General features: G+C 38.1%; 1 protein-coding gene across 4 annotated transcripts; it reads left to right on the top strand.

The window, feature by feature from the left end:
• Positions 1-6842: 6842 nt before the first annotated feature.
• On the top strand, positions 6843-50598 carry STIL (STIL centriolar assembly protein). Of its 4 annotated transcripts, none has more exons than XM_036446270.2 (17): positions 6844-7182; positions 9127-9213; positions 11873-11980; positions 14359-14471; positions 14777-14964; positions 15271-15518; positions 18772-18855; positions 21307-21393; positions 23545-23695; positions 26529-26638; positions 28042-28156; positions 29313-30278; positions 36612-36777; positions 39128-39359; positions 42691-42907; positions 46088-46338; positions 49566-50598. In XM_036446270.2, exons 2-17 carry the CDS (start codon positions 9203-9205, stop codon positions 50353-50355), a joined length of 3837 nt encoding a protein of 1278 aa, XP_036302163.1. In that variant the 5' UTR covers positions 6844-7182; positions 9127-9202; the 3' UTR covers positions 50356-50598. The 4 variants fall into 4 exon arrangements, with proteins under 4 accessions (XP_036302167.1, XP_036302163.1, XP_036302166.1 ...); XM_036446273.2 differs by having other exon boundaries at positions 6845-7182; positions 42694-42907; XM_036446274.2 differs by lacking the exon at positions 18772-18855 and having other exon boundaries at positions 6843-7182.
• The last annotated feature ends 7898 nt before the right edge of the window (positions 50599-58496 follow it).

The raw sequence follows: 58496 nt of genomic DNA, 5'->3' as shown, positions 1-58496 counted from the left end.
AAAAACAAAACAAACAAAACCTCCCAACAAACAAAAGTCCAGGACCTGACATCCTCACTGGTGAATTCTACCAAACATTAGTACTCCTAATCTTTCTCCAAAAAAAATAGAGAAGGGGAACTAATGTAACATATTTTATTAAGCTACCCTGTTTCCCCAAAAATAAGACAGTGTCTTATATTAACTTTTGCTCCCAAAGATGCGCTAGGTCTTATTTTCAGGGATGTCTTATTTTTCCATGAAAGAAGAATACAGTACACATTTATTGTTAAGTGAAAATAAAGGAAATTTATTACTTGTATACGGTACGGTAGTACAGTAGCTGTCAACACAAACCAGACAAACTGTGAATCCTACAGTATCAAGAATTTACTCATTTATTCAATGACAATCATGTCATCATCTTCTGGAACATCATCATAACAATCCAATTCCTGAATTTCCTGGTGAATTTCTTGTGACTCCATTTCTTTCAGAAACAGTGGACCAAATCTCTCATGTTTAGCCTAGGGCCAGGGGTGGGGGGCGCCTAATTTTTGGGAGATGCCTTATATTTCACTCAGAAGGAAACCTGTAAGTAGATCTTATTTTCGGAGGATCTCTTATTTTCGGGGAAACATGGTAGCATTATACCAAAACCAGACAAAGATGACACACAGACACACACACACACACACACACACACACACACACACACGAAATTTACAGGCCAATATTCCTGATGAATAAAATATGAGCAAACAGAATTCAACAATACCTTAAAAGCATCTTAATACCATGACCTACTTTTTATTCAATATAGTATTGGAAGTCCTAGCTTGAGCAATTAGACAAGAAAAATAAATATGCATCCAAATTGGAACAGAGCCCAGCCAGCTTGGCTCAGTGGTTGAGCCTATGAACCAGGAGGTCATAGTTCCATTCCTACTCAGGGCACATGCCCGGGTTGCAGGCTCCATCCCCAGTGTGAGGTGTGCAGGAGGCAGCTAATGAATGATTCTCATTATTGATGTTTCTCTCTCTCCTTCTCCCTTCCATTCTGAAATCAATAAAAAAAAAATTTAAAAATTATTTTTTAAAAATTGGAAAGGAAAAAATAAAACTGTCACTATTTGCAGATAACATACTATTATATATTTTAAAAAAAAACCTTAAAGACGCCATTTAAAAAAAAGAATAGGTAAATTCAGTAAGTAAAGTTGCAGGATACAAAATCAATACATAACATTCTGAAAGAGAACAATACCATCCCATTTACAGTTATATCCAAAAGAATAAAATAAAATTTCACCATAGATTTGAAAGACCCAAATACGGAAAACTATAAGACATTAATTAAAGAAGACAGAAATAAATGTAAAGATAGTAGATTGGAAGAATTAATATTGTTCAAATGTCCATACTACTCAAGGCAATATACAGATTCAATGCAAATCCCTATTAAAATCCCAATGGTATTTTTCACAGTTCTAGAACAAACAACCGAAAAATTTGTTTTGAACCATGAAAGACCTCAAACAGCCAAAGCAATATTGAGAAAAGAACAAAGCTGGAGGCAGCACACGCCTTGGTTTTATTTATTTATTTATTTATTTATTCATTTATTTATTTTTAAATAAATTTTTTATTGGTCGAGTTATTACAAATGTTTCTCTCCCCCCCCCCATTGCTCTCCTCCACCAGGTTCCCACCTCACCCTCTGCCCTTTCCCCACTCCCCATTGTCCTCATCCATAGGTGCACAGTTTATGCTCAGTGTCTTCCCACATCCCCCTCTCCCCTTTTCCCCAAGAATCATCAGTTCACTCCCCTTCCATACCTCTGATTCTATTATATTCAAAAGTTAATATTGTTCATCAGTTTTTTTTTTAATTCCTTGGTTTTTAGATTCACTTGTTGATAGTTACATATTTGTTGTTCATAATTTTTTATCTTTATTTACTTTTTCTTTCAAAAGAACCCCCTTCAGCAATTCATATAATTCTGGTTTGGTGGTGATGAACTCCTTTAGCTTTTTTTTTTTTTTTTTTTTTTTTATTAGTGAAGCTCTTTATCTGGCCTTCGATTGTGAGTGATAGCTTTGCTGGGTAGATTATCTTTGGCTGTAGGTTCTTACTATTCATCACCTTGAATATTTCTTGCCATTCCCGTCAGGCCTGCATGGTTTCTGTTGAGAAATCAGCTGACAATCGTATAGGTGCTCCTTTATAGGTAACTACCTGCTTTGCTTTTGCTGCTTTTAATATTCTCTCTTTGCCTTTTGCTCTTGGAATTTTAATTATGATTTGTCTTGGTGTGGTCTTCTTTGGATTCCTTTTGTTTGGAGTTCTGTGCGCTTCCTGGACTTGTAAGTCTAATTCTTTCACCAGGTGGGGAAGTTTTATGTCACTATTTCTTTCAGTATGTTTTTGATATCTTGCTCTCTCTCATCTTCTGGGACCCCCATAATTCTGATGTTGGTTCACTTGAAGTTGTCCCAGAAGTTTCTTACATTATCTTCAATTTTCTGGATTCTCTTGCCTTCTTGCTTCTGCAGAGGAGTGTCTTCTGGCTCTTTATGTTCCAAATCTTTGACTTTATTCTTGCAATTTTCCATTCTGTTTTTAGGACTCTGTATAATATTTTTTATTTCAGACAATGTATTCTTCGTTTCTTGTTGATCCCTTATTATTTCTTGTTGATTCCTTATTAATTCTAGTTGATCCCTTTTCATATCCTCATAGGACTTATCAATCTTTTCTAGGAAATTCTTGAAAAACCTTATAAGCGTAGATTTGAACTCTATATCCAGTCGCTTTTTGTCCTCCATTTCTTTCTTTTGCGATCTATTTCGTTGTCTCGGCATTTTCACAACTTCCATGATGGGGCGGGGTTTCAGGGTGGAGCCTGCAGCCTTGGCTTCCGTCAGCCCCGCCCTATGCGGTTCCTGAGTCTCAGTAATCCCCAGGGTCCTTCAGTACTCGCTGGAAGCACCTCTGAGAGAAAGGTGCCCTCGATTTTCGCCTGCTACCAAACAGTCTAGGCTCTCCCCCAATGAGCCCGGAACTGGGGTTCAGTTCAGTTAGAAGTGGAGTTGGAGGTGGCGTTCAGAGCAGTCTGGAGCTTTTGTCTCCTTCCCACCAGGGCAATCCCGCGGCACAGCCAACCGTCCCTTCTCTGCTCGCAATGTGCGCGCCTCCAGGACCTCCTTTCGCTCCTCCCCCGGGGTTCTGCCTTACAGCCCAGCTCCCTATGGATGAGCCTGGGTCTCGGGGTCTGGCCTGGAACTGGGGTTCAGAGCAGTCGGAACTGGGGCCCAGCACAGTCGGAGCTTTTATCTCCTTCCCGCTAGGGAATGCCAGCCAGGCACTCAGCTTCCCTCCTCTCCGGCTCCGTCCTCTCTGCGCTCCGCGTGTCTCTGTACCTTTGGCTTTTACAGCTCTTCCACGCTTCTTTCTGGTTTTCTCCTTGCTTCTCGTTGTAGAATTTCTAGTCATTCGACTTTCCTGTAGTTCTAGGTAATGTCCATTTTATATTTTAGTTGTATATTATTGAAATTGTTGTGTGCGGCTGTGGCTAGGTGTTTACCTGTGCAGCCATCTTGGATTCTCCCACACCTTGATTTTAAACTATTTTACAAAACTATGGTAATTAAAACAGGACAGTATTGTCATAAACACACACACACACATAAATCAATGAGACAGAGTAGAGAACCTAGAAGTAAACCCATTTTATTATTGTTTGTGCAACAAATTTGAACAAATTCACCTATGGTCATTTAATTTACAACAAAGGAGCTAGTTTTCTTTCTTTTTTTTTTTTTAAATGTATTTTATTGATTTTTTACAGAGAGGAAGGGAGAGATATAGAGAGCTAGAAACATCAATGAGAAAGAAACATCAACCAGCTGCCTCTTGCACACCCCCTACTGGGGATGTGCCCACAACTCAGGTACATGCCCTTGACCAGAATCGAACCTGGGACTTTTCAGTCTACAGACCAATGCTCTACCACTGAGCTAAACTGGTTTCGGCAGGAGCTAGTTTTCTTGAATACAAAATCAGGATGATGGTACATTAACTCAGATTAGCAAAAACTTTCAGAGAATTTACTGGTGTGTATTATCTACTTATTCTAGTTTTATTCCAAACAATCCAAGCTTTAAAAAATAAGTAAAATAAGTCAAGATGAGTTAACACATAATTGTTGTTGTCACCTCTAATAAGAGTCTTAAGAATCTTAAAGAAAGTTTGCATAAATTGACAGATTAGCAATTCCCCCTAAAATATGATGTTCCTTAAAAGTGTAACTGTAGTTGTTTTTAAAAAGCAATCAGCTTAGTTCAGAAGTGTAAATAGAGGAAGGGAAAGTTGGGTGTTGGAGAAATTTAGTAAATGAGTAGCAGAATTGATAACTGAGTCCAACTTCCCTGTTCCTGCTAATAACAATAGCTCTTTAATTCCCAGAGTCAGCCTATTAGCAGGAACATCAGCCTTTATAACACTGAACATTTACCTGGTCTAATTATAAAGGACATGTCACATAGATAATGACTAAAAAGGAGAAGACAGTTGATAGTTTAGGATATAGAATTTTGGATGATTCTTTTTTTTGCAATATTTTTCTTATAACACTGTGCAACGAATTCATACAAATTCATATGTTAAAAAGTGTAACATAGTTCACTGTGAAGAAAATTAAAGAACCTGCAAATTTGAAATATAAAACTGGTAGCTTTTCTCTGTTAAGACCAATAGTCATCACAAGTCCATAGTGTACTGAAATGACATAAATATATATATAAATAAGGATTAAAGAATAGCACAGCATATATTCAGTCTGTTTAAACTGGCTTGCAATCTAACAATAATTCATATGTGCTTTGGATTATTATCTCTTATTACCCTGTCTATAAAATTGTACCTTTGTTCTATGTGAGTCATATCCTTCCAGTTCTCCATTTGTTCCACATTTCAGGAAGCTTAGTGTGTAGTAAGTCCTTGTTATAGCATTTGTAGATTTTATTTCAATAAATAAAGTTCCAAAATGAAGCTTACTTCTCTCTTTATTCAGTTGAAATAGCATCTACACTATGTAAATGTATGTCCTGCTTAGAAGTCCAATAGTAATACAATGTTTAATTGAAGTTCTTTTTAGTATTTGAGTTATTATTAAGCTACAATAATATATTTTATTTTGTTGTTCAAAAAATAGCATATGCTTCAGTTCTCCTCTTGCCTTCCCTTTTTCTTTATAACCAGACATTATATTTCAGAACAGTTTTAGATTCACAGAAAAAAATGAGAATGTAGTAAAGTTTCCATGTACCCCATATACACACTGCTTCTCCTATTATTAATATATTTAGTATGGTGCACTTATTACAATTAACAAACCAATATTAGTACAATATTATTAAAGTCTTTCATTTATTTAGATTTTCTTAGTTTTTAAAATAGCGTCATTTTTCTGTTCCATTATCCTATTCACCATACCACATTAAATTTAGTTGTCATATCACTTTAGGCGCCTTGACTAGTTTCTGACTTCCCTTGCTTTTGATAACTTTGACAGTTTTGAGTACAGGTCAGGGATTTTATAGGATTCCCCATGATTGGAATTGATCTGATGTTTTTCCCAGGACTGAGATAAAGGTTATTGGAAGACACTAAAGTTCCATTTTCATCACAGCATAAATGTACATACTATCAACATGACTCATCACTAATGTTAGTCTTGATTATGTGGCTGAAATATGTTGGTCAGATTTCTCCCCTGTAAATTTACTGCTCTCTCCCCGTTCCATACTGTACTTGTTGGAAGGATGTCACTATGTCCTGGGTAGTGAATTGTGTTACTCTTAACCCTTCTTTTTTGTCTAATACATATAATCTTACACTTCTCTTTCTGATATCTTAGAGTAGTTCTAAAGAAAATTAAAGGAAAGTAAGTGGTATTTCAAATTCTGACTCACTAGTTTGTGCCATCTTTAACCCTACTTTGATGGTTAGGACAATTATATAAGAAAATGGCCTAGAAGGCCTAATTAACCAATATTAATTGTGGAGATACTTATACAAGTCACACCAATATTAATACCATATGCCTCATAATATACATATGCTATATATATTATACCATATGCCATTAATACGGTATATGAATAAATTTATATATATACATATACATATATATACATAGACATATATATATGTATATGTGCTGCTGAAGCGAGCACAAATTTTTATATTTTATTCATTTTTTATAGAGAGGAAGAGAGGGATAGAGAGTTAGAAACATCCATGAGAGAGAATCATGGATCAGCTGCCTCTTGCACACCCCCTACTGGGGATGTGCCCGGAACCAAGGTACATGCCCTTGAGCAGAATCGAACTCGGGACCCTTGAGTCCGCAGGCAGACGCTCTATCCACTGAGCCAAACCGGTTTCGGCATATGAAGAAATTTTTTTAAAAGATGTTTGTTATGGAAAAGTGGGCGCTTCTTATGAAAATACTGGGAGAAAACTCTTGCCAATTCACATAAAGGGTTCCTCCCGAGTCTAGTCGGGGAAAGACAACAAAGGAAGCGAGCACTTCCTCCACCTGGCTCATTTCGGCCAGGCTGGGCTTCTCACTGCGCGTGTGCAAGGCCCGCCCCACCCCGGAACTTAACCGTTTAAGAACATCAAGTGTTTAAATCCTCCGGAACCTGATCCTGGAACCCCGGTGTCGACCTCATCTCTAAGGCGGCTTGGGATTGGTCGGACGCTAGCCTGTTCGGGGCGCTGATTGGCGGTCCCCAAGTCCGTCGCGGAGGACGTGCGTAACGCTTCCAGCACCGCCCCTGCGCCCTGACGGGTCGGGTTTCTGACCAGTCAGTGGGCGCGGCGCGGGTTTCGGTTCGAGGAGCTAGTGTTTGCCGCCTCGGTTCCCGCGACCCCAACGTCTCAGGGCGGAGTCGGTGGAGGCGTTTCCTGGAGCCCACCTCTGTTTCGGTTCAACAAACAGATCCGGCCTGAACGGGAGGTTGTAGTGATTCGGGCTTCATGCTTCGATTTTCACGGAGAGGCCGGAGCGGGGACCGGAGGAGGACCGTGGGCGGCGTTCAGGACCCCGCGTTGGGATCAGCCCTCCAGGAACCAGTGGAACCAGTGTGAGGAATTAGCGGATCACGGATTCCTGTAGAATCGTTTTTGCTTAGGTATGTGAAAAGGTTTCCAGTCAATAATGTACTGTTTATAGTAAGGAGACCAGACGTCCTGACAGTCCCGACTTTTAACAATTTGTCCCGCGGCGTTAAAAACAAACAAACAAAAAAAAGGCCCGATTTTTGGAAAGATTTCAACAAATTGTTAAAAATCGGGACTGGCGGGATGTCTTCTCACCTTAGTTTATAGTTGTTTCCACTGAGAAATTTTCTCGAGGACTGAAACCCCTGATGCTCGCTAATTCCTTGTCCTCTAGTAAGGGATCGATTAACGTTTGAAATTCGTGGTCCGCTGAAAATAACGTGTAAACAAGCAAGTGTGAAAATGCTATCATGTGTATGAACATAGGCGAAAATAAAACCAAAGTGATGTCTAGGTAGGAGATGGTTTCACAGAGGAAGGAGTGTTAGAGCTGGATTGTGGAGGATGTTGGGGGGTTTACCAGGGCATTCCAAGTAAAGGGGGCAGACAGTCTGTGCAGGTATCAAACTCGGGGAACTGCAAGTGTTCAGTTTGAGTGGGATGTAGTATGAGTGGATAAGGGACACAGTTGGAATAATAGAGTGGACCAGATTGTGATGTTTTTTTTTTTATTATTATTATTCTGTATATAAAGAAGAGCCATCAACTTTTAAAGAAGGAAAATATTTAGATCAGATTTATATATGATAGAAATAACCTTCTAGCAGCACTGTGGGGAGTTTACAGTAAATATGGTGAGGAACTAGGTGGAGAAAGACAGAAATTTTATGGGGAAGATGAAGGGGAGGTAGGGATGACTTGATGATTTCTATTTGACATAGGATGCCATTGTCCAAGGAGAATATATTTTGCTAGGTATAGGTGTTATGTGGTTTTAGTTTCTCTAGCTTTAATTGCTTGGGTGGTACTGTGAGAATAAACGGTATCATGTGTATTGTTTTATATACCAACCTGATGCACGAAATTCGTGTTAGAGGCTTGGCCTTCATATCCCCAGCTTCGCACGGAAGGTCATCTGGCTGTCCGGTCTAATGAACAGATTATGCTTTTATTATTATAGATTGATTTCAGGGAGGAAGGGAGAGGAAGAGAGAGCGATAGAAACATCAATAATGAGAGAGAATCATTGATCGGCTGCCTCCTGCAGGTCCACCACTGGGAATAGAGCCTTAAACGTGGGTATGTGCCCTGACCAGGAATGGAACCCTGACCTCCTGGGTCAGAGGTAAACATTCAAACACTAAGCCATGCTGGCTGGGCTGTGTTGTTTTAAAATGAGAAATGGATCAACATTATCTTTTTACCCTAAGTCATAAAGAAAGAAGAGACACATATGGAGTTTTAAACCTCTTCTGCTTAATGGCATTTTATGGTGTTACAGTGAGTTACAATGATCAAGAAGCTAAATACTGTTATCTGTGACAACCAAGCATCATAGAAGGGCTTTAAAGTTTAAAACTTGCATCCACAGAAGCTCTTCATGAACTCCAGATATCTCCAAGAGGATCTTAGTCAACCTTACAAGGGCACTTTCAATAGAATTTTGTTCTTGTAAATATTTTCAGCCTCTTGAGTTTATCCAAAAAAATATCTTCTAGCCCTAGCCGGTTTTGCTAAGTGATTAGAGCATCGATCTCGGGTTTAATTCCGATTTAGGGCACATACCTTGGTTGTAGGCTCAATCTCCACCACAGGTCAGGGTGTGTGGGAGAGGCAACCAATCAATGTGACTCTCTCACATCAATAGTTCTCTCGGTCTCTACCCCTCCCTTCCATTCTCTCGAAAAACCAATGACAAAAATAGCCTCAGATGAGAATTTACCAAAAAATAATAATAATAAAAGTATCTTCTAAATAATGGAATAATAAGTAACCTAAGTTTGTCTAATTTGTTAATAAGTGGTTAAATCATGTATTTTTATTTTGTCACTAATTAGTAATACTCTCTTCTTTAGGATACCGAGCATTTGAAATTTAATAAATCATTCGCCAACTATTGTGGAGCCTCTATATCCTCGTGCAGGGTCCCAGATGAACACCAGGTATAGAAATATTTTTATACAACTTTTTTTTTTTTTACAGCTGCTCACATAACTTGGAAAGATAGGGTGAAATAGAAGAAAATAAATTTTTAGGATCAGGAAGATCTGGGTCTGTATCTCAGCCCTGCCACTTATTAGGTGGGTGACCTTGATCAAATTCATTCCCTTCACTAAGCCAGAGTTTCCTCATCTGTAAATTGGGGATAGTAATTTCTCTGTAACAAGGGTTTTTGTGAATGGTTAAATAAGATTACTAAAGGGTCTGGCACATAGTAGGCACTTGGTAAATTTTAGTCTCATTCCCTCCTTTCCTTATTTTAGTTTCACAGAGGTTGTTTTTACTGATAGAAAATAGTACCTAAACTCTTAAGGCTAAAATTCTATTTATATCCTAGACAAGTGGGAAAGTGCTTCTAAACCCTAATTCGTTGGTGGGAAAAAATTTCACGTTGGAGATACCTAGTTTCCTTAAATGTCCCTAAGCCTTTTTCTAGGATACTGTGGAGTAGGAAGGAGGAGCTTGCCACCTGTCTTCAGTTTTCTCTGTCTGTACTAGAGGGACCATGCAAATTGACTGTGTTATTTGCTTCTTTGGATCGTTTATTGTTCTTTTTTTCCCTCAGGGAACACCAATTAGTGCTGACAAGTGAATTATTTTCTTCTAAACTAGAATTGCCATCCATGTGTGACCTTTTTTCTCTGTATTGCCTTTCTTTGTGCCAGATGTTCTTGATGAAGACAATGGAAACGTGACCCAAAGAGGCTATCATGTCTTTCACTTAATATTGGCCCTTCTGTTCTACTGCCATCTCTTATTTGAAATTTTGTCAACAGTTCTTCTCTTTGCTGACTTATTTTTGGGTCAAAATTATTCCTTATATTCTTGGTAAAAAAAAAAAAAAAAAAAAAAGTATATATATATATATATATATATATATATATATACACACACACACACACACACACACACACACATATATATATATGTATATGTATATATATATATCTTTTAAACTGGTTATTCCTGGCATATTCAATTCTAGTATTTTTGTGTGTTTTTTAAAAATAATCTTCAACTCTAGTTTTCTGTTGATTGGTTTTGTTTGTTTAGTAAAGCCTCTGGTTTTCAATAATCTATGGATTTTAGGATAGCAATTTTGAATTATTTTGAAGTTACAAACTGCTTTAAATAGCTGGTAGCCATGCATTTCATTTCCTGAGAAAAAGTTCTTATGTGCATACATGCAAAATTTTGCATCCAATTTAAGGATGTTTTGTCTCCCCTCCTCCAAAGTCTAAGTATATACCTTAACAACATTTATTGAAATCCAGGTGCTTAGCGTGCATTATTCTTAATTACTTTTCACAAGAAACCTTTGAATTGTAAATACTAATATTACCTTCCTCTTTTTTTTCTTCTTTTCTCTTAAATGAGGAAACTGTAGCCTAGAGAGGTTAACCAAGCTAAAGTTATACAATTGGTAAGTGGTATAGCCAGGATTTAAACCTCATGTGACTTCTGCTCTATACTACAATGAAGTAAACCTGAAGTAGTGTAGATTGGGCTTTAAAGGTGCTATGAAATACTGAGGCAAAAATAAATATCTAATATTTCTAATAAGCCAGGAATTTTTCAAGAATACTGGTATTATCCTGTTTAATGGGTGAGGAAGCTGAGGCACAGAGACATTAAATAACTTGATGAAGTTCACACAGCTAGCAAATTTTGAAGCTATGTTTTTTTTGTTGTTGTTTTTTTTTTTTGTTTTTTTTATATTTTATTGATTTTACACAGAGAGGAATTGAGAGGGACAGAGAGTTAGAAACATCGATGAGAGAGAATCATCTATCAGCTGCCTCTTGCACACCCCCTACTGGGGATGTGCCCGCAACCAAGGTACATGCCCTTGAGAATCGAACCCGGGACCTTTCAGTCCGCAGGCCGACTCTCTATCCACTGAGCCAAACCGGTCCCGGCTTGAAGCTATGTTTTAGACCTAATCAGTTGATCTCCAGACTTGTAAAAAAATCCTCATTGGAGGATATATTGATTTTAGAGGAAGTGGGAAACATGATGTGCCCTGACAGGGAATCAAACCCACAACCTTTTGGCATACAGGATGATGCTTCAACCAATGGAATCAACCAACCAGGGCATTCTTCAGACTTTTTTCTTTAATTTTTAATGTATTTTTATTGATTTCAGAGAGGAAGGGAGAGAGAGAAACATCAGTGATGAGAGAGAATCATTGATTGGCTGCCTCCTGCACACCCGTTACTGGTGATGGAGCCTGCAATCCCAGGTATATGCCCTGACCAGCATTTAAACTGTGACCTCCTAGTCATGGCTTATACTCTTTTTTCTGTTATTAAAAGGGAATTTTATAAGATTAGTACTCCTGGTTCTTTTTTTAAAACTTCTATATATGTAAATTTATGTATGCATAAGGAAAAAAGCTATACCTAAATTTATAGTGCTTTTTCTCTTGATAGTAGCTACAAGTGATTTTTTTCTTTTACTTTTTAAAAATATTTTCAACTCTTCTAAAATAACAAAACTAGTCTGCAAAACTTCATCATATAAAGTTAAACTGTTTCTTATAAAATTTCTACTAAGTTTCCTTTTCATTGTTCTTTGATTTGAAAATTTTCTTTTAAGGTTTTCTTCAAGCAAGATGGTACCATTTTATTTTCCTCCATCAAAATGTGCACTTTGGAACCCAATGCCAATTGGAGATTTCATCAATTTACATCTTAATTACTACAGGTATAAGATGTTTCTCTTTTCAACTCAAAACAGTGTTTAAGGCAAAATGGATAACTCTGACTAATTTTTTATTTTATTTTCCATTTCAGAATTTCTTCCCTTTTGCTGCTTCTTAATTATATTCTTCATGCCTTTGAGAAATAATTTCAGTTAAATAGTCTGCAAACCTTTTGAATTCTAAGTATTATAAGAATTCAAAAGAGGCTAAATAAAAACTGAAAGGATTTTTATAATGCTTCAATTTAGCATGATGTCTTTGTATAGCATTAAAAAGATTGAATTGATTTTGAGTAATTAAACCATATTAGAAGGAATATATAGTTCCATAAATATGGCCAGGATCTTGAAAGAAAGACATAGAAACGTAGGTTTAAAGTGTTAGAAAAAGTTATTTTTATTGATTTTAGAGAGGAAGGGAGAGGGAGAGAGAGAGAAACATCAATGATGAGAGAGAATCACTGATCAGCTGCCTCCTGCATGCCCTCCACTGGGGATCGATCCCACAATCCCAGGCATGTGCCCTTGGCAGGAATCTGGGACCCTTCAGTCCACAGGCCGACGCTCTATCCACTGAGCCAAACCAGCCAGGGCCTAACTTTATTTCTTATTTATGTGATCTCAGTAAAGTAGCTAGGAAATCAATTTCCTTATTTATAAGATGGGGGTAATGATACTTGTTTCATAGTACTCTAATAAGGCTAACATGAGTTACTCTATAAAGAATCAGTCGACACAGTGCCTGGACATCGGAAGTTTTCAATAAATAATAGCTATTATAAGGGTTTAGAACAGTATTGAGATCAAGAGGAAAGAATGAAACAGGATGGTTTTGAAGAAATTTTATAGCATTTGATGATCTTCTGAATAGAGGAACTAAAGGGAAGATACAAGTCAGAGGGTATTTGAGAGAAAGGTGGTATCTGACAGAAACAGTCTTTGAGAAGTTCAATTAAATATTTGTTAGACTCGTTCATTCCTTTCTCCTTGTCTCTCTATATTTCCTATTATCTTTCTGTGCTACGTTTTGAGTGATTCCTTTTGTTCTTCAATTCTATTAATTTTTTTTGTAGCTGTGCTTAATTGCCATCTAACCTGTTTATTTAGGTTTTTTAAACATGGAAGTATAGTATACCAGTATGTGAAAGACTCTTTTTAATATACCAGAGGCCCTGTGTGCAAATTCCTGCACAGATGGGGTCTGGCCAACCTGTCCCAACCAACCTCAATTAGTCCTGCAAGGGGGTGGGGCCATGGGCAGTTGGCCGGCCCCTCACCTGGTTAATCTCAGCCCCTCACCCTGGGTAATCTCCCGTTTGAACTCTTGGTCGAGGGGACAATTTGCTTATTAGCCTTTTATTATGTAGGATATGTATAGTTTATAGAATAATGAACACTTGTGTACTATCCCCAGTTGATTATATAATCCTCTGGGTTTTTAATTCTATTTTTAAGTCTGCAAGTCTTTTGTGTGTGTGTTTTTTTTCAAATTAGCTAGTATTTTTTTAATATATATATATAAAATATATTTTTATTGACTTTTTTTTTTTAAATAGAGAGGAAGGGAGAGAGAAGCATTGGTGAGAAACATTGATCAGCTGCCTCCTGCATGCCCCCTATTGGGGATGGAGCCAGATGTCCTTGACTGGAATTGAACCCAGGACCTTTCAATCCATGGCCTTATGGTTTAACCACGGAGCCAAACCAGTCAGGGCTAGTATTTCTATTTTTACTCCTTTAAATATATATTTTATTGATTTTTTTACAGAGAGGAAGGGAGGGGGATAGAAAGCCAGAAACATCGATTAGAGAGAAACGTCGATCAGCTGCCTCCTGCACACCCCCCACTGGGGATGTGCCCACAACCAAGGTACATGCCCTTGACTGGAATCCAAACCGGGACCCTTCAGTCCACAGGCCGACGCTCTATTCATTGAGCCAAACTGGTTTCGGCAGGGTTAGTATTTTTAATAGAATCTTGTTCCTTGCTCATATTTTAGTCTTTTATATTTTTTTAAACACTTGGATAATTATTTTTGTTTTATATTCATTAATACTAGATGATAAGAAAACAATGGATATGACTATTTCATTCAAATTTTACAAAAATAGGAGGCTAGCCTCATAGTTTCTCATTCTCTGTATGATTCATAAAAATAAGCAAGTGCCTGGAGAACAGATATAGCCTCAGTGTCTGCTTATTGTAGTTCTGATTTCCAGGCAGCCCTCCCTATGCCCTGCCTTTGACCCTGGGATTTCCTGACAATGATTTTTCTGTACATATTTAAAGATGTGTTATATTTCAGACAGCATTTCATGGCAGGAGGGTTTTTTTAGGATATCAGATCCACTACCTTTATAAAAGACTTGTTGTTTTTCAGAAATCCAAAGCTTGTGATAACTGAAAAGACAATCCGACTTGCTTGTCGACATGCTAAGCAGAATAAAAAGAACTTGCCATGCTTTTTACTTGGTTCTCTCACAGTAGATGAAGGTAATATTCTTTAAAAAAATTATTTTTATTACTATAGTAGAGTTTATGTTTACTGATCTAGCCAATTATTGTAATATATTTAGTGCTAATGTTCTTTGCTGTATGCCAGTTATGAAAAAGAGTAAAACTTGACACTATTCATCACAATTTTCACAGTCTAGTCAGGTGGAAAAATATATGCATATGCTAAGAGTTTGTATTACCATTAGTATGAATACAATGGTCTGCTATAACATATACTTGCTTGATTGCTTTTAAATTTTTAGTTGGTATGCTATGTAATAATTGCTATTTTTGTACTTTAGATGAAGAAAGTGTAATATTGACAATAGATCGCTTTGATCCTGGTCGAGAAGTACCTGGATGCTCTGAAAGAACCCCTACTGCTTCTCTTCCTGGGGACTTTGTGATTCCATGCAAAGTCCAAACTAATGGACTTTGTTCAAAAGAAATAATAGTACACAGTGCAGATGACTTCAATTCAGCTTTTAAGGTGAGATTTGATGACAACTTGATAATTCATAATTCAACATGGGTAGCATTCCAGAAGAGGAAGCAGTGTGACCAGGATAGCTAAGTGTAGTATGTGCTCAGGTTGACAATACTAGTATAGATTTTGGCTGGATTTGTGTGTAGTCAGTCTGGAATATTAGTTTGGCCAGATTATAGAGAGACTTGTCTGCCAGGTTAATGAATTTGAACTTTGTCATATGGGTTATGTAGAGTCATTGAAAGTTTCTGAAAAGAGGAAATAATAATTGTATAATTCTAAAATAATTGTATAATGTTGACTTTTCAGGCTCTGCAGCACCATATACGTAGCAAAGAGTCCTTGGATTGTGGTAAACTGCTTTCCCTAAGAGCTCATATCACTTCCAGAGAGAGTTTGGACAATGTGGATTTTGACTTACATTGGGCAGCAGTAACTCTAGCAAATACCTTTAAATGTATACCGGTGAAGCCCATCTCCATTATTCCTACAGCTCTGGCAAGAAACTTGAGCAGTAATCTTAACATTTCTCAAGTTCAAGGTATCTATAAATATGGGTAAGTAAACCATCTATTAATCTAAAATTTTTATTTGTTGGTCACATTAGTATATTTTCACAATATGCAAATAATCTTATATAATAAAAGGATAATACACAAATTAACCCTAATGGCGGAACGACTGATCACTATGACACACACTGACCACCAGGGGGCAGATGCTCAACACAGGAGCTGTCCTCTGGTGGTCAGTGTGCTTCAATATGGGGAGCGCATCTCAGCTAGAAGCCGGCTCATGGCTGGCTGGTGCAGTGATGGTGGTGGGAGCCTCTCCCACCTCCACTTCCAAGGCAGCGCTAAACCATTAGTTGGACATCCCCTGTGCTCCTGGGCTGCCAGAGAGATGTCTGACTTACAGCTTAGGCTCGATTCCCTGGAGAGCGGGCCTAAGCCATCAGTCCGACATCCTCCAAGAGGTCCCGGACTGTGAGTGTGCACAGGCCAGGCTAAGGGACCCTCTCCAAGTGTATGAATTTTTTAAAAATATATATTTTATTGATTTTTTACAGAGGAGGAGAGAAGGAGAGAGTGTTAGAAACATAGATGAGAGAGAATCATCGATCAGCTGCCTCTTGCACACCCCTTGCTGGGGATGTGCCTGCAACCAAGGTACTTGCCCTTGACCAGAATCGAACCTGGGACCCTTCAGTTTGTAGGCTGACTCTCTATCCACTGAGCCAAACTGGTTTTAGCCAAGTGTATGAATTTTTATGCACCAGGCCTCTAGTATGAAATAATTGTGTAGTCAGTTTACATTTTACATGCCAGAGGTCTGCAATGCTAAATAAATAACCAAGGAAGATGAAAATGTAGTTATTAATTTTTTGCTGAATATAGATTTTTCTTAAAGAGTTGTGCCTACCCTACCCCAAAAAATTGTGGTAAAAATTATATTAAAATTGGTAGTATTCTGTGATTTGAAAATACAAGGAAAAATTATTCTCTGTAATACCATTTTATTCCTTGTATTTTGCCTACATTTTAGGTCATCTTTTTTTTTTACTTTGTCTTTTTTTTCCCCTTGACAACAGCTTGATTATGAGCCTAAAAGAGGCTTTAGAATTCCTTCATTGTTAAATCATTTCATTATTAATAATGAGCATTGCAGATAGAGAAAGGAGATAAATAATAATTTGTAGTACTTTTGCTTACCAAATTGTCAACCACTTGAGGGTGGAGTTTCCTCATGTAGCTGGAGCAGTATCCTCTCCAGCTTCCTAGCAGCACTCTTAGTTTCTTAGGAAATGTTAGCTAAATTGCATGCTTTCTGCTCCTCAGCAGGACTGCTTCCCTGAATCCTCATCTACTTTCTTTACCCATTGTCTACTGAGCTAGATTAGACAATGTAAGCACCCTCTGCTTTAAAGTCTAAGCAGTTCACTCTGGCTTCCTTTCCCACTAGACTCCACCCTAGTTCCTGTTAGGTCTCTAGAGCCAGAATTGTTTGCCAAGGTACACTCAACTCCAAGTCTTATTCTCTAAAAAAAAATACCTCTTCAAAAGAGGTTAAGGAGAAGGGAGGATTTTCTTTTCAGAGGGTTCCTGGAACAGCAAGAAAGATCCCACATGCTGACCTTTCTGGTTGGAATGGCATTAAAAAAATGTTGGTAGATTCCATAATCATGGAATGGTTAAATGTGATGGTGATAAAAATGTCTGAATTAAATGTAACATTTAATTTACATGGAGAGTCCTGGCCAGTGTGAGCAACTGAGCAACGGTTAGAATGTTGGCCCAGGTAAGTTTAGGGCACTTACCTGGATTGCAGGTTTCATCCCCAATCCCACTTGGGGTAAATGTGGGAGGCAACCACTGCATGCATCTCATTCATGTTGATGTTTCTCTCCCTCCCTCCTTTCCACTCTTCCACTCTTTCTGAAAAGCAATGGAAAAATATCCTTGGGTGAGGATTAATAAAAAACAACAGAAAAGTAATTTCCTTGAAATAGGAAAGTGATTCTCAGTTGGGACATGGGAATTTGTGTTAATTAACAAAAATATTAATTTGTTATTCTTAGTACCCATGCCCATCTACTAGTGAATTATTTTCTCTAAATTATCCTTCTGTGACCTCTTGGCATACTACCAGTAACCCATGATGTTCAATATCCTAATTTTCCATTCTCCTTGCCCCTATTGTCTGTAATTATGTATTAAATTTGTGACATTTCTCCTTTTTCTTGACCACATTCATTTGTTTACCCTAATTTATTAGGATCCATTATGGAATAGGTATTATGTTAGACAATGGAATTAAATGGACTTTTAAAAGGCATACTTATTGTCCATTAAGTATATTAATGTGTAAACATGATGTGGGTAAAGATAATATGTACAGACTAGGGGAAGCAGGAAGGTATGTGTGAATTGCCTGAGAAAATCATGGAAAACCTTAGCTGGTTCTATTAGAGAGTAGGAATTTATCAGGTAGGCAATACAGAAGAGATTACAAAATATGTATGAGTGTCATCAGTAAATCCTGACAACTCAGGCTTAGTCATCTTGTCACATGGCCTGATAAAATCATTATCTTTGTGTTTTAAGGTTATTATAGCAATTGAATATATCCTCCGTAGACTATTGAGACTTAATATCACAAATAGCATTGTTTTAGTTTTTGTATTTTAATGCCATATCAATAAAATTTACTCTCCACAATTCATCTGTAGTTACTCATATCCTTAAAACTTACTGTAAGTAATAAGCATAATAACAAAGTATAAACATAATATCCTTTTAGAGTTTAGTGAACTTTTGAGTTCTGTCATGATAGTTCCAAAGCTCTGTGATAGTGGTTGGAGGACTCTCACCTAATTCAACTTCCTTCAGTGAGAAGTCACATCTGTTGCAGTCTTGTCAACAGATGTGGATGTTTGAACACTTACAGTAAAAGGAAATTCACTTCTCCCTGGGGAGCCTGTATGGTTCTGAAATTGTTAGCCTTGATTTTATTACTTTTGATTAAAATTAGTTGACACTTTTGGAGCAAAAACTTTTTAAAGGGTATGTAATTTTCAATGACCACTTTAATAGATAGTTTGAATTTTAAGATATTGAATATCTTTAATCTCCTCTTACTGGAGTACTGTTTTATATTTTGAACTGTTTTCTTTGTGTACATGTGTGTGAAAGAAATTATTCATTTGAATTATCTCTCTTGCTTAAAATGTGCTTCAGCACTCAGATGATCTCTTTTAAAGGTAAAAAGTAAATACTTACAGATGTTTTTACATGAATGTTTTCTGTTTAGATATCTTACCATGGATGAAACACGCAAATTGTTACTTTTGCTGGAATCTGATCCCAAGGTTTATTCTCTTCCATTAGTGGGAATGTAAGTGTTGCATTATTTATGAAAACATTTTCAGCCACATAATGTGTTTAAATGTATATGATAAACATACTATGAATATCTAATTAAGAGTTAGATTACCTTATAAACCACAACAGCCAATGATTCTTAAGTTTTCTTATTTTAATAGCAGAATCTGATTTTTGTCCAATCTTAGGAAGAACTTTAGTTTATAAAACATAAAGTTGGGCTCTTTTGGTTGAAGTCAAAGCATTGGAGCCTGATTTCTTTAACTTTCTTCACTACCCACTGTCCTGAAGGCACCTTGAAGAACACAGGGCTAGAATAACACTTTAAATTCACTGTCGGGCAATTTTGTAGGACTTCCATAAATGTTAATGGTTTTCTCTTTTGAGTTAGTGTTTAATGACATTTAAACAAATTAGTCAAAAATATATATTCATTCCGTATTTATTGGGTGCTTATCATATGTATAGTATTATGTTTGGTGTTGTGTTAAGATTTAAAACTCCTCAAGAGATTTATAATCAAGGTGAGATGATGAAATATTCAAATATTCATGCATTGAGAAATAATAAGGAAGTATATGATTTGCTATGAAATGAGCAACCTAACAGAGCGCTATTAGTACTTGTAAGAGAAATGATGTGGACATTTTCTCTCTTGAGCTGGACTTTTAAGTGTTTGGATCATAGAAGCGAAGCTTGGTGGAGAGGGAGCCCATATGAAGAAATATTATAGTATGTGCAAAGTTTAAAAATGAGAATACACAAATGTTCTGTGGGTTATGAAATCTACTTAATTTTGTTTGCTTTGCTTTTGGTATTGGCTATGGGCTTTTGATGCTAAGTGAATATTTTTTAATTGAATTTATTGGGGTGACATCTATACTAATAAAAGGGTAATGTGCAAATTGGTCAGGACACCCTCATAGTAATGACCGAACAGCAGGCTGCTTGGGGCAACCATGCCGGCAGCGGGGTTAGTGAGGGACAACCAAACAACTAAACAGCAGGCTGTGTGGAGTGACCAGGTCAGCAGAGCTGGGCAGTTAGGTGCGACCAGATCAGCAGGGGAGGCAGTTGGGGGCAATCAGGCCTGCAGGCAGGTGAGCAGTTAGGAGCCAGCGGTCCCAAATTAGAGAGGTTGCAGGCTGGGCTGAAGGGACACCTTCCCCTCCCCCACTACCACCCCCCTGCACGAATTTTGTGCACCAGGCCTCTAGTTGATTAATAAGATTATATAGGCTGCAGGTGTACAATTTTTGTATACATCATCTGTATATTGTATTGTGTGTTTACCACCCAAGTCAAGTCTCCTTTCATCACCATTTGACCCCTGTGCCCTCTTATACCTCCCTCATCCTCCCTTTCCCTCTGGTAATGGTCATAGTTTTGTCTAAGAATTTGTGTAGGGTTTTGTGCTTAATCCCTTCACCTTTTTCACCCAGCCCACCAATCCCTCTCCCCTCGGACAGCTGTCAATCTGTTTTCTATATATAAGTCTGTTTCTCTTGTTTGTTAGTGTATTTTGTTCATTAGATTCTACATAAGGGTGAAATCACTTAGTACTTTTCTTTCTTACTAAATGAATATTTATTAAGAGCCTTTTATGTTTCAGGCTACTAATGTATGTTACAGAATTTAATCCTCTCAGTAACTTATTTTGGGCTTGTTAACCATTTTCTCTCCCACTATTTTCCCTTCATCTCAGGTGGGACAGGAATGAGAGAAAGAAGCTCTCTATTTATATACTAGAGGTCCGGTGCACGAAATTCATGCTCAGGGAAGGGGGGTGGCATCCCTTAGCCTGGCTTATACCCTCTCCAATCTGGGAACCCTCAGGGGATGCCTGACTACCTCTTGCAATCTGGAACCACTGGTTCCTAACTGCTCGCCTGCCTGATCACCCCTAACACCTCTGCCTGCCTGATCGACCTTCACTGCTCACCTACTGGCCTGATCACCCCTAATCGCCTCTGCCACACCCTGCACCCAGGACCCAGGATTCCCTCCTCTGGCCAGTTGCAGGCACTCAGGACCTGTGCCAGCTTCACCTGGGCTGGCCACAGCTGCAGGGGATCAAGGGGCGGGTGGCTTGTCCCTTTCCCAGGCCACAGGTACAGGCACAGCTGCCGGCGCCAGGGACTACAGGGTGGGTGGTCAGCTTGTACCTCTCCTGGGTCGCAGTCTGGCTGGTCCCCATTCCTCTCCCCCCAGTGTTGAGTGTTTGAACAGTTCGGGTGTGATGATCATTTGCATATTAGCTCTCTATTATGTAGGAGGATTTGTATCTATTCTCTCAATTATTATCATGGTCTGGTGTTCATAGATTTCTTATTTATGAGGTCTTTAACATATTGCTGGTGAATGCCAAAAATCTCTGCCATATTTCTCTAACAACATGATCTAAAGTATATTAAATATCAATTTGTAAATGACTATAGTTTTTTATTTCTATTTTTTCTTTTAGATGGCTCTCTGGTATTATACATATATATAGTCCTCAGGTGTGGGCTTGCTGCTTACGATACATGTTCAATTCCTCTATTCAAGAAAGGCAAGTGCTATTGTAGTATTTTATTTTGATCTTTTTCTCCATTCATATTTTATTGATCTTGAAATTGATGTGGAGCCTAACCTTTTATAATACTTATAAACTAGAAGAACAAGCACATTAGAAAAACAAAGCTTATATTAAATAGGAATAACATCAAAGGTGAGGTCACACCATATTTGGAAATATGAAGGAATTTACTTGCCTAATGCAGAACTGTAACACAAAAGATACACTTTTTAGGAGTGGGGGGAGCACCTTAGAACTTATCTACTCTAGCATTCTATTTTATAAATAAAGAGATCAATTTTCTGTGAAATGAGTTTGAATTTGTTATAAGTGTTTTATTGAGTTACACAGTGATACTACTAGCACTCTAAGAAATATTGGAGAGGAAATGTTTGATTTTCTTCCTGGAACTAAAGTACAAGCATTGGAATTAATAGGGACACTTTATTTATAACCTCACCTCCTCATTTAATTTTGTTACTTTGTACAAAATTTTTTAAATTCTCACTTTGAGGATACACTTTAAAAAAAAAATACATTTTATTGATTTTTTACAGAGAGGAAGAGAGAGGGATAGAGAATTAGAAACATCAATGAGAGAGAATCATTGATCAGCTGCCTCTTGCACACCCCCCGCTGGGGATGTGCCTGCAACCAAGGTACATGCCCTTGCCCGGAATCGAACCCAGGACCTTTCAGTCCACAGGCCAACCCTCTATCCACTGAGCCAAACCAGTTTTGGCCTGAGGATAGACTTTTTGCCTTGCACCTTCTTCATCTATTAAATGAAAATTCCAAAGTGTGTTTCTGTCTACCTTGGATGGCTATAATACACATTGGGGGGAAAATATCTTTATTCAAATATATTGTAATAAATCAGACAGACATTAATAAAGATATACAATAAAAATATCTTCTACCACATTCCACCAGACCCTATCCGCAGAGACAATCTGCTGTTAAATAGTATTTTGTGCTTCCTTCCTGCAACATGCAGTGCACAATCCGCTGGCCTATAAAAGTTAAGTCATTGCCGAAACCTGTTTGGCTTGGTGGATAGAGCGCCAGCCTACAGGCTCAAGGGTTCCAGGTTCGATTCCGGTCAAGGTCATGTACCTTGGTTATGGGCACATCCCCAGTGGGGAGTGTGCAAGAGGCAGCTGATCAATGTTTCTCTCTCTTGGATGTTTCTTACTCTCTGTCCCTCTCTCTTCCTCTCTAAAAAATCAATAAGATATATATATTTTAAAAAATTATGTCACAAATGGGAGCATATGTTCTTTTCTGTATGTTGCTTTTTTCTCTGTATCGTTATTCCTTGTAGATCGTTACATCTTAGCATGTACAGATTTAACACATTTTAAAAGTGAATAGTAATTAATATATAACATTTTAAAAACTTGTACTTTTTTTGTATTTATCTTTGCATATTTTGGAATATTTGTAGAATAAATTACTAAAAGTGGTCTTTCTGGTCAGAGTATAATTTTAAATTTTGGTACACAATGCCAAATTGCCCTTCAGAAAGACTGCCAAAACTCATCAAGAGTCTTTAAAATATATACTAAAACCAACTATTATGGACTTGTTTTTGTTAAATTCTATAAAATGTTCTTGTATGCCTTGGAGAAAATCTGGAAGTATATATACTAAACTGGAGACTGGAGTGGGGTAGTTTTCATTTTATATTGTTGTCTTGTTTGAAGTTTTTACAAGACATTTTTTCCCCCATAATGTATTTAAAAATTAAAAATCGCCTTGGCTGGGTAACTCCATTGGTTAGAGCATTCATCCCAATATGCCAATGTTTCAGGTTTGATCCCTGGTTAGGGCACATGCCAGAATCAACCAATAAATGCATAAATAAGTGAGATGATAAATCGGTGTTTCTCTTTCCACCTCTCTTTCTCTCACCCTCCTCTCTACCCCTTCCTCTCTCTCTCTCTCTCTCACCCTCTTCTCTCTTAGAAAAAAAACGATTGAAATTATAAATTAATAGCATTAAAAAGTAAGCATGAATTTGCCCCCTAGTTTTCTCCCAAAAATTTCAGTCTGTTAACTAGATTGAGAGATTCATATAAAGTTCTTTGAGTATACTCTTGTTATCTTCAGTACATTTTAATTAAATGACATTTTTTCATCCAGAGTTTTTTCAGAATCTGGAAATTTCATTATAGTTCTATATTCTGTGACACATAAGGATCCTGAGTTTTATGAATGCCTCCCTTGCGATGGCAGGTTACCTGACCTTCGATTCCAGCTACTAACCAGCAATGAAACATTACATCTTTTTAAAGTAAGTGATTTGATTTGATTGATAAGCCCAATACCCAAAGTAACTATTAGGTTTTATATTTATAATCAATCTTGCTGAATATTACCTTATTTGTTTATGGTTTATTTTGCTTTATTAATTTGAGGTCATATTTCCAGAACTAAATTATAATATTGGGTCAAAGGTTACTCACAGAATAGCTTGCCCTTTTTTTCCTAAAACCTTTGAGCATGATATCAGTAATTTATATGTTGTATCTTTTTATGATCCAGAGAGTTAATTTGTAATTTTAGTGTTTTCTTTGTCCTAATTATTACTTTTAAAATATAGGGGTGTAACTGATGGTTTCTCACACTTAAAAGTCAGTGTTAATCATATATAATCCCAGGAATCAGAATATATTGTTACTGTATCTAATAAATACATAAAAATTCATATGTGTCATTTTGTAAAAATATTCAAAAAATACTTTTCATTAAAATGGTTAGTTCTAGGTCTCAAACCAATAATAAAAATTTTCAGTATTTTATTAAAATGTTGAGCAACTGAATAACGATATGTTTTTACTCAGATCTTATTTTTTGCCTGATTTCATTTTATTTATAGGTTGTATCAGTTTATGAATTAAGTTTTTGCATTTTAATTTTAAATATAATCATCTTAAACAAAATCTAATTTATTTCTATTTTAGAAATATCATTTACTCATTCTTTATGTTGCATCATCAATTTAAAGTTGCCATTTTAACTGAATCCCTGTTTATTGAGGGAGTTACATAATACAGGTGATTAATACTTTTGTAGCAGGGACATGGACAGTATAAAAGAGGTAGTTACATAAAAATAGTACTACCATGCAATCCAGCAGTTTAACTGCTGGGTATTTATCTGGAGGAAATGAAAACACTAATTCAGAAGAATAATTGCACCCCCATGTCCATTGCAGCATTATTTGCAATAGCTGAGGCATGGAAGCAACCCTAAGTGTCCATCAATAGATGAATGAATAAAGAAAACATGGTACATATATACAGTGGAATATTATTCAGCCATTAAAAACAAGGAAATTTTGCCATTTGTCACTAACATATGAAGGTATATGCTAAGAAATAGAGAAAGACAAATAGCATATGATCTCATTTATATGTGGAATTTAAAAAAAATAAAAATAACTACAGAGCCGAAACCGGTTTGGCTCAGTGGTAGAGCGTCGGTCTGTGGACTGAAAGGTCCCAGGTTTCATTCTGGTCAAGGGCATGTACATTGGTTGCGGGCACATCTCCAGTAGGGAGTGTGCAAGAGGCAGCTGGTCAATGTTTCTCTCTCATCGACGTTTCTAGCTCTCTATCCCTCTCTCCTCCTCTCTGTAAAAAATCAATAAAATATATTAAAAAAAAAAAAAAAAGTACAGAGAACAGATTAGTGGTTGCCAGAGGTGGGATTAGGGAGGTGAGAGAAATGGGTGAAGGTACTATAAAGGTACAAACTTTCAGCTATAAAATAAGTAGGTTCAAGAGATGTAATGTACAGCCTGATGACTATAATTACTATATTGTATATAATTTTTTTTTTTTTTTTGCTTAAAGTTATTATTTATTGACAATAGAAATTTATCAACCTGGTAGTATATTGTATATAATTGACCATTGAACAACATGGATTTGAATTGCTCAGGTCCACCTATGTGCACATTTATTTATTTTCAGTTGACCAGTGCAGTTCAAACCCACACTTTTCAAGGGTCAACTCTGAGGTTGGGAACCTGGGTATGCCAGAGGGCCTACTATCATTATTTGTGTATTTTCTTGCTCAGGAGGTCGGCACTCCTAGCTCTCATGTTGCTTACGAGTCAGTTATATTTGAAAGTTGCTAAGAGAGTAGATCTTAAAAGTTCTCATCATAAGAAAAAAAAAGTTTACTTAACACCTGTTATCTGTATGGTAATAGATGTTAATACAATTACTTTAGTGAGCATTTCATAATATATACAGATATTGAGTCTGTTGTATCCTGAAACTAATGTTATGTCAGTTATCCTATTGAATAAAAGCCTACTATGTAAATTGTCCCCTCAACTAGGAGTTCAACTAGGAATTTGCTCGCTATGATGTGGGCTGATCACCAGGGGGCGGTGCGGAACATGGCAGGTGTTGGTGTTGCCCTGTGACCTCTCACCCACTACCTGGGGATGGGGGTCATGGGGACTGAGTTGCAGTGAGAATGCGGGGTGTCCACCGAGCTCACTCTCACTTCCCCTGCTGCCCTCCCCCGGGATGCCAGGGTTCATTCGCTAGGGAAGGCCCCAAGCTCAGGTTCCAGGTGCCCACAACGAGCCCACCCTGCACCTGTGTGGCTTCTTCTGGGTGAGCTGGGCTCCCCATGGGTTTGTGCAGAAGCCAGTCTACAAGGCCAGCCATGAGAGAGCCCGCTTCCTGCCTGGCTTCTGTACAGCGCAGCTGGGCGGCCCAGAGGCCCACGCTGTACCCTGGCCCATGGCATTCAGCTGTGCTCATTGCATCTCCACATGGGAACTTAGGTGCCGTGACTCAGGCGGAGGGGGGCATGCAGGGGTCTGGGAGCCCAGGATCTGCCCAAGGCCCAGAGGTCAGCTGGGACCTGCCTTTCCATGCCATATGCTCACTCTTTGGATCTCCAGCCAGGCCTAGGGACCACACCCTTGCATGAATTTTGTGTACTGGGCCTTTAATATCTCAATAAAATTCTTTTTTCAAAAAAGGTTACAGTAATCAGGAATCTCCCCCTAGTATTTCAGAGCTACTTTTCATCTAAATAAAATTTTCTGGTGTTATACATCTCAAATTACACATATCAAAATGTGACCTGCTTTATTTCAGAATGTTGAACCTTCTGACAAGAATCCAATACATTTTGAACTGAGTGCTAAAAGCCAAAATGCAGAAACAGAGTTTTTCAACAAAGTTTGTAAAAATCTTTCAATTAAGAGGTAAATGATACACTTTTTATTATCTTTGTACCTAAAAGTTATTTTTATTAGTTTTTGAGGAGTAATTAACTCCCTAATTATTTCTGATGAAACTGTTTGTATATCTTATGTATCATATATTTCTTCCCTTTCTTGTTTTAAAACTTGGGCCTAGCAGGTAAACTAGTTTACAAAAATAATTTCTCTACTAGAAAAGAACAGTTTATTTTAAAACTTTTAAAGCAAATACACTTGGGGAATGAACTAAAAAATGGCTTGTGACTTTGGGGGGCAGTATATCACCCATCCATGTTGCCTGCTGTCTGCTGAGGTGTTTTAATTTGCATCTTGGTCTTCGGCAGTAGGTTTGTACAGGTTCCTGCTGCAATGTGATCTCTGTTCATGTCACTGGGTCTCTGTGTCATATCCATGCTGCACTGAGGTGTATGGGATATCATTCTGTATTCTCCATATCATTCTTTGGTATGTGGGGAGAGAGCTTTGTGGGACTAGTACAGACCCTTTTGCTTAAACACACTGGGCAGATATTCTCATTGTTTCATTGTGGCACCTTGGCATAGAAAGAACATCATGTTTGCCTCTCTATACTACCAGGGCTTAGGGCAAAGGTCTGTCTCTCTTGCTGTCAGATCTTGCAAATCTACATGGAGCTTCTGTTCTTTTTGCTAGGGAGGTAGGATGCAAGACCCTTTCTTAGGGAATCCATTAATGTCTAAGCTCTTTTAGTTTCTTTCTGGCTTTTATTTACTCTTCCCTAACTCATCCTATTGAGATTTGATCTAGTTTAGGATGCAAAAAAACCTGATTATATAGTTTTCCAAATTTTAGTCTTAAACTCTTAATTTTAGCTTTTGAAACTCAGTACCAGCTCTCTGTTCTCTGCTGGGTCCTGCCACCTGTGATACACTAATTGCATCTGACTAATGGGGGGAGGTACCTCAATTAATTTCTCAGAGTATTTTTCCATCACAGATATAAGTACATAGGAAATATAATTCCTTACTTGATTTAACATAGTGTTTAAGATAGTGCATACATATTTATCACCAGATTATAAAGTTTTTGATGGCAGGTGCTATGCTTGCTTTATTTCTACATTCCTCCAAGTGGTTAAACAAAAGATGTTCACTAACTGTTGATTTCTTGTAACATTAAGAATTAACTACAATAGGTTAAATATGCCATGTTCAGACAAAGGGGTATTTTAATGTGTAATTGGGCCAGCTGTCCTGGGCAACTAACATAGGCCTGAAAAATGAAATAATCTGTGGTTGTCATTTAATCTAAGTTAAATGATCCAAATATGACTGGGTTACAAAAGGACTTTCTTCAACTTCAAAAAGAAAGAACAAACAAATATTAGATTATTGAACACTTTTTCTTATTTCCCCTCTACTCTTTAGGTCTGCCCAAAAGTTATCTCCAGGGAAAATGCCAATAAATGATCATGACTCTGGTGTTGAAGATGAAGATTTTTCTCCAAGACCAATTCCTAGTCCTCATCCAGTGAGTCAGAAGGTATCAAATGAACTTAAAAAGTACTCACCTTGGTGGTTAGAAATCTAAAATTCTCTTCATATTAAAGCACTCAGTAATGCAATCTAAAACTTACTGAAATTTTATTCTAAGATATACCTACGTGTATGTATATAGCTATCTATACCTATATATATTCCTCACAGATAAATATAATTATTTACACACACACACACACACACACACACACACACACACACGTCATAAGTACATATTATTCCCAGAAAAAACTGAGACACAGATTGGTTAAGTTACTTGCCCAGTATTACATAGCTAGTAAGTAGTAAAACTGGAATTCTGATTCAGAAGGTTTGGTTTCAGAATCTGGTATTTTTAACCCATATAGACTTGACATTCCTGCTATATCACCAAAGCTTGACATTGGGTCTTAACTACCATATTCTGAGGAAACATTCTACTTGCTTTTGGAGATTTAATTGCTAATATCTCCTGCCATAATTTTTTTTTTATTGCAGCCAACTAGTAGGTTATTTTAGAATTGTTGTGCCTTAATTGGATTAATGGCTTATTGGAAGGAAAAGGAACTGGAAAGATTTTTTTAAAGTAATATCAAGTTATAACAAAATTTACCACAGTGAATATTTTGTTTACTCTTCTCTGCTCTCTTCCAACTCTTTTAGTTGGTATCAGTAAAAAAATATCTGAATAATTGTGCTGAGTGAAAAAATATTCTGAAATATTTATTGGAAGATTCCTTGTTATTCAAAATTCAGAAACATTATTTGCTACTAAATCTGTTGAAGCATTTTGTCTGTGATAATTTTTTTTGCAGAAACAATAAAAACAGCTATTGTAAAACAATTTCTCATACTGTTATCTGTAACCTAAACAACGTTAATCGGTGTCCCAATAAAGGAATTCCATCATTATATAAGTTTGTGAAATGCTTAGTTTCATTCTTTTCAGGCAAGGACCTTGTTTATTTTGCTTACAATTGTATTACTAGTTCCAAGCATATAGAAGATGCCCAGAAAATATTCATCAACTATCTAGATAAAGAGTAAACCCTTTTGGATAAGTAATTATATATAACTTGGGAAATACTGGTCTAAGAAAAGTGAAGCATTTCTTTCTCCTAAGAAATACTTTTCCTCTTTCATTTTTTTCTCATTTCTAGGTTTCTAAGATCCAGCCATCAGTTCCAGAACTTTCACTTGTGTTGGAAAGCAATTTAACTGACTCAAATCCTCTGCCTAATCCTTTGGAAATGGTGAATAATGAAAATCCTCCATTGTTGATTAACCGGTCTGAACACTTGGAACCACTGCACTCCCAGCTTTATGATGGGAAACACAGCCCAGAAATTGAAGTTGGAGAGCCTTCCTTGAAAGGGCTTCCAAATCAATTAAGCCAGGGCACTACTCCTTTGGGACACTGCAAAATTCAACAGCTAGCTACCTACCAGAATGAGAACGCCCACATGAGGAGCAGTGTTAAACCATCTTCTCTTAACGGGTCACCTACTGATGCATCTGAAAAGCATCAAACAGTTTCTTCTGGAAATGCACACAAAGAAGAGTATTCTGTAAGATCTTCCACATTTAATTCCAGGCAGTCTTCTAATGCCCCACAGTCCCACCCACACAATTTTACTTTCTCACCTCACAATTCAGGAAAACCAGTGGAATTTCAGATACCTCCCCCTCCATCACCGTCTTACTATCCCACTAATGTTTGCAGTTGTTGTCAGCATCATGGCCATATTCGGTATAGTCCAATAAATTCTTGGCAAGGAATGAATACAGTAGGATCAGTTCAAGACCTCCAGACTGACGCACTTCAAAAGCATACATTATTTCACCCAAGTGGGTGTCCTGCTCTGTGCCATAATGCATTCTGTTCTTCAAGTAGTCCTATAGCTTTGAGACCTCAAGGAAGCATGGATGGTTGTTCTCCCCACGGCAATGTAGAGCCATCGCCTGTAGCAAGACTACCTTCACATGTGGACTCCTGTAACCGGCCTTGTGCAGTGTGCATGCACACACCGAAGACTGAGTCAGATAATGGAATGATGGGACTATCTCCAGAGGCATATAGGTTCCTCACAGAACAAGACCGACAGCTGAGACTACTTCAGGCACAGGTTTGCTGGGAGCTTTCTTAGTTCTTTAAAATTTTTGGTATTAAAGTGGTTTCTGAAAAATAACCTGCAACTCTTTAGTAATTATACGTTATGGAGTAGAATTATAGAATGTCAGAACTAGAAGGAGCCTTGGAAACTGAATTCTGGCCCTTGTTTTACAGATAAGTAAAATGAGGATTAGAGAGAGAAAATAGCTTACATAATGACACATTGCTAATTGGGAGTAGAATCAGGACTAAAAAAAGCCTTTTTTCTGTTTTGTGCATATCCTAACCTACAACATAATTGGATTTTTCTTTTCATTTTTTGCCTCTAATGAAAAGTCTATATATCTTACTAAACTTTTATGGACAACTAAATACATGGTAGGGCAAAAGTTGGTTTACAGTTGCTCATATGTAAAATAATAATACAAGAATAAACTGTTTTGCACATACAACTGTAAACCTACTTTTGCCCCACCCTGTATAAGGGGTGCACAATGGATTCTGATACTGTTCTACCCTGTTTCCCCGAAAATAAGATAGTGTCTTATATTAATTTTTGTTCCCAAAGATGCGCTAGGTCTTATTTTCAGGGGATGTCTTATTTTTCCATGAAGAAGAATACTGTACACATTTATTGTTAAATGAAAATAAAGGAAATTTATTACCTGTATTTGGTACAGGAGTACGGTAGTTGTCAACACAAACCAGACAAACTGTGAATCCTACAGTATCAAGAATTTACTCATTTATTCAATGACAATCATGTCATCTTCTTCTGGCATATCATCATAACAATCCAATTCCTGAATTTCCTGGTGAATTTCTTGTGACTCCATTTCTTTCAGAATCAGTGGACCAAACCTCTCATGTTTAGCCTAGGCGGCCCTTATTTTCGGGGGGATGCCTTATATTTCACTCAGAAGGAAACCTGTAAGTAGGTCTTATTTTCGAAGGATGTCTTATTTTTGGGAAAACACGGTAGTCTGTGAACCCTATATAGTATGTGTACTTAACCCCTAGAGAAGAGTTTTGTAACCTCTTTAGTGTATCTATAATAGACTTGCTCCACTCATTTTATTCTGAAAATTTCCTTTCTTCTGTTCTTTATGGCAAAGTTCTTAGTCTTTTAATGATATTCTTGCACAGTTGAGTCTCTAAGTATTGCCTGTTTTTCCTTTTCTTACTGACAACCCTCTTTTGCATACCTACCTCAGATCATTCCTTCTTTTCTTCCCACTCAGTACAAATGGAAACAACCCAAAACATACTTCATGTTTTTTTCCATGATCCTGTAACTATGCAAGTATATGCATAATGGGAAACATACACATGAGATTTTTTTTTATTGTTAAAAGTATTACATATAGTAGTACATATATCTCCTATGTGCCCTAACCAGGGATTTGAGCCCAAAACTTTTTATTTATTTATTTTTTATTAATGTATTTTTGTTGATTTCAGAGATGAAGGGAGAGGAAAAGATAGGAACATAAATGATGAGAGAGAATCATTAATGGGCTGCCTCCTTCATGCTGATTGAGCTCACACCCAACTGAGAATCAAACCATGACCTCCTGTTTCATAGGTTGATGCTTAATCATTGAGCCACACCGGCTAGTTGAGATATGTATTTTTCATAATTCTCAGATGACTGGCCCCATATAAATATATTGAATAATATATTTTTTGTTAATGATTTAGAAATGCATTTTTAATGTATAATGAAAGTGTCATATGTTTACATCTATTTTGGTGTTGTATTCTGCTCTGATGATCTGCCTATCTATTCTAGCACCAGTACCATTTAATTTAATCACAATTGCTTTATAATAAGTCTCCTACACAGTGTTTCATATGTGATTTCTCTAAACTTCACTTTCTCATCTATAAATTTTGAGCAGTGATTGGTATTATATGTACTCATATGTATTATACATATACAAGTACTTAGTGTAGGACCTGGCTATAGTAAGTACTCAGCAAATTACAGCTAGTTTATCTCCTAAAAGTACATAAACTATTTCGTATTAATGCAGTTTAAATTTCTACTGATTTTAGCAATCTATATTAATAATAGAGGAATATGCAAATTGTCCTGGATGATATCACATAACAACTGATCAGCAGGCTACATACGCAGCAGGCATGGGTGGGTGGGGACTTGCAGGGACAGGGCAGAGCCACAGCATGCAGACAGGCCTCTGCTGAGGGGCGGCTCCTGGGCGAGCTCTGCAGCTTTGGCAAAGTGGCTGAACAGGAAGTGGGCTGCCCAAGGGGCACAGAGCAGTGCCGAGGTGGGGAGCACTGGAGGGGGCTGGGGCAGGAGGCTGGAGGGTGGGGCTCTGCCCCGCCCTCGAAGAGCTGAGAGTGAGATTCTGTAGTGGCCCCAAGATGCGGGTTGGCCCAGTGGGGAACAAGGGGCAATGACTGCCAGTGTGGAAGAACACCCGGGCAGAGGGATGTAGACCTGTAGCCTTGAGGTGGGGATTGAAGGGTAGTGCAAAGGCTATGTGCGCAGGGCATCTGCAGGTGCCAGGGAACCCAGTCCTCTCCCCTACCCCACCCTGATCAGCCTTTCCCACCCCAATTGAGGGTGGGGCAGCTAGCCAACCCCCCCTACACACCCCTTGCACAGGCTGGCTACACCCCCATGTTTTCCCAGGGTTTGGGGTACCCCAGGCAGACTGCAGCACGGTGTCAGTCAGAGGCAAAGGTCCTGGCTGTCCCTGGCCTAGAGAGTCCCTAAAACCTCAGCAGTGACCAAAGACCAAGACCGAGTGGAAAGGTCCCTGCCGGTGCTTATGGCTCAAAGTGTCAGGAGCAGGCAGAGCGTCTTGAACCTGCAACCCTGGCATTGGGGCACACCAAGTCTTGGGGCACACCACCCCGGTGGCGCCTGTGGGTGAAAGAGGGAGAGCAAGGAGCTGGGGTGCATAGCTGGTACAGGGGGCGGCTAGATTCTTCTGGAGCGGCCCCCACACCTGCCTCCCTGGCTGTGGAGTCGGCGTGGGGAGAGCCATCTGCTGAGGTTGCTGTGACCCATGTGCTCTGGCTCCCGGGCCCTGCTCCCTGCCCAAATCCGGGTTCCAACAGCTGAGCAAGTTTCACCAACTCCCAGCCTCAACTCTTCCCAGCTGCAGTAGTGGAAGGAAGCTAAGTGCTGCTGTGCGACACAGTGTGCCGGGAACCACCACACACCCTGGTTTTCTAAACTGGCTTCTTCAGCTTCTGGATATCCCATGCCCAGCTGTGGCTTGTCAAAGCCCTGGTCAGCTCTGCCACTTGCCTTTCAGGTGCGGCTAGCCCTGAGCCAGCTCAAGCTGTGCTCAGAGAAGCAGCTGCTACTGGGCTCAGTTAAATAAGAGAAATCGAAGAGCTGAGAGTAAATTCCTCCCAGCCCCTTTCTAACACTGCCCCCCCCCCCCCCACACACACACACACCAAGGAGGGCTGGGGATGGGGGTAATGGAAAACGACTCTGCTTTGCATTTTATAAAGAAAAAACTCTTGCTATGTAGAAAGGAGAGCTGATTTGTTTCCAGCAACACCTGGCATGTCCGCTGCCCCAGCCCTGAAGCCTGACAGCACCTAGCAAAGGTGTGTCCGCACAGCCACGTTGGCCTGGCTGCTGGAATGTTGGGAGCAAGTTTGAGCTTCATTGATTAAAAAAATAAAAAGCACAGATTGAAAAGCACCCTTTGTACTCAAATGGCACTATGAAATGCAGATTACAACATCTGATTTCGTTTTCTGTGTTGATTTTGAGGCAGAGCGCAAATAGGTTCACGGGAAAAGCAGAAAAAAAGGAAAGGGAAAGGGAGAGGATCCTGCCATCTGTAGTACTGAACTTTGTTTTTTGTTATTTTTCCTTCTGTTCTTAAACCATTTTATGGCTTTAGGTATTGAGCTAATACTTCCTCTATTAAGAGCAAGCAGCAGTGCCTTTCATATGAATCACATTTGATTCAAATAGAGCATACAGAGTGGAGAGAATGGTATGTGTCATTATATAAAGAACTTGGCATTATGATGCTATCTGGCTTTAGATCTTATTTATTTTACAATTTAGAGAATATAGACAAATCAGACATTGAAAATGAATGTGCATACTTAAATGCATGACTTTATTTTCATCCGTAATGATCAAATGACTGGTCACCAGAAGGTGCATTGATGGGTCCCATGGCACAGTGGGTCTGGGTGAGGCTGTATGGTGAGGGTTGGGGCCGGGGGACCTGAGGCCGTGGCCCCTGCCTTGGCACTGGGGTATGAGGCTGAATCCCCTGCCTGGTGGGGCTTTGGTGTTGCCCAATGGGGGTGGGGCCGGCTAGACACTTCTATTATAGAGAAAGGGCAAATAGCAATATTAATATATTTCCACTAATTCCCTTTTAATGTGCATGAATTTCGTGCGCCAGGCCACTAGTTTATTAATAAAACTTATTTTTCTATACTAATAAAGTTAATCTAAAATTAGTGAGATGAACACAATATATAACTTATAGAGAAGTAGAAAATCACATTGTTTAAAAAGGGAGGTTCGCCGAAACCGGTTTGGCTCAGTGGATAGAGCGTCGGCCTGCGGACTGAAAGATCCTGGGTTCGGTTCTGGTCAGGGGCACGTACCTTGGTTGCGGGCACATTCCCAGTGGGGGGTGTGCAAAAGGCAGCTGGTCGATGTTTCTCTCTCATCAACGTTTCTAATTCTCTATCCCTCTCAATTCCTCTCTGTGTAAAATCAATAAAATATATGTTAAAAACTAATAATAAAATAAAAAGGGAGGTTCTTCCACTTCTAAGTATATATCCAAAATATATATTCACACAAAAATTTGTATATAAATGTCATAACATACATTTATTTATTTATTTATTATGTTTTATTGATTTTTTACAGAGAGGAAGAGAGAGAGATAGTTAGAAACATTGATGAGAGAGAATCATTGATGAGCTGCCTCTTGCACACCCCATACTGGGGATGTGCCCGCAACCAAGGTACATGCCCTTGACCAGAATCAAGCCTGGGACCTTTCTGTCTTCAGGCTGACACGCTCTATCCACTGAACCAAATCGGTTTTGGCATAACATTATTTATAATAGCCCAAAATGAAAAAACAATCCAAATATCAATCAATTAATGAGTGGATAAACACAATGTAACATACATGCAATGGGTTATTATTTATCCATCAAAAGGAATAAAGTATTGATAGATAGTATAGCATTAATGAATTTTGAAAACATTATCCTAAGTGAAAAAGCAAGGTAATAAGGCCACATATTATATGGTTACATGTATATGAAATATCCAGAATAAGCAAATCTATAGAGATAAAAATTAGTGGTTGTCAGAGCTAGTGAGAGAGACCGCAAATGGGTACAGAGATTTTGGGGGGATTGATGTATACAAACTTTGTAAATATATTTAAAAAAGCACAGAATTGTATACTCTAAAGCAGGCGTCTTCAAACTACGGCCCGCGGGCCACATGCGGCCCGCAGAGGAGTCTGATCCGGCCCGCCAGGTTTTTTGGGCAGTGAGCGCAGCCGAGGTGTTACAGTAGGAATTAGTAGTTCATATAGTCCGGCCCTCCAGCTCTCTGAGGGACTGTGATCTGGCCCCCACTTTAAAAAGTTTGAGGACGCCTGCTCTAAAGGGATGAATATTATGGTATATGAATTATATCTCAATTTAAAAAGGAGGAGAGGATGTTTTTGGTATTCGAGACTCAGCTTTGCTACTTGTTAATTATGTGACCTTGTGACTTGTTAATTTTTAATGCCTCAAGTATAAAATGTATCTAATATAGTATATTCTACATGTGTTGTAAAATTTTACATGAAAGCTCTTAGGATAGTGTCACATAAACAAGAAGCACTCTAACTATTAGCTATTATTAATATTTTCAGTTTCAGCATGGCCAAATATGGGCAATTTGGATTACCTTTATAAGAAGAATCTTGTGTAAAAATGTTTAACATTTGGTATGTGGAGTTGAGATAAACCTTCTACCATACTTTGAATTTTTTAGTGAAATAGGAATAAAATGTAGGATTGAATTTGTTAACATTTAAGCTTTTCTACATGAGTGTCAATTTAAGAATGCTAATCTAAATGCTTATATGTTTTCACTTTTAAATATAGCCCTAAGTGTTTCTTAATAACAAATGATAACGACTCTCTACATTGAATAAGTTTTATGGTATTATCTATTTGAAATGTGAGAAAATATAGTTAAAGTTTAGTTATATTTATAACTGGGGCACTGTGTAATTCATATTTAAACTCAGCTGACAGTTGTTGATTACTTCACTGTCAGTTTAAAGTATGTTTTTAATTGTTATAGATTCAGCGTTTATTGGAAGCGCAGTCTCTTCAATCCTGTTCCCCTCAAACAGCTACTGTTGAAAACAAGGGGCAGACTGCAAGACAAATGGAGTTGGTTTCCATGGAAGCACAGTCGTCGCCTGGTTTACACATGAGAAAAAGTGTAAGCATTGCTGTGAGCACAGGTAATTTTTTTTTTTTAATTTGTAAGGAAATTTTTAAAATGCTTTTTATGTCTACTTTAAAATATTTTTACACTGAAATTAGTGCATGCTACAAATAGAACCAAGACCAAGGTAATGAAAGTGTAACTTTTTAAAGTTTTTGTATAATTTTCCTCTTGATGAAGTAAAACTATACCTGAAAACAGTTATAAAACTACATAACAATACATTGTTTTTGCTACTTTCCCAGGCTGGACCCAATTTTAATAAGATAAGATAAAAGTTACCCCAGGACTTTAAGCCTGGATGATAGAGGGAATGGTGATAGTATTGGATAGAAGGAGGCAAGTTAGAGAAGCCAGGGAGAGTGGATAAGTTTAGTCCAATCTGTTGATATTGAGCTACTTTTGGAAATGGAGGTGAGTTGATGACATAAGACTTGCAAAAGTGTCAGATGAAGATTTTAGCTAGAATAAAAATTTAAGAGGGATAATAAAGAATGAAGACAGATTTCTATATTCTTTTTCTGAACTACTCATGTAGAGGGGAGCAAAGAGTAAAGGTAGCAAAAACTTCATGCACATTTATAAATTATATTACTCAGTTAAGATTCTTTAGCTACAGCATAAACTAATTTAAGCAAGGAAGGGGAATTTATTGCAAGAAAATGGGGACAAAGCCAAGGCCAAAAATGGGGTTTCAGGAAAAAAACAATTAGAAACTAGAGTACTATTAGGACTATCCAATCATTCTATGTGGCTCTTTTACTCAACTATTTTCTGCAGTTTTTGCTGCTTTACATTACAAAATATAGCTAACGCAGAGTTTCAAAGTTTATGTGTTACACAGTTCTAGCATAAGTACAAACCAGGTCAATCCCAGCGTCTAATTGCAGAGAACCTGAATGGCCAAGTTTGAGTTAGATTTTATTGTCTGGTTCAATGTAAGGGCATTGAGAATCACATAATAGAACATATCTCCTGGAGTCCCATTTTAGTTAATTACAGGGATGACAGTTCTTAGGGAAAGTGTGTGTGTGTGTGTGTGTGTGTGTGTGTTGTAGAGGGATGATAGTGAAGGAGCTGTGGATATTGTGAGCTAAATAAACATACCAAAAGTGCAGTTTTCTCTTATACCCTCTTGTAAAATTCTGTACATAATTGTATTACAGTTTATCTTCTGTATATGTCATAAACTGTAAGCACCTGGAACAACATAACACCTAAAGCAATGTGTGCTGAATAAGTGATAATCAAGTAAAGTTACTCACATTTGAACTTAATAATATATTCTGAAATGATTTGAAATGTTTTCAAGCATGATATATATAGAATTTAGTATTTTAAAACTATGGATTCATATTCAAGGTTGTTACTTATATGCAGAAAAATAAATTATTGATTATTTAGATTAAATGGCTCTTAGAAGCACATTTATTCTATAATAATACGTAATTCCCCAAAGTATATATAATGATATATATTCAGAAAGAGTAGCAGTGCTTTTGTAACTTTTTCAAAATTGTCCCTAAAACTTTTTAATGTTTAGTTGAATACTAGATTAAATCATTCTTGTATGAATATTTTCAAAAAATTATGCATGTGGGTCTCAAAGTAGAGTTCATTTTGACTTGGATTTACTTTTTTGTTTTAGCTATTTCTTTAAATAATTTTATAAAGCAGTATTTCCTGAATTATAGAATGTGTACTGCTGAGTTCAAAAGATGACTTGGAGTGGTATACCGATGAATATTTTACACTTTGTAGGTATATTCTTAGAAGTATCAGGAAAAGATATAACACTTCTATGATTTCTTGGAAATGATGAAGCTAGGTAAAAATTGAGTTGACAAAAATAGCAAGCAAGTAATACATGCAAATAAATTATGCAACTGATCCATAAAATTTGGGAAACATTTGATTTTTAAATACATGCCTTATATTACGTATGTCTCATACATCTCTAAGATTGCCTTATAAATATTGCATTTAAGTATCAAAATCAGAAAGCCTAGAGATTTGTATTTTATATATTTTCTGTTTTTTAGAGCAGCGGTTATCAACACACATACTCACACACACACACATACACACGCACACACCCCAAATTGTATTCAGAACCTTATATGTAAGACATAGCTCTTAAGGAATCAGGGCCCAGAATATGCCCTTCCCCCTTTATACCCCAGTTTTCTATTTTTTCACCTTTCACTTAACTCTTTGTGACATTTCTGAGGTAATATAATCTGAAACCAGTTCTAGGTAATTGTGTTAAAATAATATAGACAGTCTTTCTTAACAAAAGTTTGTCAGAGAATTGTTTTTGTAGTGGAATATTTGTTTCATTATCTACTAAAACATTTAATCTCCAGGTGCTAGCTTGTTTTGGAATGCAGCAGGTGATCATCAAGAACCTGACTCTCAGCTGAAGCAAGATGATACCAAGATTTCCAGTGAGGACATGAATTTTTCTGTTGATATTAATAATGAAGTCACAAGTCCTCCGGGTAGTGCATCTTCATTAAAAGCAGTTGATATTCCCAGTTTTGAAGAGAGCAACATTGTTGTGGAAGAAGAATTTAATCAGCCACTTTCTATATCCAAGTAAGGCTTCTTTGACTCAATATTTATCCCATTTTTTTTCTTTGTAAATTCTAAGATTCTTTTGGTGATCTAACTCATGTGCATGTTAACCCATGCCTACATCTACATTTATCTCTTTATGTATCTATCTGTATTTGAAAATCCTTGACTTCATACCAGTCTTCTGATTCCAATCTTACACCCCTTTTTCTTATTTAAAATTTCTTTTCCCAACACTGAAAAACCTGGCTCTTGTTATGTACATTACACTCAGTCATTTGGTCCTAGTATACACATAAAGTAGTTTCAGCAATACTAAAAATTCTGAATTTTACTAGAGTATATTTACTAGAGTATATTTACTAGAGTATATTTGCTTTAGCCTTATAATATTCAATGAAAATACCTTTTTTTGTAGTTATTTAGGTTAGTTTTTCTTCCTTATTCCCTTATGTTATTTTTTTTGCATTGTCATTAGATGTTACTATTTGTACTCCCTCCATATTCTGGTTGATTTTGTTTTTTTCAGTGTGTGAAACTCTGCTTCTAATAGACCAAGCTATATAAAAAGGTATACACTCAGAGAATTGTTTCCTTTTCATATGGGCTATCTTGATTCTAAATTCTGCTTTTCCACTTTTTTACATTGTATCACTTTAGTTACTGGCTTATCTTTCCTGTATTTGTTTTGTACAAATGAGCTTATATATCTGTATTTTATATTATTTCTTTCTTATATGAAATGTAGAAAAGTAGCATGCCATAGATGCTCTCCTAAACTCTTTACACTTGGCAGTATATATTGGTAATCACTCCAAATTGGTTCCTAGAGATCATTATATAGCAGAGATGTTAGCTATATAATCTGTGGTATATTTTGTGAATATTTTCTTCCAGTTTGTCAGTTGTCTGTTGACCTTGTTTGATGTTTTTTGCCATGTAACGATTTTTTATTTTAGTCAAATTATTGAGTTTTTCCTTAGAAGTATATCTTAACTGATGTCTTACAGAGATTCATTTCAGCCAATAGTTTGAGATTATCATGTACCAAATGAGTGCTTGACAGTTCATATCAAGTTAAAATTAAATAGCATGGGGAAAAATTGAAAATAGCTGAGTTTTAAAGAAGGGGTATGGCCGGGACCGGTTTGGCTCAGTGGATAGAGCGTCGGTCTGTGGACTGAAAGATCCTGGGTTCGATTCCGGTCAAGGGCATGTACCTTGGTTGCAGGCGCATCCCCAGTAGGGGGTGTGTAAAGGCAGCTGATCGATGATTCTCTCTCATTGACGTTTCTAACTCTATCCCTCTCTCTTCCTCTCTGTGAAAAATCAATAAAATATATTTAAAAAAAATAAAGAAGGGGTATGGTTAGAAAATCCATACCATATCTATAAAATAAAATATGTGAAGATCAAAACTTGCTTTTAATAATCCTATATAATAAAAGAGTAATATGCAAATTGACTATAACTCCAACACACAAGGTGGCTGCCCCCATGTGGACAGAAGATGGCCAGCAGGGGAGGGCAGTTGGGAGGGACTGGGCCTGCAAGGGAGGGCAGTTATGGGCAATCAGGCCAGCAGGGGAGGACTGTTGGGAGGGACCAAGCCTGCAAGGGAGGGCAGTTGGGGGCGATCAAGCCTTCAGGGGAGGACAGTTTGGGGTGACCAGGCCTACAGGGGAGGGCAGTTAGGACAAACAGACTGGCAGGGGAGGGGTTAGGAGGTGATCAGGCTGGCAGGCAGAAGTGGTTAGGGGCAATTAGGAAGGCAGGCATACGAGCAGTTGGAAGCCAGCAGTCTTGGATTGTGAGAGGGATGTCCTACTGTCCTACTGTCCTTGAGGGGTCCCAGATTGGAGACGGTGCAGGTTGGGCTGAGGGTCACACACCCCCATGCACAATTTCATGCACCAGGCCTCTAGTATTTAATGAAATGGAAATACTCATGATGTAATATTAAGTTTTTATTTTATTATTATTATTATTTTTAATATATTTAATTGATTTTGTACAGAGAGGAAGGGAGAGAGATAGAGAGTTAGAAACATTGATGAGAGTCATTGATCAGCTGCCTCTTGCACACCCCCTACTGGGGATGTGCCCGCAACCAAGGTACATGCCCTTGACCGGAATCGAACCCGGGACCCTTCAGTCCCCAAGCCGACGTTCTATCCATTGAGCCAAACCGGTCCCGGCTAATATTAAGTTTTTAAATGCAACTTAAAAAGCTATAATATGATTCAGTTTTTTAGAGAAAATGTATATGTATAGAAAAAAGTATAGATGGGAACACTGAAAAATTAATAGGTTATCTCTAGGTATTAAATTACCTGCTACTTTTCTTTTTTTTTTTTTTCTTTCTTTTTTAATATATTTTATTGATTTTCCACAGAGAGGAAGGGAGAGGGATAGAGAGCTAGAAACGTCAATGAGAGAGAAACATCGACCAGCTGCCTTCTGCACACCCCCTACTGGGGATGTGCCTGCAACCAATGTGCATGCCCTTGACCAGAATCGAACCTGGGACCTTTCAGTCTGCAGACCGATGCTCTATCCACTGAGCCAAACCAGTTTCGGCTACTTTTATTTTCTTCATACTTGGTATAACTTTAAGCAGTTACCTAACTAACCTCTGTGCCTCAGTTTCCTCATCTGTCAAATAAGGATAAAATGTAGTATCTATCCCATAGGTCTTTTTGCTAAAGCTAATATGAGATGATGCACCTGAAAGAGTTTATGTCCCTTTTTGCCAGCTAATATTTATTATTACTTTTTCCTATTTTCTACAATAGCCACATATTACTGTTCTTATAAGAAATGTTTTTAAATAATGTTTTCCATAGTTATTTTTTTAAATATGTATTCTAGTTTTAAAGGTAATAAATGTTCATTTTAAAAATACATAAAAGTATAAACAAGAAAAGTATTACCAAATATGTAATGTGATTATAAATGTCAACTTAGGAACTCTCATTTGACAAGGATCTTAACTGTTTTAAGACTTGAAGTAAACAAATAATACATTAAAAATTTTTAGAGTATCTAAAAAATACTAATTAAGCCTTTCCTATCATTAAACTCTAAAAAGCATCAAGTTTAGGAGAAATCAGCAGGTTGTTTGCCAACTTTCTAAGAAAGTTGTCTAAATATATTATAAATAACATAACTCAAAAAGGTATCATGACCCAGCTTATTATATACAGCCTATCGAGGTGAGATGTTCATCACTGAGAACTAAAAATGCAAACTAGAATACTGCTTGAGTCTTTCCTCTTTCTTCCATAGTTACTGTACTTTGTGAAAGGTACCTTGAGAATTAACACTTACATTATATATATTTCCTTTCAAGCAGCTCTTCTCCAGTTGTGAGAAAAGAACCTGATGTGCCTGTGTTCCTTCCGAATTCCCTGCTGGCAGAGCGCACAAGCATGTGCTTACAGAGTGGACCAACAGAGGGTGCTAGTAACAACTCTGTAACATTAGAGGAACCAAAAATTGAGCAAGTAATGCGACAATCCTTGCCTCATCAAACATCAGATAACCAGAAAATATACCAGGATTTATTGGTAAGAAAATGTAAAGCATTTCATCTCTTGTGAGATAGTTTATTTAGTCTAGGATATACTAATCAAGCTTTTCCTACCTTTAAAACTGATTGGGACCTTGACATAAAAAGGTTTTCTGCAAGTTAATGATATAATTTATTTCTTTTAGCTTTTCATAAATTATGATCATCTAAATTCAGTAATTTACTATAAGTTTTCCAGTTATCAGGTACTTAGCCAGGAAATAAAGCTTTATTTTAAAAATAGAAATGATGATATTAGGCCAAATTCAAACTGAAGTTAGTACCATAAAAAGTAAGCAAGAGCTGAAACCAGTTTGGCTCAGTGGATAGAGCGTTGGCCTGCAGACTGAAGGGTCCTGGGTTCGATTCCAGTCAAGGGCATGTATCCTGGTTGCGGGCACATCCTCAGTAGGGGTTGTGCAGGAGGCAGCTGATCGATGTTTCTCACTCATTGATGTCTTTAACTATCTTTCTCTCTTCCTCTCTGTAAAAAATCAATAAAATATTTAAACAAAAAAGCAAGCAAGAGTTTGCAGAAAATTTGAATATTGGAAAGAAGTAGAATATCTGTGATAATATTTACTGATTTTGGTTTAGATAAGCAGCATTTTATTAAATACTTAGCCTAGTCTACGAAACTAACTAAAGTAGATAATATAAAAGGTGAATATGGCAGTCTCTGCTTTTGAGAACCAGAATTTTTGAGAACCAGGGGAAATAATGCATGGATACCAGTAACAAACAGCTCTAGGGCAGGTGGAGAAGTGCTGTAAGCAAAGGCAGCACAGACTAAAAATAGATAACTCTGGTTGGAGGAAATAGCTGTCTTGGAAAAGTTAGAATGTAAACTGGAATATAAAGGTCACATAACCCTGGCTGTCACTTCTATCCAAATTGTAGACTTTGGAACATTTGATTTCTTCATTTAAAATTGAAAGCTAATTAAGTTTACTTCACAGGACCATAAGATTTCCTCAATGAACACACATTCATTATTTGCTTGCTAGGTCCTAGACTGATTGTGAGCAGCTGTGTGCTCAGGAAATGAAATGCGCTTTAATACCAGGAGGACAGAGATGATAATTCATTCTCACTCAAAGTGAGAAAAGGAAGAAGTCAAATTCTGAAAGTAAAAAGTAAAAAAAAACCTACAAAATGTATAACTAAAACATTACCATTTTTTTAAAATGAAAGTGTGGTTTAAAACTTTTGTTTATAAAGAATTTATAAGTCCTGGAAACACTTGAAAATAGTACTCAAGCAATTTTAAATCTGAAGGTTTTAAATGAACAAGTGCTGAACAGACATTATTTTTTCTTTTTTTTAAATCAGTACCAAAACTTTATTTACAGATATTGAGAATTTAATTATTTTATTTTTAAATTAAGTTTACTAGGGTGGCATTGGCTAGTCTATAATAATAAAAGAGTAATATGCAAATAGACAAAATGGCAGAACAACCAAACAACCAATCAGCATAATATGCTAATGATATGCTAAGGCTGCTCAACTGCTCACTATGATGTGCACTGACCACCAGGTTAGCAGATGCTCTGACCAATAGGTTAGCTTGCTATTGGGGTCTGGCTGATTGGAACTGAGCAAGATGGGCCAGACACACCGAACCAGTTTGGCTCAGTGGATAGAGCGTTGGTCTGCGGACTGAAGGGTTTCGGTCAAGAGCATGTACATTGGTTGTAGGCACATCCCCAGTAAGGGGTGTGCAAGAGGCAGCTGGTCGATGTTTCTCTCTCATTGACGTTTCTGGCTCTCTATCCCTCTCTCTTCCTCTCTGTGGAAAATCAATAAAATATATTAATAAAAATAAAAAATGGCTCTGCAAAATGCACAAATAAAACATGCATAAAAAAAAGAAAAAGAAAAAAAGAGATGGGCCAGACACATCCTGGAGCCCTCCCATGGTCCTTCCCTGGCCTGATTGTGCACCGGTGGGGTCCCTCAGCTTGGCCTGTGCCCTCTCGCAATCTGGGACCCCTCTGGGGATGTCAGAGAGCCTGTTTCAGCCTGGTCCTGCAGGTCACTCCCCTTGGGAGGGCACCAGATGCAGGGCTTATGGCTGGTGAGCACTTCTGTGGCAGCGTGAAGCTCTCCCAATTGGGACTGATTGAGTGCAAACCCATACCAGGCACAATGGGGCTGGGATGAGCTGGAGCAGCAGGTAGGAGCTACAGGTGGTATTGGACTGCAAATTTCAGCCCAGTTTCTGCAGGCCACCCAGAGGGATCCCACCCATGCATGAATTCGTGCACCAGACCTCTAGTAAGATAATATAGGTTTCAAGTGTAATTCCTATGTTATAGGATATGTATATTGCATTGTATGCTCACCACCCATGAACAGACATTCTAAGTTTCCTCTAGGGTAAGGTGACCAGATGTCCTGCTTTTGGTGGGACAGTCCCAATTTTTAACAATTTGTCTTGCGTCCCATGGCGTTTTAAAAAAGCCCCCTCATTTCAGTTGATTTATCATTTATTCAGTGTCTGCTATATGTGTGATGAATAAGAAATAATCTCTACCCTTCAGTAAGAGAAAGGATTATATCAGTAATTACAGAGATATTGTGGGATGTCTCCTGACAATGTTATATAGCGTTCCAAAGATACGTTAGATGCCAAAGATATGTTCTGGGAGTCTTGGGGAAAGTCCTTTTTTAAAACGCCATGGGATGCAGGACAAATTGTTAAAAATCAGGACTGTCCAGCCAAAAGCGGGACATCTGGTCACCTTACTCTAGGGTCTGATGAAATTATTCATTAGGATGAGCTGATTTTTTTATTTTTAAATATATTTTATTGATTTTTTATAGAGAGAAGGGAGAGGGATAGAGAGTTAGAAACTTCTATGAGAGAGAAACATCGGTCATCTGCCTCCTGCACACTCTCCAGATGTGCCTGAAACCAAGATACATGCCCTTGATTGGAATTGAACCTGGGACCCTTCAGTCCGTAGACCGATGCTCTATCCACTGAGCCAAACTGGTTAGGGCAGGATGAGCTGTTTTTATTAAAAATCCGATAATACTTACAAATGTACTTCATACTTCAGAATTTGGGAAGATATTATTTTGCTTTTCTGTGTCCTTATGCTTTTATTTACATTTTTATTTGCTGTGATTGTTAGTGATTTTTCAAGTATGTTCTTTTTTTTTTCATCAGGGTCAAGTGAACCACCTATTAAATAACTCCTCCAAAGAAACTGAACAACCATCTACCAAAGCAGTGATTATCAGCCATGAATGCATCAGAACCCAAAATGTTTACCATGCAAAGAAAAAAAAACATGATTCAGGACTGGTGGACAAAGATTGTGTTCTTAATGCAACCCTGAAGCAACTAAGAAGCCTTGGAGTAAAAATTGATTCTCCCACTAAAGTGAAAAAAAATGCACATAAAGTGGATCATGCCAGGTAATTTTAAAATTTGTTTTAAATGATGAGTAAATTTTAGATGTATTGTAGCAGTCTCATGAGAACAGGTATAAGCTTGCCATTCATTTCAGTTGATTTATCATTTATTCAGTGTCTGTTATATGTGTAATGAATAAGAAATAATCTCTACCCTTTAGTAAGAGAAAGGGTTATATCAGTAATTACAGAGATATTGTGGGATGTCTCCTGGTTAAAGATGGCAATGATATGCTCTGGGAATCTTGGGGAAAGAGAAATGAGCTTTTATTCATTTTGGTGTCTGGAAAGTCCTCCTGGAGGGATAATAGATGTGCCAGCATCTGGATAGTAGGCAGTTGTGCCATCTAAAAGGCAAGAGTATAGTCACATGAGCCTTACCAGTTCCAACTTGTATGTTCTTCTGTCAGATTCCGCTTCATCAAAGTCGACCTTAACACATACTTGTTTTTAAAGATGATAAAATCTGGAAATTATATTATGGTTAGCATGTTTTCTGTTCATTGTTTTTGTTGCTGTAGTTTAGTTATAAAAGTAATAGTCTCATGATTTTAAAAAATATCAAATAATACACAAGAATACCAGATAAAATACAAAAGTTCCCATTCCCCAAACTTCTCAGACTCCTCCAACAAGATTACTCCTCTTGTTTGTTTTATATTTTTCTAGAAATGTTCAAGTATATACATGGGTGATGAGTGTTGTGGTTTCGATTTTCTTGTTTAACATTTATAGCTTACTTTTTTTATAGGCATGTGTAGTTCTTTCTCATGCATTTAAACAGCTGCATAATATTCTGTGGGACCCATTTACTATAATATAGTGAACCCTAGTCCTCTATTAATAGCCATTTAGTCTGATTCTCTTATTTCTTATCTTAAGCAATGCTAAGTGAAATCATTCTACAGGTACTTGTACAAGTACCTTTGCAGGATAAATTTCTACATAAGCAGGATCAAAGGATATGTGCATGTAAGATTTTGGTTGCCATTAGCCACCAAAATAGTTGTACCAGTTTATATTCCTCCCAACAGTGTGGGAGAGTGAGTCTAGCATTTATGAGGTAGACGCTATGTAACATCTGTTGGAATGCACAGATCACCTGCTATCTATATGGAACCCTTACATTTTGGTATGGCTGCCTTTGGGTAGTAGTTTTTAGGTAATATATTTCTTCACAGTGGCCACCCTATTTTATTTATCTTTAATATATATATATTATTGATTTTTTACAGAGAGGAAGGGAGAGAGATTGAGAGCTAGAAACGTCGATGAGAGAGAAACATCGACCAGCTGCCTCCTGCACACCCCCCAGCGGGATGTGCCCGCAACCAACGTACATGCCCTTGACCGGAATCGAACCTGGGACCCTTCAGTCTTCAGACTGACGCTCTACCACTGAGCCAAACCGGTTTCGGCAAGGCCACTCTATTTTAATGTCTTTAGTGTGAAACATTGAAATTAACATGTTTTAGTATATAATGAACTTACTGAATTAGAAGTTTTTATTTTTCAAATTATTTACATTAATATTATCTATAGATATGTATTTTTCTGGTTGTACATGTTTTCTAATTTAATATGCAAATTTCTTAATTTTAGTAAATAAGCAAAGAAAGTAGAAAAGGACTGTATGTTCAGAAGATATTATCAGTATAATACACTATAAAAGTATAATGTCTAGATAAATTGGTAGTATGTCTTTCATCTTATTCAGTCTCCAAAGTATTAAGTACCAAGAAGGTTAAGGAAGAATTCTTTATAAGGACCAGCAGTACTGAGCATGCTTTCCCATTGCTTGATGATGAGATGACTAGTTTCAGAGAATACTAACGATGAGAATGAAAATACCTGATAGTTAGTTGGGTTTTGTAGAGGTAAGGACGCACATAGTGGCTGGCACATATAAAACAGCTGAATTTCTTCATTGAAAGATATGGAAAGTTATAGCTTATTCTTTACCTAGAATATACTCAAATTAGTACTCACCACCACCAAGTAGTACTCAGCTCTAATTTTTAGGGAACAGAAAAACAGGTAGCAAAAATGCAAGTTGCTGAATACAGTATAATAAATAGTGGTTATGAAACCCCAGAAGTAAGGCAAACCTGATCTCAGCTTGCCAGTTACTAGCTGCTCAACTTACGGAAATTAGTTAAAAACCTCTAATCCTCAGTTTTCTCAACTATAAAGTAAAGGTAATAATAGTTCCTACTTTTATTGATTCGGTAAATACTTAATTGAATGCCTGCTACCAGGCACCAAGGGATACTATAATGGGGACAGAAATTCGTGGACTTTTCCGAGAGAGCTAGACAATAAATAAGAAATGTGAGTTAATTGATAGATAGCCATCATTGGGTAAGGAGAAAACAGAAAAAGTAGGGGAAGGGAAATGTGAGGTATTAGAGTGGACAATAAAGTTGAGATATTTGATATGGATGACCTCTCTGAGAAAGGTTTCTGTGAGGATTAAATAAGATAATGAATGTTTAGCAGAGTACCTGGCACATAATAAGGCATCCATAAAAATTAGCAGCTATTATTCTATACATTATTATAAATTCTATGTATTATTATTCTATATATTATAAATTATTAAAAATTCTATATATTATTATTCTATATATTATAAATTAGCAGCTATTATTCTATATATATGATATAAAGGGAAAGGCAACATTGAGCTAACACTAGCCAAAGTGAGTTGAAGGTTATTTCTAGAAAGAAAATCAGTGTATACACACAAACAGTAGTCCATATCTAAAGACTAATTGATGTTTATTTATTATAAATAGAATCTCTTCAACTATGAAAATTTTAATATTCTTAGCTATTTATAATACAAGAGCTTGTAAATGTTATATTATCAAATATGTTTTCTATTTTATTTATTTATTTATACTTGACCAATATTTACTTTACCAATGATTTTTACATTTGGGGGCCTATATTTTCTCTGAAAACCATGATTGATGTTTAAATTTAGGAAAATTAATTTGTGTTCCACTTTCAGTTTGTGAATCATGATTACCTTCTAGGTTATCGTATTTATCCCTTGAATGTATCTGGGTCATTAAGACTTAGGTGTTTGAGCACTCTGATAAAAAAAAAACACCAAAGCCTTAGAGCCGAAGACTTTTTGTTACTTAAAATGGAACACATTTAGAATAACACTATTTGATACTCAAAATAAGATAAATGATGGCCTACTCCATTTTGTCTTTCAGTGTGTTGGCATGCATCAGCCCTGAAGCAGTGATCTCTGGATTAAACTACATGTCATATGCTAATGTTGGCATGAGTGGCTTAAGCCCTAACAGTGTGGATTTGAGCATGGAGGCAAATGCTATAGCTCTGAAATACTTAAATGAAAATCAGCTGTCACAACTGTCTGTCACTCGATCAAATCAAAATAACTGTGACTCATCCTTTAGCTTTCTGCATATTAATACAGACAAAAGCACAGTAGGGCTTAGTTTAATTTCACCAAACAACATGTCTTTTGCAACCAAAAAATATATGAAGAGATATGGGCTTATACAAAGCAGTGACAATAGTGAAGATGAAGAGGAACCTCCAAAGAATACAGATCACAAGAGTGAACATTTATTGAATCAGAACCCCACATGCACACCTGAGCAACTTGATTGTCAGAAGGAGCCTTCTAGGAATGCCTGTGAAATAACTAATTGTAATAACTGTGAATCCTTGGGCACCCCTAGAGGTATGCCAGTATTGAAAAATATTACAAATGAAGCTGTTCAGCCAAAAGCAGCACAGCAGTTGAATGAAAACCCAGCTTTTTTATTAAAGAACCTTAAGTCAAGTCCTGCAGTGAACCTCCGAACTGGAAAAGCAGAGTTTACCCAACATCCTGAGAAAGAAAACGAAAGGGACACTCCATTTTTTCCTGAAAGCTTGAAACCTTCTGAAACTTTAAAGCAAATGAATAGTATAAATTCTGTAGGCACCTTCTTAGATGTTAAGCGTCTCAGACAGTTGCCAAAATTATTTTAAACCTTTAACTCCCTGCCCTGATAGGAGGACTGGGTGTCTTCGGAAGATACTTATAGAAGCCAGAACTCTTTGGTAGTTTGGGGATCTCTAATTAAACATGGGTCATCCTGTTTGTTTGTTTTTTATAACAGCTGATTGCAAAGAGTGAACAAGTGACCTAATTGTAAGATGGCTGGCTGGTCAGAGGGCTAAGTTCTCTTTGTTAAAGAGCTTTTAATGTCACTGAAGCCTTTTTAAAACAAAAACTCCTAAGAGTTGTTTCAGCAAATTTAGGTAAACAGATCCATCCAACTCTGGATCTGAACTGCTCTTTATACTGTAAATTTTGAAAAGTAAGTTTGTTTTCCTAGCGTGTTGCGTCTCTGCATCTACCCAGTATCACCTAAAAGAACTAAAATAAAGTTATCATGACCCTGATTAAATTAGCTAGATCAATACTTACTAAGTTTAAGGGGAAGTTTTGTAAAATCATTTAAGATCTTTTTATTCTAGGAGTTTATATGTCCCCTTAAGATCCATATTTGTTAAATCCTGTGGAAGTAAAACTTTTGCTATATGGTGGGTTATATATTAACTATCACAGAATAAGAAAATTATTGGGTATGAGTGTGTTGTATAAACTTTGTGAGTTTTTCAAATGTTTTAATTTTTAAATAGAACTAAAATACCTATTAAATTTAATAAAAATGTCTAGATTGACTATTCTCCTTTGTTCTCTGTTACAGCATATCCTTCTCCACTTTAAAAAAAAACAAAAAACTTTTAGGCCCCAGAAAGTTACAAAAATAATAAAGAGAATTCACTATTAAAGAGTATTCACCCAGCAACCCCCAAAGATAATATCTTACATAACCATGTAAATGATTAAAATTAAGAAGTTGACATTGTCTATAGTATTAATAATTAAAACAGACCTTTCAGGTTTCACAAATTTTTATATGCATTCACTGTCTTACCTTTTGGTATATACCTTGTTTTCCCGAAAATAAGACAGTGTCTTATATTAATTTTTGCTCCCAAAGATGTGCTAGGTCTTATTTTCAGGGGAGAATATGGTACACATTTACTGTTAAATGAAAATAAAGGAAATTTATTACCTGTATACAGTATGGAAGTATGGTGGTTATCAACACAAACCAGACAAACTGTGAATCCTACAGTATCAAGAACTTACTCATTTATTCAGTGACAATCATGTCATCATCTTCTGGAACAAATCATGTCATCATCTTCTGGAACATCATCATAACAATCCAATTCCTGAATTTCCTAGTGAATTTCTTGTGACTCCATTTCTTTCAGAATGTTTAGCCTAAGGGGGCCTTATTTTCGGGGGAATGCCTTATATTTCACTCAGAAGGAAACCTGTAAGTAAGTCTTATTTTCAGAGGATGTCTTATTTTCGGGGAAACACAGTAGCTCTGAAATTTTGTCATCACAATCACTGTAGAGAAAGAACTGTACTGTCACCCCAAAGAAACTAGTTGTACCCTCCTTCCAACCCTGACCTCTAAGAATCAATGGCCTATTCTCCATCCCTGGGATTTTGTCATTTTGAGAATATAAAAGGAATCATAGTATGTAACTTTGAAATTGGTTTTCACGCAGCATAATGTCCTTGAGATCTATCCAAGTTGTTGAATGTATCAATAGTTGCTTCCCTTCTCCCTGCATCTTCTTAAATACTAAGTTTTAACTTGTTATTTCTGGATATAAATGAAAAAAACCTTCATTTGAGAGAAAGCTCTTCTGCTGAAGTTAAATGAAGATACTGCCTTATATCTAAGCTTGATGTATAAATTGGAAAGAAATAGACTTTGGATTTCCAAATACTTTCCAATCGAGCTGGGGCTTTCTGAGGTAATCCTCCCTATATAATAAAGATGTAATATGCAAATGGTTGTTATACAGTAAAGCGTGACGACCGACTGTAACGACTGGATCATGGATCAGGAGGGTGAGGCTTGAGGCATCGGAGAGCTACAGGAGGGGGCAGGACAGAAAACTATGAAGGGGGGGGTGGTAGGGGGAGCTACAGGAGGGCGGGGCGGCAGGCAGCTACTGGAGGGGGGCAGCGAGCTATTGGCGCACAGATTCATGTGCAGGGCTACTAGTAATCTGATAATTTATAGTTAGCAAGCCCAAGTATAGCAATATGGTAGCTTTCTGCTGATCTCCCCACTGGAGCTAGGGACCCATTTGTGCATCTTTTTCTTCAGTGTTGCTCTTTTAGGTTAAAAGTAAGATGAGTAATTAGCAATGATGATTGTGTTTCCCTTTGTTTCCATAGGCATTGTTTGAAGTTTTAGTTATTTTAATAAGTAGCATGAAAGTCCACCTATGGACTTCATTGGAGTAAAGCATTTTTAAAAATATTTTTAAATGTTTTTCTTGATCTCAGAAGGAAGGGGGGGGGGGTAGAAAAAGAGAGGAGAGAGATAACATCAATGATGAGAGAGAATCATTGATCAGCTGCCTCCTACATTCCTACCCCTCACTGGGGATCGAGCTCACAACCCAGGCATCAGACCAGGAATCAGACCATGACCTCCTGGTTCATAGTTTGACACTCAACCACTAAGCCATGCTAGCCAGACATTGGAGTGAAATTTTAGTGGAATTGTCAATGCCACACTTTAACAGCACTGTGTGCTCTGTTTAATGTTAATCCTCAGTGTCTTACTCAAGAGAGTATAGGTACAATTTATATTGCACATTAATGAACAAAAATCAGGGGATGTTACTGAATTAACTGACAACCTCATTAACTGTACGATTATCACTGGGAATCCACACCAAATAAAAACTGAATCTGAGACTTTTTAGGCAAAATCAAATTCCATCACCACAACTAATTTAAGGCCTCTGATAAGGATGCTTAAGCAGTTTCAACAAAACATGTCGCTCTACTAAATACATTTCCAGAGAAGAGAGACCATCACCGAAGCCTCCTCCAGAAAGTTCTCTAAGAAGAGTGTTTTACTATGGTAAGTTACTTGGCAAGCTATTGCTATGATAGCATCTAGGCATCTTTGGAAAAAGCACTGGTACTGGGAAAACAGGATTTAAAAGACTTTTGAGATGATTGTCTCTCAAGTGACATTTCTCTGAATTTTTTTCATTCATCCAGTCCCCAGCAAGCTGTTTATAGATATGGGTGTGCTACTTCAAATGAAATAAGGGAACAATGGAATTTCTGCATCCAGAAACTTACTCACTAGTCTGGGTCCTGACAAATTGACCTCTCCCCGCCCTCTTTCCTCCCCCCTAACCCCCCAACACCAAATATGCACTAACTCGGCCTCTGAGCCCCTTTTGGCTAACTGCTCCATGCTCACTTATCCTCTGCCTTGCCCTGCAGAAGTGGATGTAGACATGCTAGACATGAGCCTTGTCTTTTGCCAGCTGTCAAGATTAGGGAAAACAGATACACCCTGGAAGCAGTCACATAGCGGTATATGATGAAAAGCCAAAACGAGTGGTCCAGACTAAGCTGTAGCAGTGTCTTCCACCTTTTTAGAACTCACTGTGCAGAGTACTTAACATGTTTTAGTTCATTTAAGCCCCTGCTGACCACATCTGGTGATTGTCATCGTCATAGATGGGGAACAGCCTGAGGGAAATAACTTATCCAAGTAAGTTGCTAGGAGAGATTCACACACAAGTATAACTTCTATCTCAAGCTCTGAGTAAGCCACTGGGAAAACAACTCCTCTGAGGCCTGAGGAATTCAGGAAGAGCTTCCTACAAAAAAACAACAGATGATTTTGAACATTACAGTCAATGCTGTCTTCAAATATACATTGTCCTCTAAGCTCTCCTGCTGTATTTTCCCCTAAGAAGGAGTCTCCTTGCCCTTTAGCAAGACCAGAAATGATTTTTTATTTTACTTTATTTTTTTTTACCCAGGAGCCCTGAAGAAGGCCACCCCAGCTATGTAATGTTAATATTAAAGGGTTCATTTCAGCGATTTTCATCCTGGTAACCTTCTCGAGTCTACTGTCAGGGCTCCAGGAAATTGAGGAACAAAAGATTTTTCTGTGCCCTTGTTTTCTAGGCATTACTCATAAGGGCAGAACCTTTGCTAGCCTCCTAGATGAGAGAGGTCTTTGTGCCTGCAAAATAAATTACATGATAATGTCTTAGGTTGATAGACTATTTCACACATTTTTCAAAGTGTGCTTTCCCACATACTTCCTCTTATTAATACTTACAAAACCAGACTGAAGTACAATATATAGAGCAGTATCATTAACCCCTTTTTTCATATGATAAGGCAGAGACAAATAAGTTATAACTGGGCCAAGGTCACACACATATAGTTAACAATCTAGTGTTCTTCCACAGCATCTAGCCCAGCAGCAGCCATTCTCTCCACGTTTTTGATCCCCATCAGCACCATTTTCACTCCTAATCCTTCCACAGGTACCTAATATTTGTTCTGCTGGGCGCTGAGCTAGGTGCTGAGCATAAGGTGATGAACAAGCCAAATTTGCCCTGTAGGAACTCTATCTAATGGAGACAGACATGCAAACATTAGCAATGCTGAGAGGTCAGTGCTCCTATATGAAATGGGAGAATAGATTAAGAGAAGCTTGGAGGAGGGTTATTCTGACAACACTGGAATTTTCCAGAATCTTGCAGGAGCAAGAGGGAAAAGAAGGGAAAGAGGTGATAGTTCTAATAAAGGAAATAGCTTGTTGAAAACCCTGGCGATATGAATAGGTATAGCACTGGAGGAGGGGGTTGGGGACAAGAAACTAAAGATAGGTAAAGAGGTAAAATATACAAGTAGAAAGAACACTGAATTAGAAGTCAGCAACCATTGGATTCTTCTCGTTGCTCTGCCCCAAGTTCTGTGACATTGGGCAAGTCACCTCATATCACTCAGCTTCAGTTTCCCAATTTTTGAGGTGAAGGGGTTAGCCATGTGTCGCTGACATGCTGTGATTATATGAACAGTGATTCAGAAATAGGGTATGAGGCGTGGTTTACAAGTCCAGAGGGGAAGGCTTCCATAAAAGATTAGAGTCGAGCCTTCACAGGTATAGATGAGGTTTCCCTACTTTTTACAATGCTTAATGTATTTCACAATTTAAAAAGAAAAACAGAGTTCCATTTCCCCCACCAAAATGATGATTAATAATAACTGTTCCAAGGAATACCAAGATACCTTTTACCAGCTCTGAATTGCACATTCCCTGTTTTTAAGGAGTTCAAAGTACAGTGTGAAAGAAAATATCAAACCCATGGAAAGGGGTTTAGGGTTTGGAAGCCTGGGTGATGTTCCTTATCTCCTCTCTGCTTCCCAAACCGGAACTGTCTGGGTCACAGAGAACATCCTCAGAGGAAATCCTGTTTTCCCACTTCCTGGTCAGAGACTGAACTCCAGGAAAAGGAGAGATTAGGGGAGAGCTCTGTGTCCTGTCTCTTCACGGGAGGTCTGGGACCAGGAGGGCAAGAGGGACTAATTAAAAGCATAATGGAAACAATGACGTAAGGTACCCAAGCTGCAGAGCTCTCAGAAGTCACTTGGTTCTCATTGTACAAAGAAGAGGAGGGGCTGTTCAAGTTCACACAGCCTAGTAAGCACCGAGCTGGCACTGGAACTCAGGATGCTAGCCTCCCAGTGCAAACTATCATAGGCCACAGTATTTGAGTCAGTAAGTTAGGTATCAAGCAATCAAACCTAGGCCCACCCCGCTACCCTTGATACCATAAAGGAAAGCAAGGGCACACACACACACATACATTCACACACACACACACACACACACACACACACACACACTTCTTGCTTTGCTCACATTGCTCCCTTTGCCTCCAAACCTTCTGCAGGTTCAAAGCCTTATGTATCCTTCAAAACCTAGCACTTTTGTTAACTTATTTATTCCTCACAACAACGGTATGAAATAGGTATTTTTATTAGTCCCAATTTTATGGAGTAGAAAATAAGAGCAGCTGTTAATTGAAATTTCCCAAGGTCACACAGCCAATCTGAAGAACCAGGATTCAAACTCTGGCAGTCTTGCTCCAGAGCCCTTGCTCTTAACCTGAGGGTTAGGTTGGGAGTATGAAGACTCCCTGGTAGAGTGATGTGCCCAGGGTCACCCAGGTGAAGTCAGGATTTGAACTCAGGTCTGTCTGACCTCTGACCCCATGTTCTCTTCTCCTTCTCCTTTCTCTCCTGCTCATTCCTTCTCGAGGGTGGAGGGTTGAGGTTAGTATGTGGTTCACTTCCCTAAAGCCCAATATTCCTAACCTTGGTAAAGTGGTACCAGGTCATAGATGCTGGCTGGTTGGAAGGGAAGCAGGTACATGAAGCAAAGCTGAGCCCATTCCTGGCGAGTGACTTGCTCAAAGCTTCCCGGAATCACCCAGGGACTGCTCTGTGACTCTCCAAGCCCCCTGCCTGTGTTCCCCTCCCCACCCAGCACAGAGAGTATCTGTGAAAATAGGGAGAGTCTACCGCCCTCACCCCCATCAAGGCCTGCATTTCTTCACAGCTTGTCTGATCCTGGAACCATCTCTCTCTCTGACAGGGGCCTTAAGAATGCACATTCTCTGTGGCTTTTAGGACCAGGAAGGTCGGCTGGTTCCACTTCCTCTAAGTTCATGGCCCAGGTTCCTGCGGGTTGGTGTCCCTCTCCCTCAATTTCTTTCTCCAGGTTCGTCTCTGTCACCCTTATTCAATATACATTTGTGGCATTCCTCCTCTATCTGTGCAATAAGGGGCTTCATGGGGTATGCAGATACTCGGATACTTGTGGTCAGCACCATGTTGGAAGGATGTTTAGGACACAAATAAAGGAACTAGAGGCAAAATCTTCTTTTCCGCTGGAAATTTTCTATACTCTTGTCTCTTCCATAATGTTTTTGAGGTTATTCTGTATTGTTGCATGTATCTGTAGTTTGGTTCTTTTATATGGCTGGGTAGTATTCTATTGCATGAACGTACCACAATTTGTTTATCCATTCACCTGTACATGACCATTTGGATTATTTCTAGTTTTTAGCTATTATGAATGAGGCTGCTATGCATATTTGTGTACAAGAGTTCTTGTAGGTATATATTTTTCAATTCTCCCAAGTAAGTATGTTGATAAGGAACTGCCAAAGAGTTCTTCCAAGAGGCTGAATTTTGCATTCTGTTCAACAATGTAAGAGAATTCCAGTTGCTCTACATCCTCACCAGTACTTGGTATCATCAGCCTTTTGTGGCACAGTTATCACAGGTTTTAGTTGCATTTCCTAAGGCAAGTTTGCACATCTTTTCATGAGATTTTCAGGTATTTGTTACTCTCCTGTAGAGTCACTGGGCATTCTCTGCAAGCCGCTCAACCTGTCTGTGCTTCAGTTGGCTACCTACAAAATGCGGTCCCTACTTCACTGGGTTGTTGTCAGGAGTAACTGAATTAATCTTTAAGAGGAGGTTAGGTCAGTGCCTGGCACATGGTACTGCCATGTAAGCGCACCTATTGGAAATTAACCAGAGCACACACAGCACCTCTCTCAGAGGTCAAGCTGGAGGAGAAAGCGCAGAGATTCGCTGCAACCCAGAGTCAGGGTGGGGCAAGGCGTTCTCTCTTGAAAGCCTCGAATTTGGAGTTGAGGGAGAACTCAGCCTTAGGCAGGGGGTACGGGTAAGGGGATGGGTTTGCAGGGGACAGGTCAGAGAGGGGACAATGCCTCAGGCCCAAATCTTGGCTGGGCTGTTCTCTGCAGGCTGCTCAACTCCAGGATTAGACTTCAGACCAACCAGTCTGGGTCCCAACCTCCTCTCTGCCTTAACACCCCAACCGAGGAGCTCCAAGGTTTCCTGCCTGACAACCCTCCCCTCCCCCCAGCTTGGAGCTGGTGGAGGAGGGCTGGCATTTCCTGGCGGGGCCACCAGCGGTGTCACCCCCTCCTGGATGCTGGGGCCACGCGCTGACCCACAGGCACCAGATGCTATTTTGGGTGGCGCCCAGCTAAGCCCAGTTTCCGTTTTTCCACTGGCGGGTCTGTCGGAAATAGGGGAGGGGGAGGTGCCCACGTCACCAGCTCCCAGCCCCAGGCGGACAGGTTGGGACCAGCTGGAAGACTGGAATAGAGGCGGGGAAGGGGGCATGTCTGGGGCAGGGCTGACAAAAGCCTTGCCT

The sequence above is a fragment of the Pipistrellus kuhlii genome, unplaced genomic scaffold, assembly GCF_014108245.1.
Source record: "Pipistrellus kuhlii isolate mPipKuh1 unplaced genomic scaffold, mPipKuh1.p scaffold_m20_p_2, whole genome shotgun sequence".
NCBI lineage: Eukaryota > Metazoa > Chordata > Mammalia > Chiroptera > Vespertilionidae > Pipistrellus > Pipistrellus kuhlii.
Note: the sequence above shows the minus strand (reverse complement) of the source record. Positions and strands in the feature narration are given on the sequence as shown.

Coding starts and splice junctions, on each gene's coding strand:
- STIL (XM_036446270.2), top strand. Junction 14,965..15,270: donor ACTTCAATTCAGCTTTTAAG/GTGAGATTTGAT, acceptor TTGACTTTTCAG/GCTCTGCAGCACCATATACG. Junction 36,778..39,127: donor AAGCATTGCTGTGAGCACAG/GTAATTTTTTTT, acceptor TTTAATCTCCAG/GTGCTAGCTTGTTTTGGAAT.